Here is a 72,089-nt window from a genome sequence, read left to right on the forward strand (position 1 = left end):
CACAAATCTTCTTCGAGTGCCAGTCTGAAGAAAATCAAGTTTATTAGGCCTCTCTGCCTTGGAGATCTTTAATAAAGCTGCTAAGTGGTATTTGGGTGAAGATAACCCCCGTGATTTCCCTCCGGGCATGGACACTCCCCCTCCCCCACCATCTACATTATTCTAAAACCATAGAGACAGCGAAGCCTGCCAAAAATTGCTAAAGAAAATGTAGACTAAATGATGACTGCAAACCTCAAAGGAAGAGAAGAACCAGACGGCTGACCCAGAAAAGAGATTTATGTCGTTCTTCTTCTTTCTGCAGAGTTTGGGAATATTATCTCGGTTACTTACTCTGCTTGCTTAGTGTCAGATTTCAGGCCGCGGATTCCAGTCCTGCGTGTAAGGGAGTAGTTAAAAAAAATAACCGACCTGTTGAGGCACATCGCCAGCTGATAACATCCCAGAAAACTGCATGGCTGCAGGGCCGTTCCTGGCAGGGAGGAGGTATGTAACCCTCAAATACGCCTGCATATTTGAACGAAGGCCGACGAGTGGCCTAGACACGAGTGCTTCAAGTGTGCTCTTTAACACATTTTAAAACAAAACCTCGAGCAGCCCGGCCTGGCCGCACGGCGTGACTGACGCCTGAGGCGACGCCGGTGCCCGAGGCCTGGCGCTCCCGCGGCGGGGGCTGAGGGGACGCGGACGGCCCCGCTCCCGTCCCAGGCCGGTGTTTCTGGAGCGGGGGGCGGGACGCGGGAGCAGCTGCGCTCTGAGGAGGGAAGGAGGAGGCCGTCCTGCGGCGGCGTGCGGGGACGGCCGTGCCGGAGCCCCCGCGGGGCCGTGGCGGTGACACGCTCCCGCCGCTCCCCAGGGTCGCGCCCCGCCCCGGTCCCGCCACCGCCGGTGGTGCCCGGTCGGGCTACGGCTCCGGCATGGTGGGCGGGCGGGGGCCCAGCGTGCCCGTCGCTCTGCTGCTGCTGCTGGCGCTGCTGCTGGCCGCCGGCCGGCCGGCTGTCGCAGGTAGGGCTGCCCGCGGGGCGCCGCCATGGCGGGAGGCGCGGCCAGCCCGCGGGACGGGCGGCCGGAAGGCACCTGCGCCGGGCGGGGGAAGGGGCGGCCCGGCGCTGACTGACCGGCGGCCTCGGGTCGGGCCGGCGTTGCCGCTGCCGGGCTCCGGTGGGGCTCGCTGCAGAGGGCTTTTGGCCGGCGGCCCCGCCGAAGGGAGCCCCGCCGCCCCGGGCCGGCGGAGGGCGGCGTGGCGTGGGCCCGGTCGGGCTGAGGCCCGGCAGCAGCCCCTCGGCCTGGGGCGGCGGAGGTGGGTGGGTGTCGGGGGGCTCGGGGTGCTGGGGATCTGCCGCCCTCGGCCTCGCAGGTGGCTGGGACAGCGGTTTGGGTCAGGGCGTCGGTGTCGCCTTCCCTCAGAGCGAAGGCCGAGCCCTGGGCTAGGGTGTCCCATATTGATGCCCGCATCCCCTCCTGTGGAGGAGGCACTGGGGATTGGCACAGACTTTCTAATAAACAAACAAACAGAACCCAGGCTACGTGGATGAACACCACCCTCTCCCCCTTTCATAACTCTATAATATGCCATGGGGAAAGCGCTAAGGCGCGTGCAAGAATATTCTCTGTGGTCCCTTCCCCTGCTTTGGCATGTGTGTGAACTAGCAGTCCGGACACTAAATATCAGCAGGCAGTTGTGGGTATCTGGGGGTTTTTTTGGCATCTAGATTCAGCTGTCGAATGTCTGGCTTTTCAGGCATGCCAAGGGCCTGCAGCTCTCACTGATGGCGATGCACCTTATGGTGCAGGTCTTGGGCAGTCACCAAAACCACTGGTGCAGCCAAAAACTTCAGCTGGAAATTTCTTTTCCTTCTTCTTGTGATAGATCTTCAAGTAAATTATAATTAGACCATCAAAGACTGGTAATCAACTTCATTATTTAAAAACCTTTTTAAAATAATGGGCCAGCAGGCAGTTGCAGAAATGCACTTTTTTGTACTCTTTGCAATCCCATGTGACATGAACCAATTGCCATAACTCCCTCTATTTAGAAATGTCAGGTGTCTTGCAGGTTTCTGTGGTTGCTGTGGTGGCTGTTTTCACTAGATGAAGAGACTAGTTAGAAATGAACTAATATTTAATTGTAACGTTAAAAAATAGTTTTCAATTCTTCAGAGATTAATGAAGGCTGAATTGGTAGTTTTTCTTACAGGATTGATGTCAGATATTACAAATGAAATACACTTCTTTTCTCTTTCCATGAGAGAATTTAAATGTGTGGAGCTCAAGTGGTGTTCTCGCCGGTTTTGTGAACAGAAAGCCTGCGTGCAGGATAGGGGAGATTTTTTTTATTGCTCATAGGGATGTCTTGGAACTATCAAGGATGTCAGAGCCACTGAAATTCCTCTAGTAATAGCAGTGTTGTCTTAAATGTCATGAAGAAGGGCTTTGTCATTGATTTTGCTAACAGTAACGTCAGGCCAACCATCACTGCTTTGAAAACGTGAAGCTGACAAACCATGTTATGCCTCGCTGTTGCAGTAGTGTCCTCTGTCCCCAGCGTTGCAGGCAGTGCAAGGCAAAGCTAGAGACAGAGGGTTTGTTTCTGAACTGCAAGGTAGGGACATCAGCAGCGCAGCCTGCTGCTTGTGCTAACCTGGGTGCATCAGTGCAGGATGCTCTGGCTGAGCTGCCTTCAGGCTAGGCTCTGACCGGCCATGTGGACTGGCAGCACTACCAGGTGAGCTTTTAAATTCCAGCTCTCTTCTCTTACTCCAGCTGCTGCTGTGGATTTAGCCCTACCCAGAGACAGAGGGTTGCTGCTCCCAAAAATCTCAGAGTGAAATGGAAAACCAGTCAAAGGCTGGAAGGAAAAAAAAAGCAGTCACAGCTTCTCATAGACAGTGAACCGAAATGAGTTGTTAGGTGGTTTTCCCAACTCTTCATTGTGTTTCTGTGATAGACCCGGAAATGAACATCAGCTCTGTTTATTTGACATTCAGCGCTTTAACTACAGGACTGTCTTTTGTCTGGAAATCATAGAATCATAAATGCTTGGGGTTGGTAGTGACTTTTAAACATCATCTTGTCTCATGTGTAAAGCATTTGTAGATGCAACACAAGGATGTTCCTCACTGTGTATATTTTAGGTGAGTGTAAGAAGATTAAAGACTCTCCTAGTGTTTGATTTACCCACAAAGTCTCACTGCAAATCCTGCACTGAGAAAATGTGAATCAACCCTGAAAATTCACTTTTGAGTAATGGTTACATTAGCCTTAAAGGGCATTCACAGTGTATCTGGCAGCTCCCTTTTCCACTTCCATTTTTCCCGTGGCCCTTGTACGCTGTTGATGTCAGCTGCTGCCGGTTTAAATAAGAGGACAGAGATGGAAGTAGTATTTTTTCATTAAGTGTCCTGTTTTGGTTCTTTGTTTTCTTTTGGGCATTCTAGTGCATTATTTCTGCTTTTTGTTCTTGTAGCAAAACTTCATTAACCAAACTCCTGTTTTGTGAAGTATCAGCCCTATTTTTGGAGAGTGTAAGATTTGTAAGCAAACTATATTACCTAAGTTACTCTGTGGTACTGGTAGTGCTTTTCAGTCTCACCAGTTGATCACATCTGTAATTCAGCAAGTACTGAGTTAAAAAAAAAAAAAAAAGAACATTCAAACTGTGGTTCCATCTAGCTGTAAGGGAAAATGAAGAAGCCATGAGTGCATTTTTATTTATGAGGATATATTTTCTGAAGGTGTTTTTTTTTTTCATTAGGTGATTATTAGTAATTGCTGCTGAATCAGACTGAAAGGAGGTTCACTTTTTCCTCTCCCTGCAACAGCGAGAGGCATTGAAATTAATTGTAAAAGGCGGGACTATCATCAGGATCAGGTTACACCTGTGTAAAAGCAGTCTTAATTTCATCCTGCTCATGGGAGTTCTAGTTACTGCTTTAAAGCCCAATCTAGTTTTAATGGGCAGTCACGCAAACTGTAAGGTTTTCTAACATGAGGTCAGACTTCAATAAGAAACTTGAGAAAAATCAGCTACCAGTCTGATTCTTCACTGCTGTTCCGAAAAAAGAAAAGCAAATATGAAATTACTTTAAGAAAGTAATTGCTGTCAAATTTTATTTCTCTAACTTCTAGTTTATGTGAGCTTTGAACCACCAGAACTGATCATTTCTAGAATATGCAGCTCCTGAGAACTCCATGAAACCTATGGCAATTTCTTTTACTATTTCTATTATATTTTAAAAAATAGTGATTTTTATCACCGATGTGCTATAAAATACATGCAGACTTTTCCAAAGTTCCAACAAAATGTTAGACTTTTAAGATATTTTGCCTGAAAGAGTTATTTATCTTCATAGCATCTTTTTCATACACTTGGAGAAGTTTATTTCAGAAGCTTTAGTATAAACTAATCACTTTAAAAATAATTCTGTGTGAGTGCTAGAACCCAGTATCTGTTTCTCCAAAATATTTTTGTATATTTAGGACTCTCCTGTAGTTGCAATGGTTTCAAACATATTACTGGCAAATTCAAGGTGAAAGAAGGAAATACAATTAAATAGGGAAATAAATGTACAAATCACAACATTTCAGAACAGATACTTGCAGCACGTGAAAGAATTGCTTTTGCTCAGTTGTTCTGAATACATGGTTCCAGCTAAGTTCCTGAGCACACGACTGAAACATGCTAAAGCTACACACTTTTGTAGGAGTAGCATCGGTATTTGTAGAGCACGCTAGGGAATTAACTTTGGAGAGAACTGACAGTTTTGGTGATGCAGTAGGGGAAGTCTTGGACCTGGGTGTAAAGCTCTGTCTGTTAGCTGCAGGGAGCTAGAGGGATGGTTTGGTTCTGTGGGACAGCTCTAAGCATGTTTATAGTGCAGAATTTGAGGCCATGCAGTAATTGCAAGTGTATTCTTTAATCCCCCATACTGCCTTTTTTTTTTTTTCTGGCAGAGGACTGTTAAAAGCTTGTTACATTGGGTACCTGGAATTTGGTACTCTTTCGCTAATGTTCTCTCCCTTTTTAATGTGTCTCCACTTGTGCGGTGCAGTCAGAGTAAACAAGGCTTTTAAAAGTTATTATTATCACAGCTGCTTATTTATATTTGGTATTAGCAGGCTCAGAACACTTGTTTCCATCACTCAAATCCTATCCTGAGGGAGAATCTTCCTATTATATTTATGTTGAAGGTTGTGTGCTGCTTTTCCTGTAGTAAACCCTAAAGGGGTCTCAAGTTGTGACCTGCATCTTCATCTGTTGGAACCTGCATATTTTATCTCTAGTTACAGCAGAAGCTATTTGGGACTCAAGACGTCTCTCATTGTTTGCCTAGCGTCTAGTGCATGAGGGCACTTCATGAGTCTTCAAGCTGTACTTCTATATAGCCTGAAAGTGTTTTTACTATGTGGGAACCTGCCTTCATCTGTAGATTGCACAACCCCTCCACCTCTCACTGGAGCACCCTAAAAGACTTGATAGTACAAAAGAAACGCGTCAGTATGAAAACCACCTGCTCTGTTTTGAGAATGCAGGGAGAAAGGCAGAAAGGGAGGACAAAGTTAAGCCACTTTGGTTTCTCTGCAGCCCTGAAGTGAGCTCTCACAGAATGCACATAGTAGTCTAAAATTATTGTGAAAAGGTCTGCTCTACAAAAGGAGAGGTCACACCTTTTCACCAGCTGCAGGGAGAAACAGGCTGCACTCTTGGTCAGAGCTTCTACTTGAACATTCATAATAGTAGAGAGTCAAAAACTTACCCAAATTTGTCAGCAGACAGATAGAAAATCACCCTGTCATCTGGAAGATTATTATTGATCTGAGCTACCTGTGCCGATTGGTTTCTTTTCCTGTTACGCTTTTGTGAATGAGCTGCAAGGGACGAATCTTCAAGCTGTAAATCTCACTCCAATGACACCACAAGGTGTCAGCAGGACAATGGGAAGTTAATGCATTCAAATAACTAAAATAAGTTTTGCCTCTAGATGTACTAGAGGTGATGAAGCCAGTACCTCACCAGGCACAACTGATGTTGTATGTGCTTGTTGCACTTTGTTTGAGTATGCTGTTAGGACAGATGAGTGAGCGTTTATTTTGACTTTGCATTTTTCACATAGAAAGACAAGTAACTTTATTTTCTTGAAGGGACATTGTACAGTTGGGGTATCTTGAGAGGGATATGCATCAAACATCTAGTAGATAAGGACCTTCTCTGTGTTTGGGGCTCCTTAGATACCAGTGTAGCACATGATGACAGTAGATGGTAAGATAGCAGGTTCAAAAACAGTGAATGAAATTTCACCCCCCACCTCCCTTCTTTTAATTACTTTTTATACAGCCAGCCTGTAGAGCTTACTGATACGGATTATTAGTGGGGCTACTGCAAGGACTGTGGTCTTACCTGGGGAGTTACTGTGGCACAGAAGTGACTCTTGTCTTTGCAGCAAACAAGCAAACACCTCCTGGCATGGCAGCTTTGGAGTTTGGAGAGGATCCTGGCTGAAAATACATGGGTGATGTTAGACTTAATCCTTTATTTTTATGATTTTATCTTTAATGATGAGGTAGTGTAATAGATTGCATGACTTCATCCCCTCCAGTCCCTGGTAAAAGAAGTCGTATATAGTTGTTTTCGAATTGGCAGGCTACATGGGAACAATCTGTCTGAGCAGCAGTAATTCTGTTGCCTAATTATGACATTTATTGCAGTGTTGAAAACAGAAGATCAATATATTAGTATTAAAAGTAGACAAATGATTTTCTCTATGCCAGAAGGGTTCACGATGTCGGACTATATTTTTAAGTGTTACCTACATTGTTTTTCCTTACGCCATAGGCTTCTGGCCAAAGCGTTATCTTTAAAGGGCAGTGACACTGATACGGCCTGAACATTTTGAAGACAAAAACATTGTCCAAATACTCTCTTACATGGCAACTAGGTAATTTTTATTTTCTACTTTAAGATCAAATTATGTATTTAAATTTTTTTGTATAAGAGCGTGGATATTAGGGGCAGGGAAGGAATCTGATAAAATGCCCCTCTTTGCTGTTTCATCTGGCATAAATGCAAAAACCTTTATGGATTACATGAGTATAAAAGTCTTTCTGGGTTACTGGTTCAGGCACAGTGGGAAAAGCCATTCTGTGTGACTCTCTTTGGGAAGAAGGTGTAAAAGGGATCCAAAGAAGGAAAGAGTCAAGATATCTGGCGCTTTGGATGTTTCCTGTCCATAGCGGAGACCAAAAGGAGTTCAGCAGACATGAAGTCTGCCTTAAATTGATTCCAATTAAGAGTATGGAATTGTGATTCCAAGATCACTGTTCTTCCTTATGATCCCTTTGTGTTGCTGAGAAGATAACGTGATCTAGTCTGAAATGAGAAATACTGATGGAAAAAAAGAAAAAACCCCTCTTTCAGTTAGCTCTTTAGTCTTGATTTTGTTGTTGGATGGATGTGCGTAGCTTGTGGTAACTGTGTAGTGAGTCTGGGCTTGGTTTCTTGTAGATACATTTCTGGGGTTGTTAGTTTTGGCAATGGAGAAGAGACAAGGCTTTTATTGCTTTGTGCTTTGACTCCAGAAACCAAGAGAAAAATTATTCAAGGTGTAGCTTTTCTTTGAATTTGATGATGTTTTTAACGCTAAAGAATGAAAGCTGAACAAAAGGATAAAATGCCAGTCTAATGCTGCCACTAGATGACATGTGAAGAATGTTCTGCTTTGTGATTATGAAGACTTTTGCTGTGCCTGGCCTGGTTTCTTGTGGTTACTTCTAAGAAAGATGCTGTGGGCAGACCTGGTCAGGAATCTTCAGTAAAATTACTTGAAACAAAGTTCTCAAAACTTACACTTCCCATATAAATGTTATCTGTTATGATGGAAATATTAGGAACGATTGGCTCTAAGGGATCTAAGGGAGAAGGAAGAGAGATGGGGACCACAAATTAACTCGTAATTTAGGTTGAACAGATCCTTAAATTGCATCCCTAGTGATTGTACCTCTATTTTTTTGAGCCTTTGTGTATCTTTGTCATGAAGGGATGCTATAGCTGACATAGGTCTGGCTCATTCTCAGCTGCTTCCACCCGTCTTTTCCCTATGAGGCCCAGAGCTGTTACAGAATAGGTTGTCTGCCTTAGGCAATCCAAAGGATTTGTTCTCTGTATGATATACTGAATTCATCTGTTCCAGTAGCAATGGAGCTTCAAAGCTGGTATATTCAACAATGGTTGAACTCCACTCACTTTCCATAATGGTGTGATTGACATCAGATAGTCCAGGAGAAAATGTCCCCTTTTCAAAAGCTGTGGCACCAGATTCATTTTGAGGTCACTCATAACATGGTTTCAACTAGAAATCATTCTAAAAGTGTCTGCTCTAGTGGAACTTGATTCCTATACTATAATAACATGCTGCTTAGTTTGGTGGGTACTGAAGCAGAAATCACGCCAAGGCACTGTAGGTGGTCTTGGCCCAAGATCTCATTTAGTGCTGGATCAGTGCCTAGACTGATGTTGAGTTTCCTGCCCTGCCTTCAGTGATGGATTCTGACTCTGAAGTGTTTTATGGAAGGCAAAAGCTTTAACTTACATTTTCTTTTTTCTTTTCCAGGAAATTCATATTAGTATAAACACCAAACTGTTTCCTAGTGGTGCACTGCAAAATATTGACTCTGCAATTTTGTTTCTAGTTATTCTAAAATGCACTTAGTAATCCATGGATAAGTTTATCTTTCTGCTCAATTGCTTTCCCCAAATCCAATGTTTTTTTCCCCAGATAATTGAGTCTAATGAGAATTTGATGTCTTTAAAAGTTATTTTCAAATTATATCAGCGGTCCTTAGTTTTGATTTAGAAATTCACCAATGAAATTTGGAGACTGTGTTATGGTGATCATAATGAAACTTTCAGGACATTAACATCTGTAAAAGCATTGGATTTCATTTGTTAATTTCTGAGGAACTTCACTGATAAAATTTTAATGAAATCTCTTACTTGCCTGTTCCTAGGCGTGCTAGGATGTAACGAAGCAAAACAAAATGCAACTGCTGCTGGGAGTCTCAGCATGATGTGGAGAAGGGTCTGTCTTCTCAAGGTGGAACCTTCTTGTACTCATAACATTATATCAATGTTGTGATGTTTTCTACAATGTCTGAAGGAAATGGAGTAGTATTTTGATTAAGATTATTTCAGATATCTAGGTTATGCCTTCTATGATCTTCAGGAAGGTGGTATCTCAGTGCCTCATTCACTGAGATGGAGGTCGGGGGACTCCTCTCCCTTGCCTGTGTTACTGCATCCAAAGCACTATAGGGTAGGGACAATCTCCTATAGTCCATCTGTATGGTAGATAGAATAGTGACAGTCTTCCACACTGCCGTAATATGAATTTACCGTAATATAAAAATCTTCAACATTTAACTTGTTTCCTGGCTTATTAGTAAAATGTAGTCCTCACTTATATTGGGGGTTTGTCTCTATTTCTGTTATTCCAATACTTGCTTTGAAAGGGAGGTCGGTCTTTATTAACTCCACAGTAATAATATTTCTATATACAACAAACAGCATTGGTTCTTTTACTGTATAGAGTTTATGGATGACCTGTAAGGTATATTAGAGCTATTTGATGAAAGCTTCTTTTATGCTAGAGGTAAACTGTCGGGGAAGAATTCCTTTTTATTCAACTTGGAACCAGTTTTTCTATGCACAGTGGTGACTCTTCCTTTGCAAGAAATACGTGTACTTCAGTTATCTAAAAATCTTTCCTGTGTTTTTCTGTATGCTTAATATAACGCACTATTACATAGCCTTGTCTGTGGGGCTTGCTGAAATCTTATTCTTGGGAAAGCCGCCTAGAATTTTCATGTATACTACAGCAAATTTTTAGATACTGTTAGTGATTGTTTCATGAAACAGCTGGTTAATGAGACCTTTGATTTGGTAATGTGCAGAATCCAGTTCAGAGTCTGAGTTAAAGGCACACTTTGTAAGAGTCATCAGAGTGTGTTAGATTCAGCAGAGCGACAGCTAATGTAGAGAGAGGAACAATTAAACCTCAGAAGTCCTCTACAATTATGCTTAATTTTGAAAAGAACTGTGTTACAATGAGAAAGTTGTCTCTGAATGAAGCTAAAACCTGCAAAATAAATATTTAACTGGTGGCGTCCTTAAAGAGTTGTGTCCAAACATAGCTGAAAGCATCATAAACCCTGGCAGATGTAATGTGAAAATAGACAGGCCTCAAAAAAAAAAGTAAAAAAAGATCAAGTATCAGCTCGCTGAAGGAATCAAAGATTTTACTAAATCCTTCTTAAATACCTCAAGAACAAAAACCCTGCAGAAGGTCTGTGCAGCCAGTTGATTAAGTTATCAGTATAAAAGAAGCACTCAGAAAGGGCATGGCTACTGCAGAGAAGCTAAACAAAATGGTGTTTACTGCTAATTGGGAGGATTCCCAAACTGAAATTCCTTTGTTGGGGGGGAGACAAGAGGGATTGACCTAAAAAACCCTCAGGGATGAAATTGCTTAGTTGCTAAGGGAATATCTGATCTCATGCTTTAAAATCCCTGGGTACCTGAAGTCTGGAGGATGGCAAATTTCATGCCAGTGTTTAAACCAAGAATGACCAAGAGGACTGTAAGCCTGACATCCATACCAGTCAAATTTATAGGTGTTGTATCAAAGAATAAAAGTCACAGAAGTAAGTGGGATCAACTTGGGAAGAGTCACTAGGGTTTCTTTAAAGATAAGTTCTGCTTTACAAATCTCTTGGAGTTTTCTTGATGGGGGTGAGAAAGGTGTCTAAGATTTAGATTTGCAAAAGGCTTTTGGTAAAGTTTAACATCAAAGACTTTTGCACAGCCATTTTATAGGAATGCAGGGCTTTGTAGATTAAAAGATAGGAGGAGGGGTAAAGGATTGATTGTTTTTTTTTCGTGTGTGTGTGTAGGAGGGAAGTTACCAGCAGAGTTTTTTAATATTTGGTCTTGGGTCTGTGCTGTTCAGTATAGTAATAACAGGGATGATAAAGGCAGTGAGAAGTCAAATGAGAAAGTTTGCTGTGTTACTGTTCTTCAAGGCAGTAAAGAGAGGAGGAGAGAGTGAAGGAGTGAAAGATAGCAGGAGGCCTGTGTAGAGCTGAGTAATTGGCCCACAGGGTAGCAGGGATTGTTGGAGGCTGCATACGTGAAACAAGAAGATGCTTCAGCCTGGAAAAAAGATGGATGAGAACCTATGAAAGAACCACACAGATGGCAGAACATCCACAGGTCTCCAACAGATACGTAAGAGTATGTTGTAGGTGAAGATATTTCCAAAGAGAAAATAGAGGAGTACATCAGAGAGAAATCCTTTGGTAGTTACTAAATACACTGACTGTGACAAGCTCAGGAAAATACCTGAAACAAAAAAATAATTGGAAGAGTATTTGAAGGAAAGTATTAAATATGGTTGCAGTGTTCTTATGATTCCCTGTTGTCGCTGTTCGAGGTAGAATACTGGGCTATATTCACTCCTTTTCTGTACTGGTATCACTGTTGGTCTATTATCCAGTTGCTTGAACTGGTGAATTTGATATCCGAGATCTATTTTCATTCATACATCAATAAGTATATAGGGAGTTCATGTAAGTTTTTTAAATGTAGCTGTAGATAAGAAAGAGAGATGTTTTTTTTGTGACTAAATCTCCCGTTCGTTTTCCTTTCTTTCTTTCTTTCAGTATCATTTTATGGTGATAGCTTTGTGGAGCTGAACACGACAGAAGCATCCTCTCAGACATTCTTACAGTTGCGGTTTCAAACAAGCAGGCCACATGGACTGCTTTTTCTTGCAGCTGGGAAGAACGATTATTGTTTAATGGAGCTACAGTCAGGAAATTTACAGGTATGGTTTATAACTATAGCTGAAAAGATACAAGTAGTCTGTATTGTTTAGTGTTTTTCTTCAAATTGTTGACTATAACAGGTCTCAAAGTTTATATTCTAAAAAAATGGAAAAATCATATAATGTAATTGATAATTTCAAAATATGGTATTTATTTCTTACAATGATAATCATTAAAATTTGCCACTAAAAGCCTTTGAGATCTCTAGATCTTAAAATCAAGATCATTGTGTTCAAAGCATGAGGTTCAGTAGAGGCAAAATTTCAGATTTGATGATGTTAGCATCATAGAAAGTGTTTGGATCCAAATAATAGTTTTTCTGGAAGGTCAGTTCTTGAAAAGATCGTTGTCACTGGGTTCTTAGGGGTTGTTGGTCCTAGCAGAACTGCAGGGGAGTCCATTCCCTCTTCTGCAATTATTCAAGTCATATTTGTGATGGCAAATAAACCTACACAAAATTTTAGTGGGATTTTTTTTTCAATTATATTTTGTAAATTATGTAGTTAATATGAAAATTTATGAAAATTAATCTATTAATGATATATTAATATATGATTGTGAAAAATACCACTTTGGATTTTGATAGTTAAAATTCTGTCTCTTGCAGTTGAGGATTAACTTTGGCGTGGGGGAACGAGTACTGCATTCTCAGCAAAGATACCAGCTGAATGATTTAGCTTGGCACCTGGTTGAACTACATCATGAACATGATAATGTCACATTGGTAATGGATAAACATCATAGAACTAGCACAAAAATGCCTGGAATTCTCTATGAATTAAATATTGATTATGGATTCTACGTAGGTGGTACTAGTAAACTTGATGTTCCCTACCTGGTTGGAGCACTGCCCAATTTCCGAGGATGTATTGATGATGTGTCTTTCAATCAGCTAGATATTCTGATGCCTCTGAGACCTTCTCCTGGCTTTAAAAATGTACATGAAGTTTCAGTGGGATGCAGTGATGAATTCTTTGCAGGTGAAGATGAACCCATTAGTTTCTTCAGTTCCAGATCCTATGTTTCTTTCCCATCATGGAATGTTGATGATGAGGGAATCTTGGAGTATACATTGCAAACCTCAGCTGCTCGTGGATTGCTGCTTTACCATCCTGGGCAAGCAGGAGATTTCGTTGCAATGGAAATGGAAGATGGATTAATTAAAGCCTATGTTGGAAAACATAAAAGTAGAATCCAGCTTTCCTCTTCTAGGTATGTCAATGATAGTCGTTGGCACTACATCGAACTGAAGTTTACTGCAGAATATTTGCAGCTGACATTGGATGAAGAAACTGTGAAAAAATCATTGCCTCCCTACAGCAAGCTGCCGCTTCTGAAAGGATCTCTCTTTGTAGGTGGTGTAGATGACAGCACGCGATCAGAAGTGATTAAGTTAGAGCTAACTTCAGTGTCTGGGAAGTATGCCAGAGGAGGGTCCTTCAAAGGTTGCTTAAGAGATCTGAAAGCCAATTCAGAAAAAAAATCGCTGAAGAATGTTCTAGTAACAAAGGACATTTCAGCTGGATGTGAAACAGAGAGTGCTTTTAATACAAACCTTTCTCTAGAGATGGCTGTAAACAACCCTACTGTGAAGACACCCCCAACATTTGCCATCTCCCCTGAAAGCTCTGTTTCTCTGGGCAAGGAAGACAAAAGCCACCTTTTAGTTCTAAGTGACTTGATTGTGCTAGAGGGTGGACAAGCTTCACTTGAATCTAAACATATTAAAGTCAACTTAGACTTTCAGAAATTAGGGATTCATCAATCGCAAATCCTTTTTGAAATAAAGAAACCACCCTCTCATGGAGAGTTGAAATTAGATGTTGAACCAGAGCAGGAGGCAAATACATTTTCTATGCAGGACGTGTGGCAACGGAAGATTCTTTATGTCCATGATGGCTCTGAGGACACTTGTGATTATTTTAATTTCTCCATTTCTACCAGCAGTGAGAAGACTGTGCCTCCATATTTGCAAGGAAATGAGCAGCATGTGTTTAGCATTACTGTCACTCCAGTAAATGATGCGCCTGAGATCACACTTCCCGAGGGAAACTTGCTGCTTCTCTTAGAGAACTCAAAGAAACGTTTGACTAGTGATCTGATAAAAGTCCTAGATAAGGATACAGATCCTGTGTATCTCAGTCTTTCAGTGCTTGGAAATATGAATGCAGATGCAGGGTTTTTGGAAAATTCAAAGCATCCTGGAAAAGCTATTACTACTTTTTCTAATGAGGACTTAAGAGAAGGTACTGTTTTCTTTGTCCACACAGGCGTCAAGAACTCAAGGATTGTTCTGAGGGCGAGTGATGGTGAGAAAGTGAGCAACACTGTTGTGTTACGTGTCATGGCAGTTCCGTTGGATTACAGAGTTGTCAACTGCTCAGGAATACAACTACTCCAAGGTGATACAGCTCTGATCACACCTAGGCATCTGGCAGTTGAAACAAATGCCAACCTCCAGGAGCTGGAGATACGATATGAGATCACGGAGGCACCTCAGTTTGGGGAAGTCCAAAGGCAACATTCAAGGGGGGAATGGAAGCGAGTCAACTCTTTTTCTCAACGCTCTGTTCAGCGCAGCCGTGTGAGATACTGTAGCACTTTTAAAGAAATTCAGCAGGAAAATGTTACCGATCAATTTAAATTCAAAGTTAGCATAGGAACCAGAATCAGTGAAGAGCATGCGTTTCCAATCAAAGTGAAATGGTTAAGGTACAGTTTATTGAAACATGCTCCTCTAGAAATTGAAAAATCAAAAAAGCAGTACTTGAATTCAGATAATCTTTTTGCTGTAATTGTGGATCTAGAAGTACCTGAAGATGAGCTTCATTTTAAATTGCTGTCCCTACCAAAGAATGGACACATACTGCTTAATGACCAGCCTTTGAAAAAATATTCAGTCTTTAGCCAGAAAGATATTACTGATCAAAAAGTGGCATATGAATTAATCAGCAGATACCATGAAGACAACCGTGATTCATTTAGATTCCTCATTTCTACGAAGTATCTGGAATCAAATTTATACGACTTTGAAGTCTACATCAAACCAGATTTCACAAATATTATTTTGACTAACAATGGCCTAACTGTTACTGAAGGTGAAGGAGAGTTAATAACAAGCACAAAATTGTTTGTGCAAACACCGGATAATAAAACTTTCCAATATAAAGTTATACAGTTTCCTAAGCATGGGAAATTAAAACTCATTAATTTTTCAGGCTCATTCGAGAGTAATGACAATCTCACCACTTTCACTAACAAAGATATAACAGATAAGCGCCTTATGTATGCGCATGATGATTCTGAGACAGCATTTGATGAATTTCTTGTCAGAGCTTCCAGTACAGAGTCAGGAAAGTGGGCAAACTTTGATCCAGAACTAGAACCTTTGTCAGTAGAAATTAGATTCAATGTTTCTGTCCAACTGAAGAATGATGAGAAACCAGTACGTGTAATTGATAAGATATTTAACGTAGTGAGAAATGGGCAGCGATTATTAACTTTGGCAGATCTTTGCTACCATGATCCTGATTCTGATTTTGATGATGGACAGTTGCTGTATACTAGACGTGGCATTTCCAATGGGGACTTGGTGCTAACAAATGATACTTTGCACAGACTCTACCAATTCAAACAAGCAGACCTGGAGCAAAAGCGAGTCCTGTTTATACACCGCGGTGCAGATTTTGGGCGTTTTGTGCTGTTTGTGACAGATGGCAAGCACTATACCTCTTTGCTTCTAGAAGTTAGTGCCACTGATCCTTACGTTAGGTTGGCAAATAATACAGGCTTGTTGGTTCAAAAAGGAAAAGGGGAAGCTATTACAACAGCTAACTTAAGTGCTATTACAAACCAAGACATCAGAAATGATCATGAGATTACATATGAGATATTCTCTTTCCCAAAATATGGAAGAATATATGTAAATAATTTATTGATGGATTCCTTTACTCAACTTGATCTGATAAAGGGGTATGTGACCTACAGACATGATGACAGCAACAACCTTATTGACACATTTAACTTTACCATCCGTGCTAGAGATGTTCATCTGGATGCTGGAGTGCATGTTCGCATATATTTGGAAAGTCATCAGTGGCCACCAAGGATTGTGAACAAAAACAGTCTCTTAGTTGAAGAAGGAAAACCAGTTAAAATCAGTAAAGGAAAACTGCAAGTAAGTTAAAAATGGACTCCATTTCTCCAATCTTGTAGCAAATTTTCTTCACTGCTTTCTCAGCCATTGCAATGTCTTTAGTCTCACTGTCTTCTCTAACTCCTTTTGGTTTTCACTAACATGACTGAATTCTGGATACTTAATTCTGGAGAAACTACCACTAGCAAGCTTCCATTTCTAGAAAGGAAATGGGTTATGCCCATAGTCTCTGACTCCGTTACATATTGGTGCTTGAGAAAGCTAAGATTTGTAGATACTGCACTTTTGTATTTGTTTTAGTTATGACAGTTGTTTGTACTTAATGTTCATACCTCATTCTTAGTTGAGCTGGTGAGAAATGCCAAGGAAGAAAGGGTTTTGTTGCATTCAGTTTGGGGTTAGCTAGTCGTCTGAGGGTTGCATCCAAAATTTTAAAAACATCAAGTCACAAACTTGAGGTGGTTTCTCTTTGGTTAACACTTTCCTCCCCATTGTTTGCATGCAGCCTTTCAGTAACCACCATGTGGGGGCTCCGGCAGCATGTGGCTGTGCGGCTGAAATCCTTGTTTCAGGTGGGAGTTTGCAAGGCTTAGGCTATTAGTTAATTCTGCAGTGTGTTCCTTTTCAAAATTTAAAAATTTGGGACTACATTATTTAACAAGTCTACTTGAAGTATTACTGTGTTGTATTAAGAATTTGCAGATATACCACGTAACCCAACAAAGGAATGCCAATTAATTAGGCAGACAATCCAAGGGTTAAAAGTGAAGAATTCAGAAGAGAACTAAAGAATTTCTCCCATTTCTGTTTAAATAATTTTGGGGTATGTTTCTGAATTTAAGGTCGTTCATGAAAACAGTTCTCCATCTGAGATTGTGTTCACCCTAAGACAGCTTCCAGTACATGGATACATTCGTAAGTTTTCCTCCGAAGAAAGTTATCTCATTGCTGACCAAAGGCCAGTTTTGAGCTTCACACAGCAAGATGTTGATGAGGGCAAAGTTCAATATGTGCAGACAGTTTCTGATCAACTAGATGACTGTTTTTCTCTGGATGTGACCAACGGTGTCCGAACAGTGAGTGGAATAGAGATCTCTGTAGACATCATCCCCAGAGTGATTCCCCTGGAAGTACAGAACTTCACAGTAATTGAAGGGGGCTCAAAAGCCCTGGTGGAAGACTATCTAAGAATTTCTAGTAGACACTTTGCAGGACTCAGCTGTGAATTTATTTTAATTGAGCAGCCAAAACATGGGTATATTGAAAACTCGCGTGTTCCTGGAATAAAGTTAACCACGTTTACCAGAAAACAGGTAATGCATTTAGATCTACTTTGCTGTAGTCACAATTAATTATTTGCTCTGCTAAAAGCTCATTTTTGCCTGCAGTGGGATGATTTGGTGGGAGGTGGTGATATGCATGAGTTTGAGCTTTATTCTGGCCTTGTACTGAAGATCTTTCTGCAGTTGCTAGCTGGTCATTTGGGGTGGGGAGAGAGGGTGCCTTGTTGTGGTGGACCACAGCACTTCCTTGTGTGCCACTGGTCGTCACAGTAGACTGATGGGCCACTCATACTCAGGCAGAGTTGTTGATACTTTGGAAACTGAAGACAGACGGCCTGTGGGTCTGTTTTGAAAAGACCACAGGAAATAGTATGTAGATTGAACAAGGAGGAAAGTGGAAAAAAATTATTTTTTTAGGTCATGTCTTTGCTCACAGAGAGCCCGTATATGCATAATAGGCTAATTTTCAGTCTTTTAACTCTTTCAGTCTTTTAACTCTAAGAAGCAAAACTGTACTATAAGTCCCCATCTACTAATAATGTGTTTGGTTTATAGATTACAGAAAACATTGTGGTAAATATAGTGGCATGGGATTTTCCATTTTCCTTTCAGAGGGAAGGGGGAATGCCAAGACTGGCAAGTTAAGATATTCTGGCTAGAGGAATGGACAGATGAGCTGTACGATTTGCTGTTGTGGACAGAACAAAGATAGAGGTACAGATCAGATATGAGCATAAATAAAGTCTTAGAAGTCATAAAGAGTTGAGGCAATAAATACAGAGGGGCATGACTAGACTTGAATATTTTTGGTTTTTTTAAAAAGTGTTTTCTTTTAGCCTCTTTAATTGTTCTGGTTGTTATATTTTTCAGGTGGAGCAAGAATTAATCTACTATGTTCACGATGACAGCGAGGAACGGATGGACAATTTTACTGTGATAGTAAATAACACGGAATTGTGGAAACAAAGCTTGCCCCAAACTGTGTTTGTAACAGTTACTGCAGTAAATGATGAAGTTCCAGTTATAAAGGTTAACAGAATTCTTCGGGTATGTTTGCCAACATTTTGAAATGTTAAAATTATTTCTAACCTGATAAATTTAATGCACCTTCATTAACAGAGTATTAGGTTTGTATCTGGTGGGATAGTCAATATAATAAATGGTCAATATAATAAATCAGTGTTAATGAAGGGAGACAGTACATGTCTAGTGTTTATTTAGGGAGATTCTAGTCACCATGAAGAACAATTTTCTACTGTTGTAATGTAAAGTTTATCTAGAAGGCTGACTGAGCTTTCTTTTAATCTAAGCGTAGCTTAGAAAAGTACCAAGAGTAGCACTGATGAGGGTGCAAACATCTTACTGTTGCCTTCAGACCCTGTCCCTCTTGCCAGTAAGTGTACCGAAGGTTCAGACCTGCTGAGGTGCTTTCTGCTGCCTGCTCCTCTCCAAAACCCTAGTGGGACAGGACAAGAGGAGAGAGCAGCATTCTCAGTTGCACTACATTAGAGAATTGTCTACATGTTGGATATTTCTGATAGAAACGAGGAATGTTCCCTTCTTTAAAAGTTTCTGATAAGAATAATACAATGCAGTCTGTGAAAATCTAGACTATTAGAAGTCATCAAAATATTAGTGCAGGCACTGAAGCCATTACTGTGTGATACTGTGAACTAAAAAAAGGACATGCTGACTTGTTCCTAACTCTGCACCCCCAAATTCCTGAAGAAAATTTTAAAATTGTTGACTAATGCTATCTTTTGCTCTTAATAAGTATAGCTGGCTTTTTAATCTTTTGATCTTGAAAAAAGCGACTACTGTCACTTCAGTTTCAGTGCTTTTCCAGATCTATTTATTTATAGGATAGTTATTTGTTTGTGTTATAGTAGCACTCGGTAACCATAACCAATTTATTATGGACCCTGTGCCCATGTAAAATAAAAAGCCCCCGCGTGTAAAGACTTCCAATCTGAGATCTGATGAGCAAAACCAAATATGGTGACTTTGAAAAGCAGAATGAAGTTGGTTGTGTGTCAGCTAGTGAAACCATGGTGACAGTAAACCATCTAAGAGGTGTCAAGACAGAAGAGATATTTTGGAATAGGTTTGAAAGAAGCTAAGCAGGGTATTTTGAGGCTGCATCATGCCCGGGCACCTAAAACATGCATTTAATTTTACATATTTAGTTGTGCATTGCAGAAGCAAAATAGATTACTAGAAAGATTATCATAACCTTGTGTTGTGTATTTAGCCTTTTCACATGAGAAAAGACTTAATTTTTAAACAGCTGTAGTGGTAGTATTGTGCACTTTCACAGTGACAGCAGGTAAACTGTGATAATCCACAGACGCCCACAACACAACACAGCCTGCCCTGTGCAGAGACTGCTGGCAGAAGGGCAGACTCACTTCACAAGCTTTTGGGTGGTACAGAGTAAAATCTCCCCTGGTTAAAGTAATTACAGTGGTACTCTACAGACATCAGCACAGCACGCAGTAATGTTTGTCTAGTCTCAGACAAGAAGGATATATGTCCAGTCAAAATTTTTCAGTGTCTCTCTTCTGGTGCATTGCTGGCATTGAACTGCAGTCTGTTAACAGAACTGAGGCTGTGCAATGCACTGCAGTGCAGCATATGGATTTTTCTAAAAATATCTATAAGTCTAGGCTTTGCAAGAACAGTGATAACACAGCTTAACCCAGCCAAAGTTTGTCCTCTCTGCTAGGGAGGCAGTTTGCACACCCAGAATCAGGATGCTTTAGGCTGTGGTTTTGATGTGGTTTTGCTGGTTGTGCATAAGCTATTGCTGAGAAATGACCTTTATTTTTGTCATGAGAGGGTACTAATATGCACATATATGTTGGATTCATGTGCAGACTAAAACAAAGCTGGCAGTTGAATTACGTACTGGGAGGAATACACCGAGATGATCTTTCTTCAAAGCAAACTTGCACATCCCCAGTAGGTGGGAGAAAATGGATTTCTCCTGGTCCTGCTAAGTGCTGGGATGAGCCGGTGATACTTGCTTGCCCCATTTTCTAGCCAAGCAGTTTGTGGTCCTCAAGGACATGGCTAGTGGTGAATGTGAAGTAATAAACTGCGTGCTACTTTTAAAAAGGGGGAAGCTCTTTTGTATGTTTTGAACGGTTGGAAATGTACAAAATGTACAAAGCATAAAATGAGGGACCAGTACCGTGAAAGCTGAGATCCAGTAGTACCATTTGAGTTAACTGACGTTTAGCACCTCAGAAATTTTGTGGATCTCAATACAAAGAGTTAGAAAGAACTGTTGAACAATTGAAAAATAGGTCAGTGTATGGCATCTGCTGTTGGGAAATAGCTTCTGTAAAGAGCTGCATTATGTGGCCAGTGATGTTGGCCTGGATATATGAAAGTTAATTTTGGCCTTTGTTGTGGGGCTTCTGGCTAAATGCAAGAAACTGTTGAGCACGAGTACACATGTTGAATGAGGCCTTCAACTCTAGCTCCCTCACTTCTGAGGCATCCATAACATCCCTTCTTCAAACAACCTTGTTTGTTGTCAAAGTTATGAACACCATCAAGGTTATGAACACCATGGGAGGAGTTTCAGGAGCACAACCAACCAAGCATTTTGGGACTTGTTTCTGATTTTTTCTAGGAAGTGAAAATAAGTGTTTAGGGGTTTGGTTGTTTGGGTTTTTTTTGACTGAGAATTTATGACATGCTTAAGTATTTACACTAACATAAGGTATAAGATACAGAAAATTCTAATGTCCTGAGAGCTTCTCTAATGTATGCTAGTAATCCTTGCGTTTAATTTAAAGCCTTTCTATTAGAACAGTAAGTGCATGAGGGATATGTTTATTTAGAAACTATACACCATTTTAGGTATAACTTCCTAAAATTTCCACAGGTTCTACGGTCATTTGTTTTTTCTAGGGTGGGAATAGGGAAGGGAAATAGGATATTTTAAAGAAAATCACTATTCTGGCATTGTCTGCTGCATTTATGTATGTGTTTAAATATGTTTATGCGTAGTGATGCTGTGAAATGACTGTATCCTCCTGTTGCCACAAGAGGGCCATATATTCCTAAAATTAGATTTTTTTAAAAAGCAAATTCAAACACTGATTATTTTTTTTTTCTTTAAATCACTTAACTAACCAGAGTATTAAAATGGCCGTGAATATAGAGTGTCTGGTAGCATATGTAGCATGCAAGGAGATACTGATAAGCTGAGTGCTCTAAGTAGAGCAGAATGGATTATTTGCCAGCAGACAGGGTTATGAACCTTTTTTTGGGCCATGCCTGTGGAATGTGTTAGGCACATGCAGAATTAGTCTAATGCTACATCCTGGAAGTTCTGATACAGTTTTTGTGGTGGTCTTCAAGGAGGACTTGATCCCAGATGTGGAAAATAAGCAATTGGTACAGGATTAGCAGTATCCTTAGTGTCCGCTTCCCTGCAGCCCTTTTCAGCTCTTGGATCTCCTTTCATTCCTCAAGGATCATGTTGCAGGTCATAGAGCACCTCAGCATCTATAATACTTTAAAAGCATTGTGTGTTAGTGTCCTGGAACAATCGAAATAGACAGTGGCTTTATAGAAAAAAAGCTCATTTTTTCCTTTAATAAGAGAAAAAATATCAAAACTTTTGGACATTTAATGAGTCATTTGTAATAACATGTTTGCATAGTCCTTTCTTACGCTTTTGCATATTCTGTATGTGACCTTTTCTGTGTGGAACGATATGAATCAATTGCTACTGAGGTGAGTTAAAGGGTCTCAGTAAAAAAGCACACTAATGTGCTTATTTGATGCCACTCAGTAAGCCAGCCTTTGCTACAAGTTATCATCTCGTGTTTCAAAGGTGATGTCTTTTATCAAACTTTGATAGTAGTAATTACATTACAGAGAAATACATATTTCAAGGGAGAAAATAGCTATTTCCTGGTTGCAAGATATTTTCTATTATAAAAAGTAACACAGTTTCTTTTTCAAACTGTTTTTTGAATTAGAAAACACATATAATTTCATTTTAGTATCTGTTTTTCCATGGCACATATTTTGTGACACAATGTAGTCCGAGATCTTTCCTCTATTGAAATGGCAAAAAATCCCAGTGGCTTTAAAGGATTTTCTTCCATGGCTTTTATTAAAAAGTAAAATTAATACTTAGGGAAAAATCTGTGATTGCTAATTGTTGGTTTTGGCAGAGGTAAAATGCCCTTTGTCAAGGATCACTTTTCCTCTTCAACCATTTGGTGTGATGTTACTACCAGATATTTGTTAAGTGTACTAAGACCCTAGGAGGATAGGAAGGGACGATGCAGTATGTGTTACAAAGCTCAAGCTGAGATTTTTGAAGGATCAGGCTCTTAAGATTGTACACTATATAAACTCTGCGTGGAAAGAATGTGTATAGTTGTATTGAATATTTGGGAATTTAATTTCATGTAGAGATAAGTATGTATTGTTCTTTGTCTTTTGTCTGTAATTCCAAATAAATACAGCGAAGGTGAAGAGTGAAATGGGCTGTTGCTTATCATTTCCAGACAAGGAATTATCCAGTGAGATGCAGATGAAGCTCAGATAGCAGTCCTTTCTGATTGAAAGAAGGATCTTGCAGTTTGTGCATATCTCAAGCTAAAAAAACCAAAAGCATTTAGATTTACTAGAATTAATTGATGGGTTGGATAACATCTTTCCAAATACTAGTTAGCTATTTTGTCTGTAAGCATGACCTTACAAAGTGCTAAGCAGCTGTTGGAGGTGTTGATTCCTTCATCTCCCACTGGACTGAGCACCTCTGTGGGTTGTTTGGTGCACTGAAAAAAGGGCCTTTAGTGCAAGTCATTAGAAGGAAATCATGCAGCTACAAGAAGCGTCCCATTTGTATTAGAGATGATGCTGTCCCCAGGCTGTTTTTCTTTTTTCTTTTCTGCTGGTGAATGTAGAGCATATTGAATGCCTTGCCTGCTGTGAAGTACATGACAGTAATATTCATGTGTATGTGTTGGAAAGGAGCTCCTTGACTCAGTTATCAAAATACAATTTTGTTACGTTTGTAAGAGTTTGGATAGTGCCTGACAAATATAGCACTCATGCTGCATCTGTCTAAAACTCAAACTGATGTAGGGTGTATTTGCTTGTATTATTTTGTGGTCTTGTCTTTTAAAAACCACTTGTCAACATTAGCGATTCCAGTCCACAATCAGAGATTTGGGTAGACAGCAAGGAAACATGTCACAGCTGCTAGTGTTGCATAGCACAAACCTTTATTCTTTCTTTTTCTTTGAAGGTTTTTTCCACCCCTGATTTTATCTTGTGTGCATTTTCTTTATTAACAATATTATTATTTTTTTTCCTAGGTGTGGGTGGGTTCAGTCACAGAAATAACTATTGATGACCTCTGTGCAGAAGACAAGGACTCCTCACCATCAGAACTGATATATTCCATTACTCCACCTAGCAATGGGCACTTGGCTCTGAAATCTTCTCCAAACAAGAGCATCCTTAGTTTTACCCAGGCTCATATAATTGAAGGACAGCTGGTATTTGTACACAATGGTATGTGGTTTCAAAAATACAACCTCTGTTACCAAAATATTGCTCCTAGTCAGTATATTTGTGTTTGTAATCCTTTGAAGATCTCCCTGTAATGTCAGAAAAATCTCAAAGCACCGGTTATGTGATACTTGATCTCACAAACTAAACAGGAAAGGGTCTGATGGCTAGTTAAATGTGTGCTCATCAAGAAACCTTGGTGTATTAGTGGTTCAGTTGGTAGCAGCCATCTTTCTGAATGCAGGCTTGCAGTAGGGGAACGTTGCCTTGCAGCTTTCAGAGATAATGAAATCCATTTTTTTTTGACAATTGTAATTGAGAATCTCCTGAAGCCGTGCTGCAGTGCAGAGCTATTCGTGGACCAAGTGTCTCTCAGATACCTGCCACGGTGTTCCTGAGCAGCTTTGGGAAATGAAGTTATGGGTCATCTGGGTGATGTCATCCTCTCTTTCAGACTGTGGAGGAATTCAGCTTTAACCACTGACTCTTTTCTGCCAGTGGCCAGAGCTTGGGTTATTTGTGCTGCTGCTGCTACAGAGAGAATGTGTGAGCAATACAAAAAGAAGTCAGGGCAGCTTCATTCATCCTTGAATGGCAGTGCTGGGAAGCCGCAGGAATGAAGATCCCAGCAGGGTTCCAGCCAGAGGAAGAGGTGGGGCTTTTTCAGGGCAATAGCGGCGTTTCTTCTGCTCCGGCTCTATTATCATGTTACCTCAGCTCGAAGAGAGGAGGTGCTAAAGTAGGAATACACCAACTTTGGAGAAGGAGATGGAAGAGGTGCAGCACTTTCTTGCCTGCCCTGAGGTAGGCTGGAATTATTTCCAGTCTTCCCTTGGGTGCAGCAGTCACTCTGTGCTGTGTCTTCGTGAAGGCTTGGTGCAGGTTAAAGTGCTCTGACTTGCAATGCACTGTCTTGCAGAGCGTGTATGTGTTGCTGAAATTGCTTTACAAGCAGCTGCTGGTGAGCTGTAAGCATCCTGCTCAAATAATTTGGTCCGGAAATGAAAGGTCAAGAGCATCGCAAAAGTGAGCCAAGCTCTTTAAATTTTTCCAAGGGAGACTTTGACATGTAAAAACCCCTATGGTGGTAGGATGGTGGTAGTCTCAGTGTGAGGAAATGAATCCGCTCTGTGTTCCAGAAAGGGCAAATGCACATCTGTAGCCTTAGGAAGTGAATCTTGATTAATAAAAGTAAAAAGAACAGCAAATTTAATTTTCCAGTGAGTGGGAGTGTGGGTTGTACAGTATATTTGAAATGTAAAATTGCCCAGGTCATATGTCATCTCTTGCAGCTGCTCTGGCTCTGCCATCTGCTCAGCCTTATGTCCTCCAGTGTTCCAGAAAGTACTTTGGACATTTGCTTCTTTTTTCCTTTCTGAGTTTGTGGTTTTCTTTCCTCCTTCATCTTGGACTGTTGCTGGAAGTGTACTTGTTACTCGTCTTCTTGCTCCCAGCCTTGTCCTGGGCCTTTTCACATCTGGTTGCTCTCATTTGGCTTTTTACCCCTTTTCTGTTGTCTGTCTTTCTGCTCTGTCCATTGTCTTTAGTCTTCTAGTGTGTGCAAGCTTCTTTGGCTCCTCCTGGGAAGTACCCCCACTTCATGTTCTGCGCAGCCTGGCATCTGCTCGTCTACTCTCTCTAACCCTTTCCAAGAGGAAAAGCAGCATCTTCTTGGCTAAGGCAACTCTTCCATCCCCTTCTCCACGTGGCACTGCAGATCTTTTACATCTGTACATGGCAGTAACTCTCCATCCTTGGGGTCTTTTGTACTGCCAAAGAAAGCACTACTGCACTTTGCTTTTATGCCTCTAATATTAGACTTGATAAATTTTCTTCTTCATTTCTGCACAGTCTTGCGAGTTCCACTATACTGCTTGTTCTGTGCTGTGAATTGCAAATCTCCCTTTCTGTTCTCATGTTTCCCCCTTAAATTTTGTATTTGTTTCCTCTGTAATCCCCGGTTGTTCTGTCAACAGCATACATGCAGAACCAGAACATGCCTTTCCTTTTCTGTACTCCTCTTTCAATGTGTTAATTCTTTCCCTTTTCCACCCTTGCTTCACTCCAGGGTGCTCCCATCCCGCTTTCGCAGTATGGGGCCTGCCCTTAAACCCTGCCGATATTTTCCTTAGGGCAGTACTGAATTGAACTCTTGTTAGTTCTGAGGTCTCTGTGTCTTTGCAGTGCAGTTTTTACAGTCCTCTTTCTGGTGTCCTTTTTATCACCTCTGATCAGATACGCCTTTAAAAATTAATTATGATACAATAATATGTGCTCCACCCGAGCAGCAATTCAGGATTTAGCTCCGTTCCTGACTCTGCTGATGACAAAATATCTGTGTCAATTGGGCAGTTGACCTGCATTAGCCAAAAAAGCAAGTGAGGCTTTTTTCACAACCTGAGGCAAATAGTACAATCCTCAATGCCTTTTTCAAGGGCACAACTACTTGTGCATTTTCATCAAGAAAAAACATCAGAGAATAAAAGCTTTTAAAATAAAAACAGTATGACCTGATCTTCCAGAGCTGCTTCAGTGCCTGGCTGGATATAAGAGCATTGCCTGGGGTAGTTGTTAACTATAATTTCAGAACCCGCATTTGATTCTTCTGATATGTTAATTTATAGTTAGGCAAGGAGTGCTGATCTTTAAGTGAAAGTATGTGCACCCTCTCACTTTCAGGGTATATATTCGTGTAGCAAGATCTCATGGCTAAATTGGGCAAAGCAAGTAGAAGAGCAATGCTAACTGTTTGCAACAGTTAATGTTTCAGTTTTTTATTGTCTCTTTCTACCTAGTTAAACCAATTGGGGAGCCTCTACTTAAAGCAAGATAAAGGAAACTGTGTACACCTCAATAAGTCAGTTCTGAGAAATGTATTTTTACAGGAATCTGCTCAGATTCCTGGAGGTATTTTGCTATCACTTGTGCCAAAGTACATACAGGTCCAAAGATGAAAGAAAAAAATGTGCATTTGTTATGAGTACACATAACCTCTGAAATAGTTTAAGCTGTGACAACATACACTCTTCAGCAAAGCTGAAGTGATGCAAAGAGGTGAAGGAAACAACCTGAGAGTTTATTCAGTCTTTTAAATGTAAATCAAAATGAAAGAACATTCTAGTTGTTTTTCTTCCCAAATTCCTTCTTTGCCGAAATAAGGCTGCTTAAGTGCTTTGGTCCCTCCTAAGATATAGAAGGAGTAGGAAATCTGGGAGTCTCCCCCAGGTTTAACTGTCCCCCAGGTTCCCAAGTAGGAAATTTGTCTCCCCAAGTTTACCTTGGTTTCAGCTCCACCGGGCTCAGTGAAGAAAGAATGGAAGGGCCGCTCTGCTAATTTACATCTAAGGGATGTCTGTCCTTCAGTGTAAGCAACAGCCAGTAGTTCTTCATTGTGAAGGTGTTCTATGCATTATTAATTTATTTAGTTCTAATTAAGGTACAAAGGTATTGATCAAAAATTGCTTCAGGATGACTTCAGATATATGTCACTGTAGCCAAGACCAAAAGGTGTCCAGTGTATGTTTGTATGTTTGGGATGACAAATAGAATAATACAAGAATAAATTTACATTTTTGTTTTATACAGGAGCAATGTCTGGAGGCTTCAACTTTCAGGTAACAGATGGTTTGAACTTTGCACCTCGACAGATTTTTAGCATCACAGCTCGGATGCTAGTCATTAGCCTTGAAGTGAACAAAGGACTCGGAGTCTTTCCAGGTCTGTTCTTAAATATTATCACGGTTTCATCTACTTGAAAAAAATGCATAATATACGGTTATTTGTCAGATAGCTAGCTGGCTAAACTGTAGAAAACTGTACCTGGGAACATCTATCTGTCTGATTTTTAAAAGAACAGTTATGTCTTCTCAAACAACATATTGCTTTATAGTTTTATAATCTTTAATTTTTTCATATGCACATGTGCTTGGAGTCATGGAAATTGGCAGTGAAATATATAAGCACAATGTGACAATAACACCGTTTGCCTAAGCTCTGAACATTCCCCATTCAGCTTTGTTTAAAAGCTCTATACTATATTCATATATTTAGAGGTGTCTTAGCTGGTTGTGATTTTGCCTGGTAAAACCAGAGTGAAGCTTGTCTCTGTGAGATTCTGAATAGCACACGAAAGCATGCCAGATTGCTAGTTCGCATTCTTACTGTTGGAGCTGAGTTACGTATGGAGAGCAGCACAGACTCACTGATGAATCAGAAGGACTGAAAACTTTGATTTGTATTTGTGCATTTGGAACTAGTTGGATCAGCAGCTGAGTATTTTTTTTTTAATGAAATCCTGCTCCTGCAGGAGTTGATGTGTTAAGAGAGTCTCACTAGAGCCATTTAGTGCTTTACATTGGCAAGAATAATCCCTCATTGAGTTAGTAATCTAACATTAATTGCAGAATGAAAGGAGAAATGAAGATTAGTCTTCTCTCAGCGATGATGTCTTGCATCACACTTTTGTTTGTGCTACCTTCTTTTTGCTCTGAACATGATCTGTGTAGCCAGAGTGAGATTGAGACTTGGTAAAGCTCTATAGGTATTAATCTGTAGCGTTATTTATTAATTTGATACAGAAGAGAAGCACTTTAGTTTCTTAAACTTTCTGAATATAAGCTGCATAAACAAAGGCTTGCAACAAAAGCCACTTTAACAGAGGCAACAAAAAATGAGATTGTAGCAGCATGATCTTCTAATTCAGTCGATATAAATGGGATGCACATAAATCCACTTACAAAGTTTATTAATCTGCGATTTTGGTGTGTAAGCTTGCCTCAGGCACAGGGATTTACAAGAATTCTGTCTTAAGCCAAAGATAATTGTAAAAAAAGTATGCTTGACACTTCCGTAGACGGCAAAGTCTCTAGACTCAGTTCTCCAGTTTGCAAAATACATTATTTCTTTCAGCACTGCAAGCTGTATTCATCTAAGCCTACAATTTTTCCTGAATTCTTCCTTACTTTGTGTTAGAAAAATTCCTTTTTGGTGTTAAAAAGTATTAGTAGCTTTTTCACCTGTTCTCTTTATGATACTTTTTAGAGACATTCTGGAGCTGCATGGGTTTCAGCTATACTTGCTCATCATGAAATGACTATTACAGCAATGATGTAGTACAAATAAAAACAATAGCCAGTGTCCTGTTATATTTTATAGCACTGCAGGAAAAGTTAATTTTGAGACAACTTGAAGACTCTTCTCTCTAGGGAAGTAAAAATTAAAGAATCACAGAATGGTAGTGTTGGAAGGGACCTCTGGAGATCATGTAGTCCAACCCCGTGCCAGAGCAGGGTCACCTAGAGCAGGTTGCGCAGGAACGCATCCAGGCGGGTTTTGAATGTCTCCAGAGATGGAGACTCCACCACCTCTCTGGGCAGCCTGTTCCCGTGCTCTGCCACCCTCAAAGTAAAGAGGTTCCTCCTCATGTTGAGATGGAACTTCCTATGCTCAAGTTTGTGCCTGTTACCTCTTGTCCTGTCGCTGGGCACCACTGAAAAGAGCCTGCCCCATCCTCCTGACACCACCCTTTAAGTATTTATAAGCATTGATAAGATCCCCCCTCAGTTTTCTTTTTTCCAGACTGAAAAGACGCAAGTTCCTTAGCCTTTCTTCACAAGAGAGATCATAGAATCATGGAATGCTTTGGGTTGGAAGGGCCCTTAAAGATCATCTAGTTCCAACCCACCTGCCACGGGCAGGGACACCTCCACTAGATGTTCCAGTCCCCTAATCACCTTTGTAGCCCTTTGCTGTACCCTCTCCAGCAGTTCCCTGTTCTTCTTGAACTGGGGAGCCCAGAATATATCTTGAAGAATTTGCCATGTTTCATGACTGGATATAATCTATTCTTTCAAGCTTATTGTTCTGCAATTTTATAAGAGCATGTACTGCTGTCTTCTTTTGTGTTGGATATACCAGATTTGTTTATACAATTTATTGATTTTTTTTTTCTGCTCCACAGAAGCTTGTTTTATTCAGTGTGCTAAGTAAATTGACTGCTAGATATATGATTTTTTTTCTTATATATGCTAGATACCTATGATGTGAGGATTTGCTCTCTTCAGGGAAGCAATTCCTCAGAGAAGGAATGAGCTGAGTTGCCCTTTGAGAGCAACCTGACCTGTAGGTATTTGGAAGCAGAGCTGTCTAAGCAGTCAGTAGATGAGATAATTCATAACTGTTTAGCAGTGATAGGCAGAATGCTCATGCCAAAGCACTTTCCAAATCTTAAACATAGGCAGTAAGAATGGATGCCAAAATTAATGGCCTCATGCTGTTGCATACTACTTTGTACAGATTAGTTCGTCCCTACTCTGCATCACTCATCCTTGTTGTATGTCTTCCTCCCCTGTCTCTGTTCCTTTCCCCTGTGTTTGGGTGGGGTTGGTTTTGTGATCTCTGCTCCCGTGTTTGGGAACAAGCAGGCTGTTCTCACTTCCTTTTCCTTCACCCAGTCTGTTGTCTGGCAAGTAATCTTCCTCTCCCTGTTGAGGTGTCAGACCAGAGCAGAACTACTGTGGGTGCTGAAAAGGTTCTCAAGTCTTAGGACAGATGTGGGTGAAGGAGAAGGTTATGTTTGGTGGAGGATCTCATTGAACAGGAAAGTGTGAGAGACACTATTGTCTGTGGCCCTAGACTCTATTTCAGCCTGTGCTGTGCAGTGAGTGAGATCGGGTCTATTAGGAGCAAACGGGGGCTTTGTGGTACACATCCCAGACATCCCCATGTCCCTGCACTGTTGGTGGTGGAGGGATAACCTGGTATGGTTGTGAAAAATTGCAGCGGTAACTTCCATCACTACAGCATGACCATGTTTGAGAGTTACTCTGTCTTACTCTGTTAAGGCAGTGAGGCCCGATTTGCATAAGCAGAAGGTTATTGAGAAATAACAGTTTGCAGATACATGTGATCTGATTAGCTGTTGCTCTCAGTTGTACATTCCTGACCACATCTGCTGTACGCACAACACAAGGTGGTGCTTCCCTCTCTGTGGTCACGCAGAAAAGGGGAAAAAAGAGAGAGGAAGAGGAGGGAGCCTTCTTGAATTAGATACAGCGTGGAAGAATTTTTCTAGACCTGAGGGACTGCTTTGCTTTTCAAGGCAGTATGGAGATAGAGAGGCATGGGAAGGTAAAAAGGGGAAAACAGACAGAGACAGAGATCTTATTTTATTGTATCAACCCTGTTTCAGAGTAGATCTGGCTTGAAGCAGGGCACAAGTACATGTAAACAGGCAGAATCCTGATGTTACTAATGTGTTGCAAGACATCTCCATTCTTCAGTTTGCTTACCATATTTTTTTCTTTGAAATATTATAGCAGGAACATGTTATTTTGTGTTATTCCTGTATAAACATTATGCTTTGTCGAAGATCGATTGACAATTCAGACTTCAAGGATATATACTGCTAGTATCTGAAGTTATGTATTGATAGCTATAAACCCTTGTTGCTCAAGAAAAAAAGAAAAAATGTAAAAATGGAGGCAGAAGTGGGGTCAGGGGGAGTAGGATTATGGAAATCTATTGCTCCTCCAAAAATACCCTTAAACGTGAGATTTAGTTTGCTGAGTGTGTACTGTAAAACAGTGCATCAAAAAGAAGCCAAATAAACCTTTTTTTCTTTCAGGAAATTACTAGGTTTGGTTTTGTCACAGCTATGTCAAAAATTGTCTTGGTTTGACTAAATGCCAGAAAGATCTTTAGAATCCTTATAATATTTAAGCCAGAAGGTATTGTTCAGTGTGGTGCTATATGTTAAAAGCATTTTGTTACCTCTCAGTGTCCATCCATCTTAATAATACATTGTTTCAGTTCAGGCAGCTATTTCTGCTGTGTGATGGTCTTCCTAATTTCTTTAATTCAGTATTTATTTTTTAATTTCATTTAATGAAAATCATCTTTCATATCGATAAGGTGTGGTTCAAGCTTCTGATAATAACTGATTTTGGTTTGTGTGTTCACTAGAAACTTTGCTATGTTAAGGTTTCTTTCTGACAAATCACCCTGCCTTCTGTGGGCATCTAGGGTAACCAAAAAACATTAACAATAGTGACTTCAGCTGGAGTTTGAATTCAGTTCTAGACAGGTAATAGAGGAACAGGGCTTCTTATACATGCTCTACTCCTTACATGGGGTTGTTTTTGCAGAAGCTGATATTTAGCAATTACATGTGCTGAAGAGAACTGCACTTTTTTAATTTCTGTAAAACAGAGGTACATCTCACTGACGGGCTTTTTGGTTGAAAAAGCAGTGGAAGTGGTATAACTAGAAGGTAACTAGAAAAAGGGTAAACTTCCTGATCTCATAAAACATTATTAATATGCTAAGTAGAATAGCTAGATGAGAGAGTGAGTCATGCATACAAAACTTACTCTTTGGGAAAAATTGCTGTTGCAAATCTGTGTTACTTATAATTGACGTTTTTTAGGTTCCAGGAAACCTATTTTACGACATGATCTGAAAGCTGTAACCAATGATGTGACCCATGCAGGAAACAGAACTATAACTTTTATGGTTGTAAGTTCCCCAAAACTTGGAAGGCTGATCAGAGTAAATTCTGATAACACCACTCAGGAAATCCTCAGTTTTACGCAGTCTATGGTAAGCATTTACTTTATAATAACTAGTTCAGGGGTAGATTGTAACTTCAAAGGGCATCTCAGTTGCTTGTTCTTTGTCTGATCCAGGAACCAGGCATATGTGACCCATCAGTGCAATCACCGAGATTTGCTGTGTCATTAAATATCTGGCAGCTAGTAATGAATGCAAGAGGAGCCTTTGTTCCTCTCTGCTTGGATACTAGCAGGGTCTTGGCAATTTCCACTGTTTTGCTTGTAACAGTATTTTTCAAGAAGAGCTGTTCTGGTGCCATTAACCAGCAGTCCGAGGTTGGAAGCCTTTAGTTTTTGGCAGAAGGAACAGCCTTTTGCTCTATGAAAAGTCCAAGTATCAGATTCATTTCAGCTGTACACAGTCCTCATGAGTGTCCCCAGGAGGACTTTTATTGACTTGATTGGCTCTGATATTAAGTGTTTAAACAATCTTAACTGTGATACAGGGTCTCATACTTGAATGACTAAAACGTGGCAGCTCATGTAACTTGATGGAAAACATTCTTTTGCAACTGAAGTTACTTATGTCTGTGTGCAGAGTCTGAATCTAACTGTGTGCTCTGTGCGTAGAAAGTTATTCTCAGAAAATGTAAGTGGGGGAGATAAAGGGAGCTTAATCTCCTGACTTTGCTGGAGGGAAAATTAAGAGATAATTTGGTCTCAATCTGTATTTACAGATTGTAGAAGTAGCTGTTTGATTTAGTGTTTGAAGGAATGAGAAAATCTATTAGCCAGAAATTGAAACTTGCCCAATAAAACCTGGAAAAAAGGTTGACATTTTTATTAGTTATCATCACACTTTGAAAGAACCTGACCAAGGACTGTGGTGAAATGAATCTCCACTGGAACTTTATAAGATGAACACAGAATGTTTCGCTTGAAACTATTTTCTAATCCCATTATGTTATTGGTCTTGTTGCAGTAGTTCCTGAGTTTTGTTTTGCATTATGGTGGAGATGAACTGTATAATGACACTTTTCCCTTCTGTTTCTAAAATGTGTGATTTTTATAACATTAGATGAAACAGTTAAGCATGTCAGACAGAAAATCTTTCAGCTAAGGTTTTGAAGTTTTACTTTTTTAGTCTATGGATATGATCTTTACACATGTTTATCAGATAGTGCCATGTCAGTACATACCACATTCTGCATAGCTTTGGTTCTAACTAATGTATAGCTAACTTTCCTTTGAACTTTGTAAATTGTGTAAGGATTTGACCTTAATAATAATATGTATGCTTTTCTTCTCTTCTCTGATGGAGGTATTTGTATTGGCCATTTTAACTTCAAACAAATAGAACTAAGTTACTTATTGCAGGTAGAATTAAAGTATCCTGAGAAGCTTGCTGTTTATTCTGGTAGAGAGTGAGGTATAAGGGAAAGAAAAGGGATCCTAAATAAACTTTCACTGTCTAGCATGTTGTAGCCACATGAAGTTAAATATCAGTGAGAAAATAACATCGATATTACAAACTGTATATTCTCCATGTAATGGAGAATAAGGCATTCAATTTCTGTTTGGTGATAAGAAGCTTGTAAATCTGATTTGAATTGAAAATAGTTTGTGATAGCTTAATTCTTTGGGTTTTCATTGACTTCATTCTGTATTGTGGAACTTGAAATTTCATTTCTGAAAAATACTATGCAGCTAGCTTATAAAAGTGGTTAGCACTCTTGCTATGGTGCTGAACTCTTCACTGTGCCCTGTGGTTTGTTGCTTTGTTGCCAAACAAAAAAAAGAGAAAAAAGAATTGAAATCACTATTACATTCCAAGAAATTTTTTCACAGACAGTTGTTGTTCAGCCAATATAAGAAAATTAATTGTGCATTAAACACACCTGAATAACACAGTAGTTTTTGACATGAAGTTTGGTGGTTTTTTTCTCTGCCAATATTTTCTATGGTATGCTGGAAGTATTTTCATCTTGCAGCGAGCCACGGTTTCTTCATTGTATTTGAAAATCACTACAGAGGTAAACACAGAAATCATCACCAGTTCCATTCACTTCTTAGCCCAGATATTAGCATGGGCTTGCAATTGAAAAAAAATGTAAGAATCCTATTTATTATGATTGAGACTGAACACCCCTGAATTTAAAGGATGCATATGGTGCCTGTTCATGTTACAAAAATTTGCTTTCTCCAACTTGAAGTCCTAGAGGCATGCTTTGGAAAGTTATCCTGAAGGAACATATCCTTGTAATATCAATTCGGTTTGTTTTGTTCTGTAATAGACATTAAGAATTAAATCAGTATAGGGAAAGTGTAAACCTGGAGATGTGCATACAGGATTTTTTATCACATCAGTCTGTATTTTTTAGACAATATGTTGGAGTAGTTTTGAGGCTGCTGAGAAAAGTGACCCTGAAAGCCCTGTTTCCCTAGTGATCTCAGTGGGGGCTGTTGCTGTTATTTCAGGATTAGGTCTCTGGATCTGTAGTCACAGCTCAGATTCTATACTGCTAAAGTGCTTCATCCATGATAGCAGTAGGTGTTTTTTATTTTCTTTTTTTGCACCTTTCAAGCATACGTGATGGGAACATGTGTTAATGAGTTCCTTCAGGGTCTTTGCAAGCTGTGTAGAGTATGTTACAAACAGTAAACTCAGAACCAGCAGCATCTCAAACAGGGATCTCTCTGGCAATTATGAACTTGCACATGCAAGCCAAGTCACTAGTTGTCTGGGAAGTTGCCAAGGATTTAATAGGTATAGCTGTCTTCTCTTCAGGTCAGTGAATGAATTATCAAGACCAGATGCCGAATCTACTGGATGAGATTTAGTAAGTGTTCTAGTCTTGCAGTTATTAGGGATCCCATTACAGTTTCAATGTATTATGGTATCGATCTTAAAGTTCAGGTGTAGTTCCAACTGACGAGAATCCTAGTCTGAAAATACTGCCTTTTTCATTGGGGCCTAAAGAGTTAAATGGTTGTATCTTGTATAAATATGTTTTTCTCTGAAGATTTACTGCAATGTCTTGCGGTACTTTGATGCATAAATCCTCACAGTGGGACTGATAGGATTGTCTTGATTATGATGATCTTCAAGGTCAGTGAGGGCAGGTATAGGACAAGCCAGGTTCCTTCCTCTCTCTTGGGAATCCCCATCTTGCTGTCACGTAGAAATTTTCCACTAAGTAATCCCATCAGCTCTTTGGTTATAAACGAGAGTTTATTTCAATGGTCCTTGCACCTCCTTCTTGTTTCTGTAGTCTCTTACCAAGTTTTTTTTGCTATTCACCGTGAAATATCTGCATCAAAGTCTTCGGTCTTTCATACGCATTTTCAGGACAGTGAGTCCAACCCTGCTGGTATCCTTATAAAGAAAAAACCCTAGACATAGGGTATCATACGATACTCCAATTCACTAAAGATACAGTCCAGCTGAGCTCCTGTTCACCATTGCCATTGCTAGTTTGAGATAAGCTTCTCAATGTTTTATATCTCTGTTCCTCACCTAAGGCCTTTACTAACTATTCATGCCCAGTAACATTTCACCTACATTCAAGTAAGCTTATCTGGCATCACTGAGTCCATCTGAAGAGTAAGAGAAATCCGAGATAATCTCAGTGTAAGTTACATATACGCTGTGTGTAGACTAAGGTACAAAGGCCTCTCTTGAACAATGTTCTTAAGATATTATTTTTTTCTTTCCTTACACTTCTGTATTTAAAATTATTCTCCTTTCATACCTATGGCTTTTCTTTACCCTAAACAGGTGGATGAAGGTGTGATCATGTATGAGCACTTACATGCTGAGTCAGCTGTCTGGAGTGCAGAAGATTTCTTTACATTTACTGTCTCCTCTCCACCGTCAGCTCTGGACCTCCAGGTGTTCCATATTGTCATTTCATATGAAATTACCAGGCATGATCGGAACAGTCGTCTTCTGGCAAATACAGGTAAAGATGTTGGCCTGTTTGGGCTCCAAATTGTGTTGGATCTGTTAGGGTACCAGTGAACAGATGTCAGAAAACAAAGGCTACTTCCTCTTCAGTAGCAAATGACCAGAATACTTTTGTCACAGAGTTTAGTTTAGATAGTAGTTTGGAAAACTGCATCACTGCATCTTTCAAAAATTAGAGTAACTACCTATGTTTGAGCCTTCGTACTGCTGTAGTGGATATTCTCCATTTTGCTGTAATGGTAGGTGAAAGCACTGTCAGAAGCTTTGAGATATTGATATTTCTTTAATCTTAATGTATGCATCAATGGAAAATCTTATCTCTTACATGTGACTGTATTTTAAAAATAATGGTAATATATGTTTAGCCATGACATATGGAAATCAAGGACACCATGAAGGAGAAATTTTTCTAAGCATCATCAGTATTTGCTATCTAATTTCTGAAACATTGCAACTGTATAATAGTCAATTTCTAAGACTCTCTTTTCCTTTTTGCTAGGTGCTGTAGTCCAGGAAGGAGGTAGAATATTAATCAATAAAACAAATTTAGATGCTTCAAATCTATTGATTAAGCTACCTGAGGTAGAGCGCTTCATGTATGAGGTCTGGTATCAAGTTGTATCTTTACCCCAACATGGCATGATTGTTGTCGGAGAAAGAAATGTTTCCAAAGAAAAACCTAACTTCTCCCAATACATACTGAACAAATTTGGAATTTTGTACATACATGATAATTCTGAATCACTTAATGACAATTTCACTTTTGCTGTTTGGTTAAACCTAAAGAGCAAGTCTGCAACAAAGCCCCATACCGAAGTTTTAGAGGAGATGTTTAATATCACTGTTGTTCCAGTGAATGACCAAGCTCCAGAATTGAAGACTAAAAGGCTGCACTTGAAAGTCCTGCAGGGAGATGTGTCAGTGCTGGGGTCAGAGAATCTGAAAGTTGAGGACCTAGATAACACCCCAGCCGAGCTGAAATACACCATTGTTAGCAACCCCAATAATGGTTACTTAGCAATGAAAAACAATCTTAGTGTCTCTATAAAGGATTTCACACAAGCTGATGTCGACAGTGGTAAAGTTTGGTTTGTACAGGATGGAAGTTCATCTTCTGGAGTGTTTTATTTCAGCGTGACAGATGGTAAACATCGCCCTTTATACAAACTATTCAGTCTTGAGGTCATACCAATCGCTCTTGTCCTTGTCAACCTTACCAATGTTGCACTTCCACAGGGCCAGACATCTGTCACTATTACTAACGTGCAGCTTTCAGCTGTCACAAATGGAAAAAGCACTAATATCACATATGAAATAACTCAGCCACTCAAATACGGGCACCTGATGATTGGAAATGAGCAGGTTACTAAATTTGAACAGGCAGATTTGTACTCAGGAAGGCTGTCTTACCACCTGACAAATCTCACTGTGTCCAAAGAAGAACTGGAGTTTATGCTCTTCACAGCAGAAAGCAATCTAACAGGACAAGTGCTGAACATCACAGTGAAGCCTTTAGTGCAAGTTGTACCTGACATGCAGATTTCAAATCAAGCGGCTTATAAATTCAGAAGCAGCGACCTGGATGCTTCTGAGCTAGCTAATTTGACAAATAGTAATCCTAGATTTGAAGTGATAGTGCCCCCATCTCATGGAAGGATTGTAAAGAAGAGGTTCGTGAATGATTCAGCGTTTGAAGATGTTCAGACGTTCACCCAGGCTGACATTGATAGTGGTATTGTTCTTCTAGACATAGACACCAATATGACGGGCATTGATCTACTAAATGACTCATTCACATTTATACTCAGGGCAGATGCTGTGCAGCCTGCTGTCGGCTATTTTCAGTATTCCATTGTGCCGTACAGTCCTCCGCTTGTGCAGGGTTTTACAACCGAAGTGCCTTCCGTAACCAGCATGACCACTTTAAAGATTCACACTACCTCAAAGGATGAGCCACCAGGCTCCTCTCAGAATGAAGAGCCTACAGCAGCACCACAGAAGACTGGACCAGCTTTGTGGCCAGGGCGGAATCACTGGGGAAATCTACATGAGGAAGGTCCACTGCTAAATCTGGCAATGGGAACAAGTGGATTTGCGGGGACTAAGACCACAACCCAGGTTAATGCCAGGAGTCCCAGACAGCAGGCAGGTGAAAGCAGCAACCCTTGGTACATCATTATCCCCCTGGTCCTGGTGTCCATGCTACTCATTGTTGCTGTTATTTCTGTGTGCATTTTGCTAATGTGTCAGAAGAAAGAGAAGACAAAACCGGTCACCAAAAGTCAAACGGATGCAGTCCTAAGCAATCCAGACCGATGTCTGGAACGGAGCTTGACTGTACCCAGTGTTACAGTGACTCCTCTCCTGAAGGGGGTTGAGAGAAGTACGGCCTTGACATTCATGACAGTAAGACATGAACAGCTGCTTCCTGCAATGATTTCTCCGACTGTAGAACGGTCTCTGCAGAACAGCTGGTTAAACCTTGATCCTGAAATGATCCAATATTGTCGAAAAACAAACCCAACTTTGAAGCGCAATCAGTACTGGGTGTAGTTATGGCCATTTTTAGTCATGCTAATTGATGTAGTATGGAAAAGAGAGTATACATTGTTGACATATAATTTGTTTTTACACTTATTTATTATAGGTCAAATGATGCACTGTTTGCTAGACGAAAGCCGAATACCTGTGAAATAATAATAAAAATCTTACTGATCACGGTGGCCATAAAATAAGATTTACAGTTGATACTTCAGCAAAATTCCAATGTAATTCGGTGCAGAATTTGGCCCCGTAGATTTTGAGTGCACCCTGTGTATGCAATATTTTTTGTTGCCTGTGACAGGAGTAAAATAGAATGGTCTGTCATGGATTATGTATTTTTTAATATAATTACCTTTTTTTGAAGAACGAAGTTTGCTATAAAGGTCTTGTATTCTTTCTTGACACACCACTTTTATTTGAAGAACTTTCAACTGTTTCTATGAGTAATTGCCAAGGTCCTAATCTCAGTAATGTCATTTTGACCCAAAGGCTATTCAGAGGCCAGTACTAAAGAAACAAAGCTGTGATTGTTTTGACAGGTGTTCATCCGGGTCACTGAACTGAAAATCTAGAATTAAACTCACCACTAATAGTACAGCAGTGACGGTATATAAGGATTCTGGTAAAATACTGTGAGATGTTCTTTGTTCTTCTGTTTTTCCCTCATTTGAAGCTGAACGTAGCCTTTAATGTCTGCAGACTGGTAAAATGCATCCATGACCTCTAATCCACATGGCAAAAACTGTGTGTCTGCCAGTCAGCCTGTCTGCTGAACTATCTTTAGGCTTAGGTTATGTCTGAAGTGCATATCAAAATTCCCTGCTCCTGACAAAGGCCTAAATTCTGCCTCTGGTGAAGCCAGCACAACTCTCTCTGGAGTCTGGGCATTCAAGCAGATGACAGTAGAATCGAGTCCTCTTGCTGCATACTATCATGTATTGTGGAGCTACTGACAGGAAGAATCCTACGAGGAAGTACATATCACCGTCTCAAGTTTCACAATTTACCCTTCATCTCCCAAAATACTGAACACGCATGCCTTACACACTATGACAAGTACTACCTACTCTAATTTCACTCTGGTGGTAAAATGTGCAATAATTTCTCTGCGAAGGGGATATTTTTGTAGTTTTGGAAATCCTAGCTCAATAGTGATGTACAGTCTCTGTTTAAGGTCCAGTCTTCCTTCAGCTGTGGACAGCAGCAAAATTCTTGTTGACTTCCGAGAATGTACTGACTTCAAGGGAATAAACTAACCACTAACTTACTAACCACTGAACTTCTCATCTATTTTTGTACTTTTTTATTGTTACAGCTTCCAGTTAGCTTCTGTGTAAAACACTGTGCTTGGTGTCAGGATGCAGTCTCAGCACTGCACTCAGTTAACACTGGAATACCACTTTTGTTTGAGCCCAGGTGCTGCAGTTTTTGCTTTTATAGAACAGATGTATGGGCCTCAACATCCTTGGTACTGTTCATTTGCCACTACTTTGTTTTGGATTATTTTATTTTTGTCGTTGATGATTAGCTGTGTTTCTGTCATTTGTATATTTCAATTATGGTAAATTTTCACCCGTGAGGACAGCCAGACTAAGTCTCTGCTCGCTGCTGTGTCTGGGAACTAAACACAGGACCAGTGGGGGGAGCTTCCTCCAGATCCCAGCTGTCCGCTACAGCCTGCCTCCAGTGCCTTCTAGCAAGTAGCAGGAACTGGATCCCTTTACACCTCCTGCAAGGCCTCACTCCCAGGAGGAGTAAAGAATTATAAACCCACACTTCCCTGACACTTAAAGAAACCTGTCTCGCATTTTCCTACCACCGAGACCTCCCTGTCAACAGCAAAAGAGGCATCATACTCCAGTACCTACCAGGAGACCAAGCGATAGGCCTCCAGTTTGGTACCGAAATATTGCAGTGCTGAAAGCACTTTTGTCACCACACCAAAGGTCTGTGGGCCTGTGGCAGGCTGAACAGAAATGTGGAAGTGAAATGCAGGCTTAATGAGATTTTGCTAAATGTACCATTATAAAGGCAGGTGGGCCCAAAGTAGCCGTGCTCAGTGTGCCGTGGAGATGGAACACAGGGGCTGCTGAAGTGCTGGTGGTGGTAAAAAATTAGACCATGACATAATAGCCATTGAATCAAAAAACAGCAATGCAATTAGAACTCCACAATTGCACAGGCATTCTTGAATTTCAGCATTCACATGCTCCAAGCAAGGAATTGTACATGGAAAAAATACAGAAAAGGTGGTAGAATTTTTGCTGGCCTTTTTGGTATCAGCATAATGGGCTGAACTTTTTTTCTCTGTTTCCAAAATGCTTTTGATTCACAACAGTTGTTCATTTCAAGTAGATCAGGTGTTAAGGAATTATAGTTTGAGCATTGGGCGCAACTTTTAAAAGCACTGATTTTTGTTTTGTTTTGTTTTGTTTTAAATAAAAACAGCCAAAATGCCTAATTCATCAGTGAATTGTGCCGCCATTCAGTTTTCTCCCTTGGTTGGTGCTACTGTGAGACGATTGTGCCAAAATGCCTGCCACATTATGTAATGTTTTAATTAGATCTTTATGTCCGTATAAATGGTATTGTGTCAGTGATTGCTGGGTTTCATACAAAATGCAGAGGTAATATTGTAACTGGTAACTATGTTATGGATTTTGCTTTAATATTCTACCCTGAATCCTGAGTGAAAAAAAAATAAAATCAGATTGCATTAATGCAAGCTTTCCTGTGGACAATACAGAATAATCTTTGTCAGAGGACAGTTATCTTGTTATTGCATAGATATTTAATATAGGTGAGAGGAGTCAACTCTGGAGGAGTTAGGGTCACTGGGTCAGCTAGAACTACAGCTTTGAGATGGTAAAAACTTGCTATAAGTAATTTCATCCTGGGTTTCCTAAATAACAATCAATATAGAAAATCCCTAAGATAAACATTTTGTACTTATGGATTCTTTTTGTGATTCTAGGAACATACATAGTTTATGGTCAGGATCTGGTTTGAATTTTTTCGTTGTTTCACTTAACCTTGAAGTTGTGTGTTTTATTTAGTGAAGATGGGGTTTTATGAAGGATTCCCTTTCTTACCAAATGGAGTTCTAAACTGCAGCATGAAAGTGCCTTGAAAACATATATAAAATCAATAAATTGTCTTGTTTATAATCCACACACTTATGTTTTTGTGCTTTCTTTAAAGACCTGTAAAGCACTGCAGTCGGTGCAGAAACACAGCAGGATCCCATTGCTAGCAACGGCATTCTTCCAGGTTTTCTGATGTTTGTTTTTTAAGTTGCATATGTGCTGAGATGGATGTGCTGTGTCCAGCGTTGTACCTCTAACATAATGCATGTGGCCGGACAAGGGGAGACATCTCATCGTGCTCATACCTGGTCTTGTTTAGCACTTGCGTAAAGGTAGCATCAAAAAAAATGCATTGATTTGAACTTGCTCAAACGGGACTGCACTGGGTTTATGTAATTTATTTAATTTAATTTATTTTATTTAATTCATTTAATAACAGTTTTTATGTTATTTCACTGCACATGCTGAGAAGATTTTAAAATATCAAATTCCTAAATGTTAATGCATTAGTGCTGTTTTGTCATAAAAAAATCTTTGATTTTTTTCATCTCTGAAGTTTGTCAGATTATCTTTTAATCTCGATCAAAAATACACACTCCCTCCAGCTTCACACCAAATGTATTGTTTGACCTGATTTTGATTTTTCGTTAATCAGAACTTCGCTGGTTTTTAGTTGTTCCTGTAACTTGAAATGAGGAACTTTTGTCTTGAGACGTCGGAAATGCTGGTGGCCCGGTGGAGCAGCTGCCCCCACACCATGGCACAGCATCCTGAGGGCAGAAACGTGTGACAGCAGTAGCAGCACTCGGTCTTGGTGTTGTGTCCCCTTCCCACGGCCCTCCTACAGTCAGAAAATGTTGGTTTGGGAAGAAAAGAAAATAGGACAGAAATGGTCATAAACCATTTATGTTTTCCTTTTTATTAAAATATTAGTGAAGGCCAGCTACCACTTTTGCTGCAGTAGCCTGTTACTACCTCCAGTGCCAAATTCAGCAGTGCATCTACTTATGTGCCCTGAGCTACATACTGGCCTCCGTCCTGCTTGCACCGTTTTTTTCAAGTCAATCCTTGTGATGTTATGTTGAAGTACATTCTGTGAATATTTTTAAACTGGCTGAATATAATTGTCCTGGCATATTCGATGGAAACTCTATTAATTTATCTTCATTCATTTCAAGCTAAATAATTCCTGCCAGAGCTTGCATATCCCAAATGCAGTCCCAGAACAAAATGTTCTTTCATTGCAACTGGTGAAATCCATAGTTTCACATCTGTTTGTAGGGAGACACTGTATGGCGAAATGCTTGCTTTATGTGATCGTTTCCTCATTTCCAGTCTTGCTGCTTAGTTATTTTTGTGGTAATGCTTTATATGTGCTAGTAAACACTACTTGAGCATGAAGTTGTTCACAGACTGAGATTTTAGCTGCAAAACCTTTGCATGGCATCACAGTGAGAGGGACACCGTGTCTTAAAAATTTGTGGAGGAAAAATGAAGACTGAGCAGATCGAGCATTGGTATGGGATGGTACTGAGTGTCAGGTCTTCCTGCAGGAACACAGGCAATAGATCAGAATCTAAATACGTGCAGTTTATAGTGTGTGACTGATCACAGTGACTTGGTCCAGCTAGTACCCTGTACAACTTCATCTTGCATAGCAGCTTTTATGTATGATGCATGAAAGCACATTGATGAGGAAATTCTCGAGAGAATAAAAAATAATTAGAGGAATCAAAAGTTTGTATTTCGTATACAAGTACCTATTGAAGTACATATAAATGAAACGGAATCCGTAGCGGAGAGGCACATAGGAAGTTGGTTTGAGACATGCGAAGCCACCAGGGAAGTTGCTTTGCTAGCAGGGGATGCTGAGAGGCAGGGGAAGGTAGGAGGATGGGACAGAGACAAGCTCCCTGGGGTTAGACGGGATTTCTAAAAACAAGGGAAGGTCATGTGTAAGCAGACCCATGGGCAGAGGGCAGAAAGGCAGAGGTGACATGGTGGGTGGTGCCTCTGGGAAGCAAAGTATGCTTTGTAAGTATGCAAGTATGCAAAGTAAGATCCACCAGGCTGCTTGGGGAGTTCACGTCACTGCCAGAGAAAGGGAAGGGCAAGAATCAAGATGACAAGTTTTGTTCCCATTAGAGGAGAGAGCTGTACTTGGAAGGGGGTGGCAAGACTTAGAAGCTCAGTTTGCTTTCTCTTCTGCTTCCCTCTGCAGCTGGCAGGAGATGTAGGAGAAGTAAATCTCCCATGGCATGAACATTTTGAATGTTGACTTACAAAGGTGTCTGGCTGTCAAGAAGTGCGGTTGTAGGGATTCATCAGGTCAGATCACTAAAATTCTTCCTTGTATAACCATCGCCCGGTCTGGCTGAGCTGAGTTGCCTAGGTTGTAACTCAGATGTTAAAGCTTGTTGGCATGAATATTGCCTTAAAAATAGGGCTGCACTATTCCTGGTGTCTTGGTCAAAGTGCAGAAAGGAACAGGGTGAACTTGCTTGAGGTTTTGACTGTAATCACAATTAATGATTAATGGTAGATCTGGTTACCTGCAGATACTGAAAGGTATTTATAAGTAAGGCAACAGAGGTCTTATTTTGAGCACTGAGCTGACTAATGCAGGTAAAGATGGACCAGAGCTTAGTCCTCAAAAGAAATGAGAAATGAAAGTATCTTAAGGACTGGTCTGGTTTACACATGGCTGCACAAAATACTGTATAAGAGCAGCTCTAGGACTGAGATTAGACCAGGTGTAGAAGTAAGCAGAAGTGGAACGAATCAGGTAGAAGAACAACTGCTACTTCATAGCATCTCTTAGTCAATCTGTATTGTCCATCCCAGGTCCTATATGCTGCTAGGAATGCTGCAGTATAACCACCAGTGAGATGAGTTGCCAATTTTCCTTCCCTAAATCAACTTGCTGCTGGCTGTGGGGCTTAGTTTCATTTAGTCTTTCCTATTGTGCTAACTTGTGGGATTCTGAGATGTCTCTTTGGTGGTCCTTGGTTCTGAGTATGGGATCTGCCCTCAGGAGCCCAGTACTTCTGTGTGTGCTGCTCAAGAGCCAACAAGGTGGTAATGGTCGTTCACCACTGATCCGTGTTGTCGCCTACTCTATAATGAACCCATAAGATACACTTCAAAACACATTATACCCATTTCCATTTCATTGCTCCCCTGGAGTGCCTGAAGGTTTCTACAATGGTGGGTTCATAATGCCCCTCAGCAACGCTACAGCTCAGGAAGCAGCTGCTTGTTCCTCCGATGCCCAGCTCAGCAGCAGCACACGCTGTGCCTGGCAGACCTTGGTCATTCAACAGCCTCTTTCTTGTCATACCAGGCTGTGTCACAGATGAAGGCAAGAACCTTCACTCTGCCTAGCCTCTCTGCGCTGCTTCAGCTGTCAGGGAGAAGTCCTCTCTTGCATCTTGATGAGTGCAGCTGCAGAAGGAGGTGCTCTCAGGGGTTGTCGGGTAGCGGAGCTCTGCTCTGGTTTCAGGGATTCCCCACTTCCACCCTGCTGGGAAATTCTCAGGCTGGCAGCTGTGAGCAGAAGGCAGTACTTCACTAAGAAACCTAGACGTACTCGCCTTCTGCTTTACAGTTTTAACTTCCTTTCAAAAAAAACCCAAAAATCTTTCTTTTTTATGAAACACAAATCCAGAACAGGAATATATAAGCACATACATAAATCAAAGCCTGTGCCTGCAGCAATTGTAATATTTCAGTTGTAAAGAGTGCATCACCTCCCAGGGGTTAGAGCTACAATCTGTATAGGATGGATGCACATACCTGAACACAGCTTTGCCCATTACCTCAGTAACAGTTTATGTTGCCAGTTGTGGATGGTGTCATTTTCTTCAAACAATTCTTACTGCCTGGGAGATTTACTTGTCTCTGTTATTTACTTGTCTCTCTTACGTGGTTTAATGCTGACAGGTCACAAGTCACCAACACAAATTGCTTTAGTTTATGGGAAAGTTCGTTGAGAAGCTGTTCCAGTACATAGATTTTTGATCAGAAAGTTTGTAGTACTTCAAATGGTTGAAAGTCCTTGTAGTTATCACTCCTGAACTCCTGGAGCTGATAAGCATATGTCAAGGAATAGCATGGCTGCTGCTGGCCGCTGCTCCAACTTCTATTGCTTTGGGAAAAACAAACCAACCCTGCTACATATGCGTAACTCTGTTCGACAGTAGAGTAGTTTAAAATAAATGGCAAAATATATTTTGCCCTAACTTCTTCACACTCTTTTCTGATCATGTGAGACATAGATCTGTTTCTTTCTTGGCTATTGATATCATAAATGAAAGATAGCAAAAATTATGAGGTTGTTTGTGCGGCCAGTGCAGAGTCCACTGAGACTACGGCTGCCTTTCTCTAGCAAGTGAAGAGCAGCTGTTGCTGGAAATGTGTTTTGGATGCTGTATAGGGAAATCATCCAACTGGTTACACTGACAGCACGTGCTTAACAAATACCAAAGGTGGATCAAGCAAGTTTCTCAAGAAGCTATTTTATTTTCTTGTTTACAGTTTCCACAGAGGAACGGAAGCTGTTGTTTTCCTATTGTGGGATATTTATATTTACATAGTACTCCACTGAGCTCAACTTTTTGTCCCATGCTAGAGCAGCCGACACAAGTGACTAATAGGTTCCACCCAAGCATGTGATTCGGCGTGAAGGAGATGCCTGACTCAAAGTCTCTGCAGTCTGCCTTTGAAGATTCCCCAGGCACAGGAAGCAGCACGGCCTCTCTTGCCTTGGGGGCAGACACACAGGACTCCTGCATCCTTTGAAAATGACATGTGTGTTGGAAACACCGACAGCTACATGGCAGATCTGTAGCCTGGCTGGTTGGAAGTGACTTCTCTGTGCCAATTTTCTCCTTCAAACCTATCTTGGAGGGGTCTTCCACAGGGCATGTAATGGGCACAAACACTGTTGGCACCAGGATGTTGCTCAGGGTGTGAAATCCAGTGTGTTGGCCATAGCCACTGATAAAAGAGAACATCTGGTGAGCTCTTTCACTCTGAGGTAAATCACAAGGATGTGGGTATCACTCCACTTGCTTAGTTGTCACTCCCCAATACACAATGACAAACATCAGCATTCACGAAACCTTCAACACTTCCAGCAGCCAGAGTAGACCGTGCTGAGTGGAGACTGGCCCTGTCCTGCAGCCTGTGGCTGGGAACCAAACCCCCTTTCCTGATCCAGACCTTGTTCCTTCCTACTGGTTGGCTCAGGCAGCTCCAGGCACATTTCACTAGCTACTATGGAAAACTTTTTCAGATATCTAATGCTCATTTGTACTGTGTGAATATGTGTGCGTGTCTAACTTACACATGCAATTTTTGGTTTTAATTTTTTTATATAAAGCCACTGACTCCCGGCGTGGTGTCGTCTAAGCATTCAAATCCTCTAGGACAAAGGCATTGCATAAATTTTCTGCTCCAGAGAACAGCCCTTAGATGTTAATGACAAGGGGTTTTCCCCCCATTGTTTTACTTCTGATTTTTTTGTTTTCTGATTTCAGATAAACAGTCCCACAGAAACCGTATCATGCCTTTCTCTGCAGTCTCAGGCAAAGCAAATTTTCTGACATTTTACTGTCACACATCAGTTACCCAACAGACACATTTTCCCACTGCTTTTGCAACAATGCTTACTTTGTTTTCAAGTTTTGATGAGTTACATTCATCTATGTTTGCTCTGTCTTGACAAGTTGCTTCCCTGTTGCTGCTCCAGCTTCTACTGTTATTCTAACATGCGATAAAAGAGCCCACCTGGCAGCAGATGTGAATCTACCATGGCAGACTCTCTGTCTCGATGTGTACAACACAAAATCACACTCTTTCTTATACCCATGCTGTTTTGGAGTGGCTTTACAAGAAGGTGTTTTGGCTTGTTCTTGAAAATACAGGAGGCGGCCTTCACAGTACGCTGCCTGAACTTGCTGCAGAACTAACTTTTATTAAATGCCGCTTTTAAGAGTGTAGGGATAATAATATAGGCGTGCAGTGTTCAACTTCAAAATCCCTTGTGATTTGCTATCAGTTTTCTCAGGTCAGCACATTTCAAAACCTGGTTCTGTGTTAATCTGAAAGCGTCTAAGATGCAAATAGGTTGGGGACAATATTGCTAAGCACAAAGAAAGGCCCTTCAAGAAGTAAAAATGAGAACAATATTTATTAGGAAGCTGGTGTAAAATTTTATCAGCTCAAATATTTCATGCAGTCTGCACAGCCTTGTAAGGATGGTGTGAGGTAATGACTATGCATTCGGACAAGATGGCACAAAAGGGATGACAGCATACTGCTGTCATCTCTTTGTTGAGTTTTGTGGGATCTGTTGGCATTTCCTAGTGTCTTGGCTGCACTGATTCTCCTGATAGGTATTGTAAAATACCTAACTAAACCGACCAGTGATCTGGCACTGAGCCCAAAAGTTATCAGTGGTTCTCCTTTCCTTGTCCTAATTTCTTCAAATTCTTTAAAAGGAATCACTGGTAATTCCTTTAAAAGGTAATTTCTTTAAAAGGAATCACTGGAAGATGAGGAGCAGCAACATGAATGAAGTCTAGCTTCCCTTGGATGTGTGCTTTACAGGCCCTAGTCCCACCCTTCCTCACGTTCAGCTTCAGCTCCAGCTCCTTCCCACATGTCTTACACAGAAAAGCTCCAGTGCATCCTGTGGCTGATTCAGAGCTACATGTATCCCGACAAACCAGCCAAAATGTACCTACACCCTGTCCAGATGGCTGCTGCCTCTTCAAATAGAGAAGATGCTGAGTTGGGCCTGTCTTTCACTCACCATGAGACACTAAATTGGGCTTCTTTCCTCTTTTTGGCTGCCAGTTTTCAATGAACTTGTAAGAACTTAGCATCTTTGAGACCTTCGCACCTCTTTCAGAGTTCGCTGTTGCATTGAAGTTGGAGTTGGGAGGCAGACAGGCAGATGGCATAGTTGCACAGGGGTTGTTCCCTTAGAAAACCAGGCTAGAAAGGAAGAACAATTCAGAGTTCAAGGTAGTTTTCAGTGTTGCATATATTGAAAGAATGAAATGTGTAAAATGTCTACACGGAAGAAATCTGGTAAAACGCTGTTTTGTAGATAGCTGAAGAATGAGGAATTAGGTTTTAAAACATATTCTGTGATTGTCAAAGATAAATGCTATTACGACCTTGCTCCCTCTCCTCTTCCCTGTGCTGCTCTTAGTTATTGGGCTTCTTTTGTTTTCCTTTTGAACCCCTTTTTTCTTTTCTGTTCTTCAGTTGAAATGGGAAACTGGGCTTCTGGAAAACCTCCATCCATGTTCACACAGGGCTGTATCTGAGGGAAAAGACTGTAAGTCAAAGTGGAGTTTGCCTCCTCCTAGAAAGCAGTGACAGTGAACAGGAACTACAAATGACTACAGATGACAGTAGAAAACCAGCTCAGCCTGATCTGCAACCCAGTGCTTTAGATCAAAGAGGATAATCCGTGTCTCTGGTGGATTAAGGAAGAAGTATTATCTTGGTACTGCATTGATGGGAGCAAAACAAAGTAGATTTTTTCAGTACCCATGTCCATGTTTGGAAAAGTATTAGAAGAAGGAAAGAAACCTAAAAGAGAGTGATTTGGTGAGGGGGAGTATTTGAGGGAATAAACCTCTACCTCTTATGAGAAGACTAATAAGCTGCAGTTATTTTGCTTGAAAAAAGAATGACCGAGATCTGTCTTGAGGATGGCCAAGAAGGTTAACAGGTAACAGGTAATACAGGTAATAAAAAAAGGCAAAGTTAACTTTGATGTTGACTGTGAAGAAATTTAGAAATAACAGGAAACGTTTCAGTGTGAACAGCTTACCTATTGCAAAAACATACTTGGGAACATCATCATGCTTTTGTTTATTTGGAAGTCTTCAAATTAAGCCTGTAAGTCTTTCTTAAATATATATTGCAACTCAAAGACATTTATAGGCTTAAATAGACTCAAAGTCTGAAAATTTATGAACTCAAGGATTGAGTCAAGCCTTGTCCAGCAGAAGTGCCCTGGTGAAAAAATGACATAAAAAAGGAATGCCAGCAGCCAAGCAAAGAGATCCTGCCCGCCTCATCTGTTTGGGGAAGGGAAATAACCAGGCTGGCCTATCTTGATGCCCGAGCACATCCTCCTGGGCACAGCAGGTGGAATCTCTCCTTCCTGGCCTCTCCTTTTTCCCATCCCAACAATCTTCAGTCTCTGGCTCCAACGGTGGTGGGTAATGCCTGCCTCAATATACAGACTTCTTTGGTCGTGGGATGAAAGTGTGGCCTTTCATTCGGCTCTTGCCTATCTCGCACCTTGCTCTGACAGGCAGGCTGGTACCCGAAGTTCTCCTAAAATAACATTAGAGCTATAGTATGTGCTTTACCTCTTTGAATTTGGCTGTTAAATACATATTCTGCTAGGCATTGTGGAGTCAAACTGAAGATACCTTATATTTTAAGTGTACTCAGTCAGTGTCATTGCAGATGTCTTTCTCAAAGCCTGGTGAGGCTCTGGTCCAGGATGGGTGCTAAGGGGTTGGAAAGAAAGAGCAGAGTAGGACGGGCTGCCTGTGCAAAGCCCAGCAAGGATGATCCTCACATTGCCATGCTCCGAGAGCACTTTACGTGCTTCCCCATTTCTAAACTGAAGAAATTATGATCCTTTTCAAAGGAAATGACACTGGCATTTATTCCTGAATAAACTTCTTAAAGAGTAAGGCAAGGAAATGTCTATGACACTGGAGGAAAATGCTATAGCTGTTTCACCCTGCACTTTCATAGTAGGTATGCAGCACATGCTCTTGGAAAATAGAAAAAAGCACACTTTGTTTCTCACTTTGGTTTTAAATTCTTGAAAAACTTATAATAAGCAGCCATCTGGCTGCTGTTTAGTGTCCTTGATGAAAGGATGGTACTCTGAACTGTGTATCCAGAGGACAGTGTCCATCTCATTGGAAATTACCAGAGTAATTGTTAAGGAGGCCAGAATCTTGTGGGAATGTGCAGTCTAAGTAACCTTTCTGTAATGAATGGACATAATTTAATTTTTTAGACCATAAAACTGTGGAGGGTTTCAGGTTGCGTTTTTTGTTTGTTTGGGTTTTTTTGGGGGGTGTTTGTTTTCTCAGATAAAAGTATTGTGAGACTCCCTAATGTCAAGTTTTCAGTATTTCTAACATTAAGGCCCACATGATGGGTGCTGTGTGTCTGTCCTGAGATTCTTAGTCTGGAAATAAATGCACTTATCAAATTAAGTGAGACAAAATACAAATAAAGACAAGCTGATACCTTTTTTAAACACTGCTATCTGAATTGTGATGGTTAAACTATTGCAATAGGGGAAAGAACAGGGGAAGGACACTGTTAGGTTGCAGCCTAAAAAGTAAAAAGGGTGAGCCTTTTCCAGGATAGAAAAATGCAGCATCTTAATATGCATGATATGTCAGCAAAAAATCAGGTTTTAGAATATCCTTTTAACTTTTAAATCACAAATTAACAACAAAAAATTATTTTGAGCGAGAACAGATTTGTAGTGGATTTTCTACCTGTTCTCTGAGTGGAATTTAAATTAGATCCAGTAATTCAGTAGGTTTGTGCTTTTTAGAGTCGTCAGATGATAATCCAATCCCAGCAGAAAGCTGTTTGTGGTTCAATCAGAAAGATAAGCGACTCCAAATGAGATGTTTTTCAGCTCCCTGAAATGCTTGAATTACATTGATAATGGCAAGAACTATATTTTGACATACATATTCAAAGCAGAGTGTTTATATGTTTGGGGTGTTATAGCAGGTGTAAGAACCTTACTTTTACTAATAACTTGAAAATATTTTGAATGTGACCGTTAGCTTTCCAATGTGAAAGGCAGACTAGCTTTCCCCTCCCAGCTTCACAGTGAATAATGGATGACACGTATTTGTGGTTAGTTCTGCCTGAGATCTCTCCATCAGGAAACCTAGTCATTTCGTTACTCAGAAATTACTGATGGTCACTTGCTTTCACAGGAAAATATAAGCTTCAGTTTCATTCTTACTTACTTCTGTTGAAGTTGATATACTGATGTCTTTTTAAACAAAAGGGATGTTTCGTATTGTAGTATCAATTAACAGAGAAGAAAATTCTAGGATTCAAGCTTAGAAACATACAGAAACGCTAAGGGAATCAACTCAAATTTTGCCCATATACTCCTCACGTATCAGTTCAATACAAACCCCAAATATTTTCACAGTTTTTGCATTATGTGCAAAATGTGTAGATCTTCTGTGATCACTTGTTCCAAAAAGGAGGAAATAGACAGTAAGAGGCAGTTAAATACAGACATCAGGATTTTCAAAGTCTTGGCTTCTAATCCTAACTGGCACAGATTTAAATCAATGTCTTTAGGTGAAGTGCTTTACTGTGGGGACCATTTGCACATATCTTCAGGGCCTAAGAATTAAGGTGTCAAAAACCAACGGCTGAATAAACACGTACACCTTAACTTCTGTTTGGCTCAAATTTTTTGTCCCTAAGCAATAATCTTTGACTTCACTGAACTGACACAAAGATTCATATATTTTTTATATATGTTTTTAGAAGGATTTTTGAGTTCTTTCTTTTGCATAAAGCACTGGAATTCAGCCATATTCGTCTCTTGGGAACGTGGGAGATCATGGAAAGTGAACGGCTGCTAACAGGGGAACATATGAGTGCTAATAGAAACGGGTCTAAACGCAAAGGTCCATACAAGAGCCTTATCAGCATGCTGGGATGCAAAGGCAGGCGCACAGGCTCAGCTGTGCTGCCTTCACAACTCGTGTTCTTGCTGCCTCTTATGCAAACTGCCTCTGTGGGCAGCGGGCAGGTGGTCCCATGGTCCGCAGTGCCACCCACCCCCTCCTTTCCCAACCCACTCACCTGTGCCACCACAACGATATGAGATCCCATACCTGCTCATGCCTTTTTCCATCCCTTCCCTTGCCTTATTCATCCTGCTCAAATTATACAGTTGACTCTACCTTTCTCCTCCTTGCTTCATGCCACAGAGCCCTCACCTAAAATAGGAACTCTTTTCAATAGAATTTAATTGGTTCAGTCTTCCATACATCTAGATACCGCTACTTCCAGTAATGACATTTTGTTTTTCAAAGTGTGGTGTAGTCTTATGTAGTCCATAGTCAGTTAATTGTCCAGATTTTTCAATGTTAAGAGAGAATTCTTGAATACAGGATACAGGTCTCTTCATAGGCATTGGAAGCATAATAATGGTAGACCTGGAGGAGGAAGATGATACCCACACACATCTGAATCTGCCCTTCTGGCAACCCTTTGCAACGCCCCCTTCCTTGCAATAAACCCATTCTCTATTCACAACCACACAACCATGCTACAGGCTCAACATATTTCTTGTCAATGTGTTTGTGGAAAATGCTGTTTAATTTCAAGCACCGACCAAAAAACACATTTTGCCTGATTGTCATAGACCCTGTAAAGACAAAAGAACAATGCTTGTGCGATCTTGCCTGCAGTGTGTCTGATATGGAGAATGACTAACATTCAGGTTTTCTTAGTAACTCTGTTATGTCAACATTTCCTGGTTGCAATAGTCATGGGTTTCTCTTTCATTGAAATGTGATGAGTTGGGCAATATGGCCTCTGTCTGGAAAGATGAGGCTACTAGCTGCACTAAATTACAGCTGAATCCACTGTCCTCCACACCCGTGGTGTTTTTCCCTTTTGTTCCATGGCACCTCTCCCTTTCAATTTTATTTTTCCGTGGTCTGCTGTAGGGTTAAAGAATGGAAGAGAAACACAGAGGTAAAAAATAAGAGTGGAAAACATCAGGAAAAAATCATTGCCCAAGTGCATAAATAACAAGGCACTCTCAAAGTGCACAAAGAATAAAGTAGTCCTTTTCCATCATTTTTTAAAAGTTATTTATTTCTATAGGACCCTTGTTGACTTAGGTGAATGATGCAATGGCTAAGGATGACTGCCTGTGTACTATTCTCCTTTTCTGAAACTTGTAACCCTTTTGGGCATTCTGACATAAGACAGGTTGTTAAAAGAATGTTTGCTGCAATTGTATCTGAAGAGCAAAATCTGAAAAAAAAGCAACCATCCAAACAATTTTTGTAAGAATGGTTTGTTTCATATATGCAGTGTGCTTATAAAAATATCAGCAACAAAACTCCTATTGGCTTCTTTGGATTGAGCTGCTGTTGAACGTATTTGTTCTCTCTTCTCATCCAGGAAAAATGAGTTTTAAATTTCATTCCAAAAGCACAAGAACTTGTCAGAGCTTCTATTTTTTTCCAGAGTTAAGTTCCATTTTCCTGTGTTAACTGTCCAGAAAGCCATGTGCTGGGGCTCACAAGTTCTGCCTCTGCAGTTATCAGTTCTGGTGTTCCACTGGAAGGTGCTGGTGGGGAGAGAAGATCTCACATCATTTGCGTCAACCTCAGAAGGAAGATGGAAAAGTTGGATTTAATACAGTGTTGTCAGGGGACTTGCAGACAGCAAGGTGTTACAGTGATGAGTTCTGACTTGCTGTGCTCTGCATCCTCTGGAGCAGATTTAGGGGCCATAGAATCATTTGTAGATACCAGCTACTGTAATCATAAGATATTAAGATCACAATTACAAAAATCGTTGAGGTAAGAGCTGAATTTGGTGATTAAATCTATCCTGGTAAATTAAGTATAACAGAGATCTTTTTCTTGCGCAGAGGCCAATCTTCTTAGGAGACCCCACAGCCTATTGACCTCACTTGCCTTTCCAAACGTGGTGGCCACAACTGGAAATTACCATGTCTAGGAAATTTTGGGTGTCTATTTGTTGGCGTGGACCAAAACCTTGCAGAGGACGATTCTAACGATTTAACAGCATCAAGTGCCACTGCCTAAGCACATCCCACAGCACTATTTAATTAATTAGCACTGGTCTACCTAGCACGAGCTGTATGCCTCGTACTTCAGTGCGACGCTAACCCTCATACACAGCTGGTACAGCAGGAGACAGGACCATTTCACATAACTTTTTTGGCAATGGACCCTGCATTTAAGTAAGTACATAAGCTCCAAAATCTTAAGCCTTTTTGAAAAGAGATTTTTTTCCCCTGTGCACTGGAGGATTCCTCTGGAGGAGATTACAACACAGGAACAGCAGTGCCCTGTGGCTCGCAGCTGCATATTCCACTGGTCTGGTATTGTCATGTCCCAGCGAACAATAGCCCCATCATCTGTGTGTCTGCAAAGTCCCCAGGGAGATTTCCTCGGATAAAATCAAGCTGGGACTCTGTTCATTGTCAAAAAAGAGAAAAGGCTGTTCACACCAGCAAAGTACAGAGGCAAAATGCTTAGACTGATAGAGGGTGACAAAATACATGATCCCAGTGGCTTCACAGTCATGTAGAGATTACTTCACTGAGTTCTGCTAGCCAACCTTTTAAAAATACATGTGTTCACATGTACTGTTTGGCGCCCTGATTTCCTTCACGCTGAATTCTTCTGCAAGACAAGAAGGGAATGGCTTTTGCACTTTTTATATTTGTGAAGTAAGCCATTAATAGTCAAGTATGCTCTAAAGGACACCCAGTGTGAAGGAAACAGGAGAGAAACAAGTGATCAGTGTTTTTCATGACCTCAGCAATAAGGAAGACAAGAAGTGACTTATGCCCTGTTTCTTGTGAGAAGTACGATGTCTAGGGAAACTGAGTCCTGTGAAACTACTTGTTTTTATGGCAAAAAAGAAAAAACAGCTGACTCACTGAAAATAAACAGGAATTTGAGATTATGAACACAAACATTCAGCATCTGACACAAAATGCTGAGTAAGTTTGAAAAGACTCCTTTGCCAGCAAACAGGAACTGTTTACTAATCTAATGGCTTAGCTCGGATATATTTTTAAATGAAATGTCGTAATTCTCGGGGTTAGTTGGTCTCCTGACAAAAAAAAGGAAAAAAAAAAAAGGCTGATCCTACCAGTTGCCACACATCAGAGTGCTGAGGCTGTCTACTCTAAATTCAGCTTCTCTGCAAGGTGACCCTTAACCTGCCAGACAAAGTATTAAATCCTTTTCCTAGTGTAATTTTGCTCACATGGAACAGACTAGATAGGGCGACCCCCTGAAAAAACAAGAAGAGGTTGATGTTGTAGCCGCACACAACTGAAATGAAAGACCAAGTACGTCCGTACAGTGATCTAGCCTTGCTGGTGATACAAGTGAGGACACACATTTAAAAATAAAGAGCCTAAGACAGCTCTTCACTTCCTAGGAATTCAGATTTTTTCACCTCAGTGGAAAGAACCTGATTTATATACGTGCAGTTCCTGGTTCTATACTGGCCTATTCTGTCCTTAAATAGGGACAGAATTTTAAAAGTGTGTTTTAAATATTCAGAACTAGTATTGTAGATGATCACATTATTTTAGAGTGATCAGGATCTTAGAAGAGATATCTGGGCAGACTGGCATAGAGATTTCAATGATTTAAAATTATTTAATGGAGCTGGATGAATTATTCATTATGAGCAATTCATCTGACCAATGTGGAAATTTCTCTGCATATAAATAATTAATGATTTTTTAAAAATTAAAATTGTTTTTCAACCTGCCTTCACATTTAACAAGGCTTAGAATTTGTCCTTGCATACATTCGGTATGTGAAAAGGCGCAAAAAAAGGATCTTTTATACTAAATTGGCTGCCTACATCTATTTTTCTTCCTTCTTCTTTTTGTTATGATATTTTGAGGTAGTATGAAGTAAAAAAACTCACCAGTTCCAAACAGAAAGAAAGAAGTGAGAAAGCACAAAAGTTCCTTGTCCAGACATTAGGTCATGAATGTTTGTGTTGTTTTATGCATTAAAAGCTGAAACATAGGGAAGGCATCCATTTCCATATGCAGTTGCCTATATTGAGCAACGTTTGACAAAAGCACAGCGCACCCTTTCCTGCTTCTCTGCAGTTAACAGTAGTATTGAATTAATTGGTAAATCACTTCCTTGGCCCCTTTTATGAAACAGGGGCTGTGTTTGGAGAAAATTAAGTGTTCAGTAAGTTCTATTTGAGATGGCACAAATGGATCCTATTTGATTGTTTGATTTGCAGATCTCCCCAGTCTTTTCCAGTGCAGTTCATGAACATGCAGTTCATTTAGAGGGAATTTAAGCCTGCTGACAATTGGCTTGCTTTTCTGTTACTGCTTGTGAATCTCATAGAAATAGTCCACAGGTCATAAATTAAAAACAATAAGCCAGGAAACAACATTGGAAAATGCTTTTAAATTACTTCTGTCGTTCCATCTACAGGATACAATGTCTGAATTACTTAAAATGAGGAAAAGAGTGCTTACTGTGACATACCTGCCACCAATAAAGCTAAGATTCTAATCCAGGAAGGCTGAAATATTCATACAATGAATGATACTGAGAGAAGTTATGTATCTTCCTTGACATTCAAGAAAATAACCAACCAATAGCGACTCAACGTCCAAGACTCCGCTGTAAACCGTAAGCTGGATCACTATGTTAAAAAGTCAGATCATGCTCTGCATGTCAAAAGTAAAAGTATTTTCAGTTGCTGGGTAGTCCCAAATATTGCATGGATCTTTGCGCATCTGTTTTCTCCAGGGACTATTTTCATTACAGGCCAATAATCCAATTAATCCATTATCTGCACTTAGCCTTTATCAAGACAAAGTGACATATTGATTTTCAAGCATTACACAAATCGACAAAGCAGAGTGTGCCATTTGAATAAAAGTATTCCCCTGAAGTCACAGTATTTCTAAGATTCACAAGGCCTTTCTGAGTCTAGGCCTGTTTCCTTCTGAGTAGACAGACATAGAAAAATGCATTGTATGTGGCAGATACATAGCATGTTTTAAAAAATTCTCGCTTGGGTGACAGTTTTAGGACATTTGTGTGTGTAGTTCCCCCTGATAGCATAAAAAAATACTGCCTTTTCTTCCATGTTAGCACTAATCTATTGAGATGCCATGTTCCACACCTGATGCACATGTACTAGCTATGAAGAATGTGATAATTCCAGCAGCAATTTAAGAAGGTAGCTATGTAACAAGCACCATACTGATGCAAAGGTCCATCTACCCCCGTTATTTTGTGTCCACCAGTGGCCAACATTGGATACCTACCCAAAATGTAAATCAAGAGAAGATGTATACATATTTGTTCATATGCTCCTAATATGCATCAAGAGAAGATTTATACATAATATTTGTTCATATGCTCCTAATATGCATCAATCTGTGGTTTTTCAGAATCAAAGGAGTGTTTTTTCCAATAGCCCATGGTGGCTTTCTCTGCTATGATTTTGTTTAGTTGCATCTTAAATGTATGTAATTTTTTTGCATACATAAGTTCCTATGGTGTGAGACTCAACAACTGAAAAGTACTTTGTTCAGATATTGGAAAAGAAAGCAATCTAATCCCAAACCTCTTCATCGTATTCATGATCTTATCAATTTCTATAATAGTGCCTCTGCATACTTCTTTCCAGTCCCAGTCTAAGTCATCTTAGTCCATTCAGGATCTTATTTATTGGACAGCAGTATATTTGTCTAAATGCATGTTGAATTCTGTGCCACCTCAAAGCAGGTAGTCCTGGCCATGGTAAGACAATGGAGACACAGCAATTCACAAATCCATAAATTCAAGTGGGTTGTCCCCTGGGGAGTCCCTGTAAGAGAAAATTTGTTTGGCGATAGAGATGCCTTGCTCGCTAATATCAATTGCCTGACTTGCCCTACAAAACAATCCCTCCACCCCTAAAATGTAGTGTGTGTAGAGAACACCACGCTCAACAGCTAAGCTCGTATTAAAATTGGCAGAAAACTTGCATTGCTGTCATTTTTCAACTGAGCCTGAATGCTAAGCTCAGTTTCAATGACACCACTGTTCAGCACAGGACCACTGCCAGCAATAAACTCAGACTAAGAATGGTAACTGAAATATTTATTCGCAAACACAATTTCAGGCTACACATGGTCCCTCTCTGCACATGCATTTCCAATGGCATGGAAATTACTTGTTTCCTACTTGCTGTTATTTCTGCTTCGGTTGCTTGGCTCTTGCTCACACTCCTGGAGCCAGACTGACAGAGGAAGAAAGACCAACCCCGGATCTTGGAGACAGATGTGCTCTTGTCAGTCTGATCAATGAGCAAGGTGGAGGGCAGACCAACTGTCTTGTACTGTGACTCACAAAGCTGTGATTTATTGTGCCATCTCCAAAAGATAAATGAGGTCTTGAGTCAAAGTGAATCTTCTAATTGAATTATCCAGTGTCGCAGATGGAGATGACCTTAAAAGCCCAGATCATGGAAAGAAGATATAATCTGAAAGGAAATGTGGTTCACACTGCACATTAACCTGTGCAGCTTCCTGGGTTTTGCTCTATTTATGACTCAAAGAACCCAGCATCTGTTGGTTTTAATGCCTAAGATAAGCATTTATTTCTATTTCTGATACTGAGCAGCTAATATAGGAAGCCATTCTGCCAGATCAAGGAAGGCCTACAGCTCTCTTCTAAGCCATTGGCAGCTCTCAAGCAGTTCAGATGGGATTCCCACTAAGGGAATTAGTTGAATTCCTCGCTATGAGGCTGTGCTGATGTTTCTTCAGGAATGGGAGGAAGCGAGCCTAGGGATGCTGTGAGGACAGGGATGCAGTGAGGCTGGGAATGTGGTGAGACTGGGGATGCGGTGAGGCTGGGGATGCGGTGAGGCCAGCAGCAAACCCTGCACAGCACAGCCTAGCCCCCTGTGCACACCTGAGCTGCATACCTGAGCAGCTGTTGACTCTGCCTGTGTTTACTGGTTGAGAACCCTTCCAGTTTATCCCTCTCCTCTGGTATGGTCACGTGGCATCTTGTACCTCTGATTCTGTGGCTCTTACCCACATGAGAAAATTTGTAGGGTCAGGATGGTTGGCTGGCTGCTTTGCAAATGTTGTGGCTCTGTCCTACAAAGACATCAGCACTGGCTGACCCTTATGGCTGTGTCTTGCCACAAGGGCAGAGGCTGCCTGTGTGCCATCAGACTCAGAAACGACGAAGATCTAGTAGATCCTGTAGGATGTGAAAGTAGACAATGAGTATTACTGTCTAAATGTGAGAAAACTGAGTCAGGGAACCGACAGGGCATGTCATTTCATTTGATTAGATCACCATTCCTGACAATTTCCTCCAGACGTTTACTGTCCAGAATGCTAAAAAAAAAAGTTCCTCATTTATCATATGATTCTATGATGGATTCTATCATATAATCATAGAATCGTCTAGGTTGGAAGGGACCTTTAAGGTCATCAAGTACATTTGTATAGCTCTAGCTTCCTGCCACAGAAACTTTTACTGTCTGAATTTGCTTAGGTAATAACATTATCCAAGCTTTCTGCATAGTTGTTTTAGCTAATATTTTGGTTGATAATACTTGCCACATATGCATCATTCACTTCCAATGACACCAATAACAATCATGAAAATAGTAACCCCTATAAATAAGTAATGTAAATGAAATTTCTAACAGTGTGGTGTTGAACATTAGAACTACTAAAGTTGAAAAGAAACCAACACAACTCAAAAAATGTATCAGACAGCAATCAGATAGGGGAAGGAGGATTCTCCCGGTTTGTAATTGGCCACTGTAAAGTAGGCCAGCAGAAGGTCTGAAGTGGAAAAGAAGTCAACATGCCTTCTAGCTGGTGACTCAAAAAGTCTTCAGAATTTGGTAGCTCATTTATTTCCACATATTTTTTCCAGAATGGTAGGAAAAGGTACAAAGTCCTTTATCCCATTTTCAAAAAATATTTCAGAGTGCTGTGGTTTTGGATGACTCTTGTTTGTAAGAAATGAAATACTATATATTAAAAGTGTTGCATGCAGGTGTCAGCTGAAAGTGGACACACTGCAATACCCTGCACAGGCTGTTTTCTTTTCCTTTGAAAAATACATTTTCCTTGGTTATGTTGAACTCATTGTGAGCTGCTTAAATATTACCTAAATATCACATCAAAATTTAAAAAGCTTGTTCATATCACTCCAACGATCTCTGAAGCACAGTTTCTGTAAAGAAGACTTGGCATATGTATCAAACACATTCTCTAAAGATTCATCCAATTGTATAGATTTATCTTCAGATCAAAGCTTTGTGGAAAGGGGATGAATGACTTTTAAAAAGCACTGGATAACACCTAAGATGGGGTTATTTCATAGTGCTGTGTCTGAAAATATGCCAACGCTTTTTCCATCTACCTGCATGATGCAAAGACATGCCACATAGATTAAAATGCTGCAGAAGGCTCAGCTTAAAGACCATAAAATTAAACACTTGAACTCTGCCTTTAAACCATTCATTAAAACGATACACACCAAGCATGCCTTCTCCATTAGATGTAGTCCATGTGACAGGCCACCTCTGGAGTTCGAAGTTTTACACATACCAAAAGAAGAAATAAAGAATGGTCTTTGGCAGGGAGGTGCTTTGAATATTTTTAAAAACGTAGTTGAGCCCTAATCTGGTGCAGTCATTTCACAGGCTGCTCTTTGTACCTGTTCAGTATTGAGCTGAGTCGAAAACCTATGGTTCTTATATAGTTCTTATATCCCTCTGCTGGGGATTTGGGTTCAAGCCACAAAACATGGGAAAGCAAAACGATGTCCACTTTCACTCAATGGTGCTTTCCTGCACTCAGAACAGTCCTGTGATAGCATTAAATCACCGGAAAGTGACGTTTTCCAGTTGCAATCCCAATTACAGACCAGCAATTCTACGTCACTGCTAAGCTGTGAATACTGGATGGCACTTGAAATCCTGTCCAGCTCATGACGCTTCCGCTAATGGGAAGTCAGCCAGTCCCTTTATTTCAGTCTATTTCAATGCACAGACTTTTACATTCTTTTTTTCTGAATGGGTACAGACACCTTAGAAATTTCATATATGTCTGTAAAGACATGTATAACATATATGAGTTTGCTGTCATGGTCATCATTTCTGGTCCCCTGAAAAGCATATGTAAATCCCTACACATGCTTGAACACTTCGCAGATCACTGATTGAAAATTGTGTGTCTTTTTTTTGAAGATACAAAACTCTTCTGTGTCTCTAGCAATATGCACTCACAAAGCAGTGGATTAAGGATGACCCGTCTTTTCAGGCTTGTCTTGCTTTAGATTGTCGATTGCTGAATGCTAAGGATATGTGGGCATAATTCTAGTTTGCTTTACTTTCTGAAAGGAGTTAACAATCCTGCTGGCATCTTGGGTGGTCTAAAGCTCCTCTGGGTGTCATACCATGAGCGACTGAGATGCAGCTGCAGTTTAGGTATTATTGTTTTTATTTATTTATTTATTTATTATTTATATTTGTTATTTTGTTATTATCTGTACACAAGCTGCTGAACAGCATATAGTAGCTGCAAAGATATTTTAGAGATTAGGCTGCGGATGTAATAATAGAACATTTTCAAGCTTCAGGATACTGACACTTTGGGATGGGTTTTATCTTACAAGGCACCCTGAGTAGATTTACCAAGTGAATTCTTAGTTGCTTGTGGCTGGCCATTGTTTGTGCATTTGTCCTTAGTAAGGACTCTAAACCCTACTGAACTCACTGGGAATCTGGCTGATGGTAAAACAGGATTGGATCAGACCCTTGATTTTCAATAAAAACAATTAAAAAGAAAATAAAAAAATAAAACAAAATATGTATAAAGCTTGCTAAACTTACATTTTAAATATCTGTCGTGGATGGGGAATGGTACAGTTTTGGCCCATATGAATATATTTTATCCTTACTTCCCCATTCTTTTCCTCTGTTTCAGTTACTTCCCTGTGGCTGCAAGGTGCAGAGCTGCGAGGGATTAAAAAGCACAATAGAAGGGACACCTGCAGTTTCTCATCAATTTTTATAGACTATAATATCCTTTTCACTAGGCTGTTTTAACAATCTTGATAAAACTTTATATTCCTTCTACAAAATTCCATGGGATTTTACAGGAAGCTCCACAGACTGCTGACAATGCTGAATCCTACTGGACATAGCTGAGATAAAAAGTACACAGTTACTTGCTATGCAAAATGAACCATGTTTCCTCTGTTATAGCACCAGGGTTTCCAGAAGCAATATTATTAGCCATACAGTATTAAAAAGAAAAATTTTTGCACACTCTATTTCAAGGGCAAACAGTAAGCCCGTATAGAATTTTTTGTGAAATCTGTGGAATTTAATGGAGGTTTCTCTTTTTGCAGTTGCAGTGAAATGGGGCAGCAGGGAAAAAACACTGAAATTCTGCAATATGAAATCAAACTACAGCAAAGAGAAAGGTTTATCTCAAATTCAGGTGGGTGTGATTTCACTTGAAGTAGCCGTACAGTGTGCAAGAGAACTTGCTAGAGTTACTATTGTCCTGATTTGCTTTATTTGCACTCTACGTTTCTTCCATTTATTTCATTCTGATCCCTCTACACTTTTGATATTCATAGCCAGAAACAGGTAAATATAGAAAATAGAAGATAACGCAGAGAGGTAGAGGAGAAAGAAAAGTAGAAGCCGCGGAGAAAGTAATGCATGCATTCTTCTATTAGCCTACCCACAGCAACATCACTGTAAGTTTGATGAGGTTTGTTACCAGGGAAGGAGAAGCTCATTTCTCTAACTCCAGGCAGGAGAAAGCCTTGACTGGAGCTTGGACAAAAGTGGAAATAGTGTATTGAATTCTCATAGCTTTTCATTGAGAAATTAGAGTCCGGGGCCTGAGGTCAGTTTCCTCACTTATCTACAAGGCACAATGCCAAGGCACAAAGAGGTCACCTTGAGCAGAGCCTTGGTTTCATCATCAGTTTAGACTGGCATAAGTCATCCCTGCAGGCTCAGAGCTGGTTGGAGAGGCACTGTCACCCCTCCCGGTTGCTTCTCCTTCCTCATGCCCCATTTCTTGCCATGTGCTGACGTGGAGGTTTTCATGACTGTGTGCTGTACCAGGGAATTTATTTTCTATTTAAGGGAAAAAATATGGTGGGAAGTGGTAGCAAATGTTGTGGTTGTCATAATCAGAAGAGGACACTGTTTGTGAGGCTGAAATTGTTCTGGTGTCTAGATGTTTTTGATGATTAACATTCACATCACAATGTCCAAATATTAGAGGTTTCTGAGTAGACGATTGGCTGAAGTGTGGAGGAAAGCAAGGAAGACATAGGTGTGCATAGGAAATTGATAGAAAAGTTAGTAAGAGGAAGGAAAAAGCAGCTAAAATAAGCGTGGGGTGAACAGGGAGGAAATAATATGAAGCCGTGAGTAGATAACAGAAGGCCTCAAGAGAAAACAGGAAGAATAATACCCGGGGAAAAATGGCAGGAAAAATGGCAAGTGCCAAAAAGCAAAGGAAAAAGGTCACTGTTGAGAAGTTTCTGAGCGTCTGTAAGCAAAAGCGCACAAACAAGAAAACTGGAGATAGTGGTGGAAGCATGTTATGGTGATGTCTGTCAAACTGATTTTTTTTGTATCCATGTTATTACAATAGAGGGAAATGAATACTGTTCCATCAGTAGCATCCACATACCATCATTTTTTTCTTTTAAGTCTATTTCCTTTGTGTACTTCAGAGAACTATAATTAGCTTTTGGCAGGGTCAGCATCTCTCAGACTGCAACATTATTTGAGCAACAAACCCACTTCACAGTCCCCACCGGAATGCGTGTTTGAAATAGTCATGAAGTCTGCAAACCTCAGGCCTGTCTGATAAGTCCGTGGGACATTCCTGGGACCGTGAGCCCCAGTTATGAATTGCTAGGAGAACATTAAGGGCCTTGGGGTAATTAAGGGGTAGGATGGGCACTCAGTACCATAAACTTCACATTCAAACATCTACATACTGAGAAATCACATGGGATAGAGCAGCAGAAAAATCAGATCTCAGGAGTGTGAAAGAGAAGGTGTTTCTCTTCTCTCAGACCACCTTACTCTGCCTCAGCAGGGGCCTTTCCAGCTCAGCCCTGGAAAGCAGTTTTGCAGCATCTCACACTCATTCATCTCTCCCTTTACTGACCCCTCCAACATCACCATTTCCTTTACTTGTCTCTGTGCTACCCTGCCTTTGAATTTGGGACACGGCGAGAACACCACTATAAAATGTGCTAATAACCACCGAGGCAGAAAGTTTTGTGAGAGGTGAACAAGACGGATGAAGGTACATAAGGGGCTAATATGGGAGAGGGTATGAGGTTGTGTTACTGTTTTCAGGAATAATAACTCAGTTGCAACTTACATCTCTATACGAGTAGTTACCATCATCCAACCACCTCTGGAACTGGACTGAGCAAGTACTTCCAGTGCTTAACTTGGGAGAAGAGGAAGCGAAAGGAAAAATTTCCAATCTATAGAAAGCTTTACATAAAGTAAAACTGACCACATGCTCTCTAACTTGAAATTTGACTTGAAAAGGAGAGTGAACACATCTATGGTTTCATAAAGTAAAGTAAAACTTTTAATCATCATAGGTGGCAAGAGATTAATTATTTTACATCATATATACCTTGGAAGCCTTCATCTTTTATATAGCATTTATCATCATTATATCTAAATGCTGACATCTAAGAGGCAGTTGTATTTCCCCTGAGAGGGATAAGAAAGCATGAAGGAAATCCAAGAGTTTGTGAAAGGGAGTTTGTGGCAGTGAGTTGGCTCATTTGAATGGGCATGCTTTACAGCACACAGATCTGCTTCTGTAGTAAGCATAAACACTTAAAACCGTATCTTAATGAAGGTCTGAAGTGCTTCTTTCCTCTCACATGCAAAACTGAAGTGGCTGATGAGCTTAGCTATCTTTTTTTTTAAAAAAAATTTCTTTAAACAAGCTTTACCATCCAGCTAGTTTCCTCCGTGCTATGCTATCGGCATTAAGCGTAAACCAGCCAAGGCAGGATGCTTTGCATTCACCTTGCCTGGAGGCACAGACTGCTTCATACTTGTTGGGGCTATGGCCTTCTCTGTGGACCTGCCTTGACAGCACACCCCTGGGAAAGAATTGCATGAGCTGTGGCTGTGATAGGTGTAGGCAAAGGATTTACCCCTGTGAGGTACAGAACGCATCACTCTCATCAGAAGAAAAATAAGGTGTTGGGAAGAGATGCCCAGGTTGACTGGCAGCTTGACACGTGGCTGGAAACTGTAATGACACCAGCCTTTGTTCCCCAAAACTATATAGGTGACAGATGTTTGATACAAATGTAGATTTCCCAAGGGAAAAAAAAATGGTGAAGGAAACAAAGATCACAGCAAAGTAATTAAAACTAGCTATTTCCATAGGGGAGAAGTGAGCTGGATGGAGCCTGGTAACGCAGCAAGAACCTAAGACAACATCCATAATTTAGAAAAGACACTAGTGAAGCTTAGCTTGTACCACGTGATGGGACGCTCTGTGGTATTTAAAAGGTACATTTTCATCACAGACAACTAAAAATGTAACCATTTAGTCATGTGTCACCCTGAATATGCACCCTGTATATGTTAATACTTGAATGTGTGGATAGATGGGCCTATGTCAGGGCTCAAAAATAGTATCTGTGCTAGAAAATATGGAGAATAGAAGACTAAATCAAATTAACTTAAATCATATGAATATGCAAAAGTTAACTCAAGCTCTGGCTAGTGGCAAAGTTCAATGTCTGCTTCGCCCTGAGCCTTTGATAACATGTTTGTAAACCAACAGTAGAAGTGATTACTGAGCAGAGACAGGGTGATTCGGAATGGGCATTACACCTCTGCTCCTCTCCCTGCACACCTCCATTCCTAAATACCAGGGTTGGTGTGGCCCTGGTGGTGACTGTCCAATAGAGCTGTCACATTTTGCCCATTAGTCATATTCTCCAATCTTTCCCATGATTAATTTAACTTCCGTCATATCCATTGGCAGTGTGTTCTGCAAAGCAGGATACTAAAGGGGACCGACTGGGGTAGCAGTGAAACTTCCAGAAAAAGCTTAGATGTTGAACAGCCCAGGCTTTTATGAAAATTCACAAGCCTCAGACTGTACTGACATCTGCAGATTTTTAACAGCTTATGTTAAGCTAAATTTCAGTTTACAGTGGTGGTTTTTTGTTTTTATTTTTATTTATTTTGAAATTAAAATGGAAGTAGCTGGTGATTTCCAGTAACTATTCAAACTGCCTGCAAGTCTAAAGATAGCCTCATAGGATCTGGGTGGAGTGCGTGTGTGTGAGAGAGAGGGCAAGAGTGAAAGAAATGTATAAATAAACTCTGGACTGCTGCTGAAGGTTCAAAAACTTACAAGAACCAAAAGCTGATGCTCTCATAGCCAAAGAAATTGATGGATGATTAATGCACACTGGTACGGTTGGATGTATTGTTACCCCTGACACAACTTTAATTACTGCTTTTCCTACAGGTGGTACCAGGGCTGTAAATGGAGTTAATGATGATGTACATGGTGTTCTCGATTCTGGTCACTTTAAACAGGTGCCAGACCTCCGGCCAGTCCAGGAGAAGCCATTATACCCCCTCTTCTACTCAACCTTTTGTGCCACTCTTCATCTCACCAAAGAAATTGGGGCTGTCTGATTGCAACCCTAGGCAAACATAAGGGAAGCTGAGACTAGGAAGGGGTGAGGAGAAGTGTTCTCTTGAGTGTTTGTTTATGTTCTCCATTTATTTATTTTCTCAGCACCCAAATCAATACTCAGAAGTTGGTGTTAATAGGCAATAGATTAAATGAAGTAAAAATTGCTGCTATGAGTCAGCTCTTCACCTGCCGTGGGAGGAATACCTCTGACTGGGCTGGAGACAGAGACCGTGCTGGTGCTGGGAACAGGGCCTGGAACAGATCCCATGGTGGGGCTATCACCTGCACAGCCAGTTTGTGGACACCACAAGAGGTGACATTGCAGCCGGGAGGAGGAGGACTAGGCAAAAGGGACCTCTGGGGAGTGACCAAGCCCTGAGGAATGATGCAACTCAAGGGCCTTAAAATTTTGGGTCCCACCCAGTGCTTCTCCAGTACAAACCTCACCAAGCAAGCATAAAAAGCCACTTTTGAACTGAAATTAATTTAATAGGTTCATTAAAATTTTGGGGGGTAGTTCCATTTCTAGCATTTGCTGAGTAGACCCAAATATGGGCATTGGCGAGAGAGCGAATGAGAGTAACTCAGACTTGCAGGTTCCTTTCCCTAGTTTTCTTTTACTTTGTACTTGTAAGATTACATTTACATTTTTTCACTAGCCAAAATTGAGATTTTAAAAAGAAAAATGCAGCATTGTCTGAAGTGCCTTCTGAAGTTCATCTGAAAAGAATTCTGGGAGAGATGATTACAAAACCCTCAAGTCGAAAAGCTTTATAGTCAATCACTGACCACAAAGTCTGTCATCCAAATTCTGATCTCAGAGCAGCATAAATCTAGTGTAATACCCATGGTTGTGGTGGAGCCACTCCAGTTTTACATAGCAGTAACTGGGAATTGGACTTGGAACCTTGCCTTTAATTTTGTCCAAATATGTGAAAGTAGAAAAAAGTATGCTTTAGACATGGAGTCCCACAGGAATTCAGGGGGTCATCACATTGAATCATTTTCCCAATTGCTCCCCATGCCTTCCCACAAAAAAAAAATGCAACTCACAAAACCCTCAGTGTTTTGTCAGCTCAGCTAGAAGGAGAAAAGTAAGGCATGATTTGCCTGACATACATGTACAGAGATTAAACATAGGTGTGAAATATTTGTAGTATGAGACATTTGATAACCTTCTTTAGAGTCATGCTGTGAAGACGAATTAGTTATTTTCAAAGGCTTTTTAAATGCACAGGTGAAGTATGATGGCTATCACATTAATAATCATCATAAAAAGTCTTTAAGTTAACAGCAGAGCTCTGGGTATGTGCTCTTTGATCTTTGCTAAGATGGAAGGCTCAGGTTTCGATTGCAGCACAAAGGCACAGTGCTGAGGGAATCTGTGGTGAACATCTAGTACCCAGGATGTGGTTAGAGTCCTCAGCATCCTTCAGAATGGTGTGTTTAGTGTGAGGGCTTGTCTGCATAGAGACTTACCCCTGATTAACTCCATGTGTGTACGCTCCTATTCCAGAACAGTGGGTGGAGAACAAGGCCTTAGGCTGGAGAAGCATTGTCTCCCTCTCCGTATTATCCTTGGCCATGACCCCAGTGATGGGTCTACACATCTGCTGAGGAAGCTGAGGACAATCTGGCAAGTGAACATAAGGATCACCTCCCCAGGCAGCAGAAAGGACCCATAGGCTGGGGTGCTCTCTGAAACAAAAGCCTGGCATGATTGCTTTTACATACAGCAGTATGGCAGGCTTCCCCAAATTGCTATGCATGAGAATGAAAATTGGAACCAGCTGTGTCAACATGTGCCATAAATAGAATACATTTCTCAGGAAAACAGCCAGCAGAAGTAGAATATAATAATCTTCAGCTCAGTATTTGCATATTGCTAATGCCAGAAGAAAGTATTAGAAGGGACATTGTAAGAGGATTATTTTTATTAGGAAAACAAAGCATTAAGAGGGATGTTGACCGTGGTATTAGGGCACTATAAGCCTTGACAAAGAAAGAGCAAGTCTGCGACAACAGATGAAAATTCAAAAGCAGCATTTAGGTTATTTGGAATAGCTTGAATTAATATAGCCCTGCAGAGTTTAGCTGGGGATCCACCCACTGCGGCATGTAGCCAAGATGAACGTATAAACCTCAAAATCCTTTAAGGAAGCAGTTTATAAAACTGAATGAAAAAGAGATGAAAGTGTCTTAGTAGAATCTCTTCTGCTGGGCTGTGTAATCTAGATAGTGAAGCCCAAAGGAAAGACACAGCCCAGCCCTATACATAGGTGTTGGCATGACCTTACAGCTGTAACCTCCTTGGGTTTAGTTTTTGCAGGGTGCATTGCTGGCTGCTGTCATCGTTGTTACCAGAGGGCCACTTGGTCTTGCAGCTGAGCTCACTTTACAACAGTTGTGTTGTGTTATTACGAGATTGTTTGCTGTGGAAGAGGGAAGAGAAAGGGAAGGCCATCGTGTTTCGAGAGGCTCTTTGCTTGTCTGTTCGGGATACTGAGGTCTACACATCCATAAATTTTTCCTTTCCAGTGCTGCAGGGTGAGACGTAGGCACAAAAAATAGGCTGTTTTATTGAGATATTTTCATAGGGGATAAGATTCCTGTTTCCTCTACGCACACTACAGAAATCTGCTCTGCTTAAAAAAAAAATGAGGCAAGCAGGGAATTTCTGAGCCCCTCTTACTCTTCTTTATGAAGTAATTTTATCACCTCTGTGCATGCAAATCTCGAAAGAGTTGTTGCTGCCTGTAAATAGATTGTTTTTATTGTTATGCTGAGCAGGAGAAGAGGAATATGGATTTACAGTGAAGGCGGGGAATGGGCAGGCAGCCAGCCCAGTGGTGCTGCAGCTGGCTGATAGCACGGCCCCATTTCTTACATCTCTCGTGGCAGGCTTGAGCAGCTCATTCATTTGGTAGAGTAGCACACGGTATTGCTGAATTATAACGATAATCATAAGCTGTGTTAAATTCACTAGGTTGTGACTAAAGGTAGTCAAATAATTATTCACTTTAGGTAATTTACCTTATTTTGCACCTAACGCTCCATCTGCCTGGGAATTAAACACATACAAAAGGTGATTTCAGTTACCTGTTCCTCACTTGCAGTTGTTTCACTAATATAGTGTGTATACACATTTTAGTGTCTAGTTTTGAGTAGTGTATGCAAAATTTTGCTATTTACGATTGCTTTTGATACCATCCAAGGCCCATGGTGTCATTTCAATTTACTCTGTGCACGTGTGTGTACGGGGGTCTGAGGTCCAGCAGCTGGAGTCGGACCACTTGTCATTGGACCTGTGTATCCATGGGGCCAGCAACAAGGGAAAGTGAGCATTTGCAAGTGAGTGTGGAATCTCTGGTGAGTACCAAGCAGGACTCGCTGGTGAGTAGGTCAAGGGAGCCACTCTGAGACAAGTTTCTCCTTCAAGTTACTGCAACACATGCAAAGGCTTTAATTTGACATTACCAGATCTGGTTCATGTTTATAATGCTGTACTCAAGAAGGTGGCTTATTTCTAATTTTCGCTTCATGGAGAGATTACTAATATATGCTGTTATCAGGCCATTGATAGGATGAGGGGTAACAATTTTAAACTGAAAGAGGGTGGATTTAGATTAGATATTGGGAAAAGATTCTGTACTGTGAGGATGGTGAGGCACTGGAACAGGTTGCCCAGAGAAGTTGTGGATGCCCCATCCCTGGAAGCGTTCAAGGCCAGGCTGGATGGGGCTTTGAGCAGCCTGGTCTAGTGGGAGGTGTCCCTGCACATTGTTGGAACTGGATGATCTTTAAGGTCTCTTCCAACTCTAAACATTCCATGATTCTATGAACTAATACAGTATTCCGACAAGCAAAGCATCTGATTTCATGGCCTTTAAAAAAAGAGAGGTGCAAAAGAAACTGGGAACTTGTCTGTTTTTTATAAAAGATATAGAAAATGCAGAGTTGTGTAAAGAATGATATTGAAGGTACTGGTACCATTAGCCTTAATAGAAAGTCCAGGTGGATGGTTTGAGTGGGTTCTTCCTGTTCCTAAAGGAAGTTGGATTTGAGATATGAGTTTCTCCTCATCACCCAGTAGCTACTATTTCTACATCTCAGAGCTAGCAGAGCAAACAAGCACCCGTTGAAATCAGGTCAAGAGGCCTGAGGAATATTTTCTAGATAAAAGGAAGAGAAGGGAAATCCATTACTGAATACTTAATGCTTTGTACTTTAAGCTGATTTTTCAAGTCTTGATATAATTCTTTTGAACATCTGGTGACAACAGTTTATTCATAGTTGATGGAAATTATCTCACCTTATGCATGATTTGAGCTAATGACTCTATCTGTCACTGTAGCAATAGATGACAGAGAAGAAAGAGGTAAGTTTAGGATTTATTTTACTTATTTCCTAAGGTGAATTGCATCTAAAATGTGTTTCTCTTCACTAGTGCTAGAAAGGAGCCTGGGGTTATTTGTTCATGTGAAGACCTATTC

At 40.5% G+C, this 72,089-nt stretch overlaps 1 protein-coding gene across 1 annotated transcript; it reads left to right on the plus strand.

The window, feature by feature from the left end:
* The first annotated feature begins 767 nt into the window (after nt 1-767).
* On the plus strand, nt 768-41,356 carry LOC134508726 (chondroitin sulfate proteoglycan 4-like). The gene is made up of 10 exons (XM_063320701.1): nt 768-1,005; nt 11,713-11,876; nt 12,485-16,054; nt 16,876-17,346; nt 18,187-18,363; nt 23,670-23,868; nt 27,451-27,582; nt 32,291-32,463; nt 36,193-36,376; nt 36,881-41,356. Exons 1-10 carry the CDS (start codon nt 918-920, stop codon nt 38,932-38,934), a joined length of 7,212 nt encoding a protein of 2,403 aa, XP_063176771.1. The 5' UTR covers nt 768-917; the 3' UTR covers nt 38,935-41,356.
* The last annotated feature ends 30,733 nt before the right edge of the window (nt 41,357-72,089 follow it).

This window comes from Chroicocephalus ridibundus, chromosome Z (assembly GCF_963924245.1).
Source record: "Chroicocephalus ridibundus chromosome Z, bChrRid1.1, whole genome shotgun sequence".
In the NCBI taxonomy this organism is placed as follows: Eukaryota; Metazoa; Chordata; class Aves; order Charadriiformes; family Laridae; genus Chroicocephalus; species Chroicocephalus ridibundus.

Excerpts from the sequence above, each read along its gene's own strand:
- LOC134508726 (XM_063320701.1), top strand. The coding sequence starts at position 918 with ATGGTGGGCGGGCGGGGGCCCAGCGTGCCCGTCGCTCTGCTGCTGCTG. Across the intron at positions 1,006-11,712 it reads CGGCCGGCCGGCTGTCGCAG|TATCATTTTATGGTGATAGC; the intron begins GTAGGGCTGCCC and ends TCTTTCTTTCAG. Across the intron at positions 11,877-12,484 it reads TACAGTCAGGAAATTTACAG|TTGAGGATTAACTTTGGCGT; the intron begins GTATGGTTTATA and ends TGTCTCTTGCAG.